General features: G+C 43.9%; 5 protein-coding genes and 1 pseudogene across 11 annotated transcripts; 4 read left to right on the forward strand and 2 right to left on the reverse strand.

Annotated features, from left to right (window-relative positions):
* The first annotated feature begins 1,019 nt into the window (after positions 1 to 1,019).
* Positions 1,020 to 2,637, forward strand: LOC118723574 (parafibromin-like). Its single transcript, XM_036446059.2, has one exon. It carries the CDS (start codon positions 1,057 to 1,059, stop codon positions 2,635 to 2,637), a length of 1,581 nt encoding a protein of 526 aa, XP_036301952.1. The 5' UTR covers positions 1,020 to 1,056.
* A 5,988-nt stretch (positions 2,638 to 8,625) lies between these two features.
* On the forward strand, positions 8,626 to 18,629 carry ZFP69 (ZFP69 zinc finger protein). Of its 6 annotated transcripts, none has more exons than XM_036446061.2 (6): positions 8,627 to 9,235; positions 10,548 to 11,011; positions 13,053 to 13,138; positions 15,076 to 15,202; positions 15,492 to 15,590; positions 17,244 to 18,629. In XM_036446061.2, the coding sequence occupies exons 2-6, from the start codon at positions 10,885 to 10,887 to the stop codon at positions 18,374 to 18,376; spliced, it is 1,572 nt and encodes a 523-aa protein (XP_036301954.1). In that variant the 5' UTR covers positions 8,627 to 9,235; positions 10,548 to 10,884; the 3' UTR covers positions 18,377 to 18,629. The 6 variants fall into 6 exon arrangements, with proteins under 6 accessions (XP_045440609.1, XP_036301954.1, XP_036301955.1 ...); XM_036446062.2 differs by having other exon boundaries at positions 15,495 to 15,590; XM_045584653.1 differs by lacking the exon at positions 10,548 to 11,011 and having other exon boundaries at positions 8,626 to 9,235.
* Positions 18,630 to 22,827: 4,198 nt separating this feature from the next.
* EXO5 (exonuclease 5) lies at positions 22,828 to 24,789 on the forward strand. 2 transcript variants are annotated; one of them, XM_036446085.2, is made up of 2 exons: positions 22,828 to 24,458; positions 24,494 to 24,789. In XM_036446085.2, exon 1 carries the CDS (start codon positions 23,295 to 23,297, stop codon positions 24,405 to 24,407), a length of 1,113 nt encoding a protein of 370 aa, XP_036301978.1. In that variant the 5' UTR covers positions 22,828 to 23,294; the 3' UTR covers positions 24,408 to 24,458; positions 24,494 to 24,789. The 2 variants fall into 2 exon arrangements, with proteins under 2 accessions (XP_036301978.1, XP_036301979.1); XM_036446086.2 differs by having other exon boundaries at positions 22,829 to 24,475; positions 24,511 to 24,789.
* A 4,632-nt stretch (positions 24,790 to 29,421) lies between these two features.
* On the forward strand, positions 29,422 to 35,495 carry ZNF684 (zinc finger protein 684). Its single transcript, XM_045584654.1, is given in 5 exon segments — positions 29,422 to 29,636; positions 30,608 to 30,646; positions 31,291 to 31,417; positions 31,740 to 31,835; positions 33,895 to 35,495. Coding segments are annotated over 4 exon segments (1,158 nt in total). The 5' UTR covers positions 29,422 to 29,636; positions 30,608 to 30,631; the 3' UTR covers positions 34,815 to 35,495.
* A 14,260-nt stretch (positions 35,496 to 49,755) lies between these two features.
* Positions 49,756 to 51,342, reverse strand: LOC118723575 (parafibromin-like). The gene has a single exon (XM_036446060.2). It carries the CDS (start codon positions 51,334 to 51,336, stop codon positions 49,756 to 49,758), a length of 1,581 nt encoding a protein of 526 aa, XP_036301953.1. The 5' UTR covers positions 51,337 to 51,342.
* Positions 51,343 to 55,258: 3,916 nt separating this feature from the next.
* LOC118723115 lies at positions 55,259 to 56,510 on the reverse strand (annotated as a pseudogene).
* Between the last annotated feature and the right edge of the window lie 7,977 nt (positions 56,511 to 64,487).

Below are 64,487 nucleotides of genomic sequence, written 5' to 3' on the forward strand. Positions count from 1 at the left end.
ATGGTGACACTGAGAACTCTGGAATCTAAATCCCACCCTGAGCCCCCAAGGACAGAGTAACAATCTGAGGACAGTATCCCCATAACATCTGGCTATAAAAAGTAGCAAAGGGCTATTTGCCAGTGAGTAACAGCTGAAAATTGAGGTACCCTCTTACAGGGCCAATACACAAAATTTTCTGCAAAGCCACCTACCCTGTGCCCGAGCAGAGGGAAAGTGAAATTGACTGGAGTTGTGAGAGCAGAAGCCAGGACTGGGGACTCAGGGGATAGAGCTCAGAAGGCAGACACCCTAAGTTTCTGAGTTGAGTCTTTCCCTTACACAGCAGAGAAGGTCTTTCCCACATAGACCTCTGCCTTGCCTGAGGGGAAAACAGTTGACACACCCTATTGGAAAACACCTTGCCCTGAGGCCACTGAAGAGATTAAAAATAACAATTAGCCTCCAGGCAGAAGCAACTGCCTCATCGCATTGGAAAACCTCCTCACACGTGAGGACAATTGCCTGGGGGCAATTCAAGTCAGAATCCTATTCATCTGTAGAGAGACCTTCTTTAGAGGTTTGAGCCTATGCCTGATCTAATAAGTCAGAAACTGCCTTTACCATGGTGCTACACTAGAGAATGAGAAGTATAGAGGATCTCCATAATAGACAGTCAGCAATCCAAAGAGAAAGCCAAAATGAGGAGATTAAGAAGCAACCCCCAAATGAAAAAACAAGAGAATTGATCAGAAGAAGATATAAATACACCTTTGAAATGCCAGAGTAATCCTTTTCCCCCCCCACTTTTTGGGGAACAACCACTCTTCAGAAAGCAAGGAATCTTATAATCCAATCTGTGCCTTGATTTCTCCTGCCTTCATGTAATCTCCTTAATTTCAGAAGAATAAAGGGAACTGCAGAGTGGGTGCCTGGCATAAGCAGCCCAGCCAGTGGCAGAGGCGACAGCAGAGGCAGCAGCAGCAGCACCAGCAGCAGCAGCAGCCCAGTGAGGCAGGCGGGCAGTAGTTCTGGTGCTCAGGGGCCCCGGTGGAGCCAGTTGCGAGGAGGCAGAAGATGGCAGATGTGCTCAGCGTCCTGCGACAGTACACCATCCAGAAGAAGGAGATCGTGGTGCAGGAGGACAAAGTCATCTTTGGGCGCGAGTTCTCCTGGCCCAAGACCGTGAAGACCAACTACGAGGTGTGGGGGACAGGAACGCAAGGCCAACCCAGGGAGCACTACACGCTGGAGTGTCTCTTATTTCTCCTGAACAACGTGCACCTTTCCCATCCCGTGTATGTCCGCCTCGCAGCCAATCAGAATATCCCCGTGGTGAGAAGACCCGACCGAAAAGACCTGCTGGCCTATCTCAGTGGCGAAGCATCCACGTCTGCAAGTATCGACCGCAGCGCCCCTGCACAGCTCGGGCTGCAGCCTGGATCCAGCCCAGGGAAGCGAGCTGCAGACCCGGGGTCCCCAGCAGCAGCCAAGAGGCCCCGCATCGAGGATGAGGAGCGCCTGAGCCTGGACAAAGAGAGGTGGGCCGCCCGCCTGCAGGGCCCCAAGGAACGCATTGTGCGGCCTGATGTGCTCAGGCCGCTGTCTGACACCATGTCTGTGGAGAAAATTGCTGCCATCAAGGTCAAAATCATGGCGAAGAAAAGATCCACCATCAAGACGGACCTAGGTGGCCCCTTGGCTGCCGTCAAAGGGAGGAGCTTTGTGGACGCGGAGGCGGATGTGACCCGGGACATTGTCAGCAGAGAGCGAGCGGGGAGGACACGGAACACCAACCTACAGAGCACGGGCAAGACCTTTGCCGACGACGTTTTTGCAATTCTCAGGTCTGTGGAAGCCAGGGAGGCGGGCCGACAGCCTCCACAGCCACCCGCCCCAAAGGCAGCACCTGCGGCTCCCACTTTGCCTACCAAGCAGCAGCCCCCAGCTGCCTACAACAGGTATGTCCAGGAACGATTCAAAGCAAAAGAAGACACGGAAGGCTTCCAAATTGACACGCTGGGCACCTACCACGGGATGACGCTGGAGTCCGTGAAGGATGGGGCGGCACAGCCAGTACCCAGACCCGTTTGCCAAGCCACACCGCCCCCCCAGCACAAGAATGGCTCTCGGATCCCCATCATCATCATCCCTGCCGCCCCCACCTCCTTGATAACCATGCTCAACGCAAAGGACCTTCTGCAGGACCTGACCTTTGTCCCCTCAGAGGAGAAGAAGAAGCAGGGCTGCCGACGAGAAAGTGAAACTCTGATCCAGAGAAGAAGAGACCGCATGCAGCAGCCGAGGGGCGCCGCGCTCAGCCTCACGGTGCCCTACAAAGTGGTGGACCAGCCCCTGAAGCTCACGCCTCAGGACTGGGACCGGGTGGTGGCCGTCTTCGTGCACGGTCCTGCCTGGCAGTTCAAAGGCTGGCCGGGCCTTCTGCCTGATGGATCCCCGGTTGACATCTTTGCCAAAATTAAAGCCTTCCACCTCAAATACGACCAAGTGCCTCTAGACCCCAACGTGCAGAAGTGGGATGTCAAGGTGTTAGAGCTCAGCTACTACAAACGCCACTCGGACAGACCGCTTTTCTTAAGCTTCTGGCAAATGCTGGATAGCTACATGGTGAGGCATAAATCCCACCTGAGATTCTGAACTCCGTGCTTTCCCGCCTGGCACTCTGGATTAAGAAGCGTGGGTGTCCCTGCATCTAAAGATTGACTGAGTGTGACAAAGGTCAGGGATGGAGCACAAGATCTCATCCCATGCTTTTGTGCTTCAAAGGGATCATATCATGCCTGCCACTCATATCAGCAAACTCTGTGGCCTACAACTTTTTCTTAATTATTCACCATCTAGTTTGTAATGGAAATTGTGTATTTGATACAAGTTTTTTCTCAATTGGTTAAATTAGCATGACATAAAATATGTTTCTTTAGAAAGGAAATAAAGAAACTACAAAACTATTATTTGCTGAAGCATTTGAGATTGTATTTTGACGCAAATAAAGTGATCAAAATCCTCTACAGCTTTGGACATTTCTGTTGGTGAAAGCATTTAAGCAGTCTCTGTTGAATCATTAGTTAACCACTAGGCAAGCCAAGCTGAGACTTGAGTGGTCACACATCAAAAGTGATTGTGCCCTAGCTAGTTTGGCTCAGCAGATAGAGCATAGGCCTGTGGATAGAGGGTCCGGGTCTGATTTCATTCAAGGCACATGTCCGGCTTTCAGGCTCAGTCCCCAATGGGGCATGCAGAAGGCAGCCAATCAATGGGTTTCTCTTATCATTGATGTTTCTATCTCTCTCCGTCTCCCTTCCTCACTGAAATTAAGAAACACATACCCTATCTAATAAAAGGGTAATATACACATTGGATGTCACTCCAACACACAAGATGGCTGCCCCAATGTGATCAAAGATGGCCACAGCCATATGGACATAAGATGGCTGCCACAAGAGGGCTTGCAAGGTAGGGCAGCCAGGAAACCCAGATTGGCAGGGGAGGGGAGTTGGGGGCAATCAGCCCTGCAGGGGAGGATAGTTAGGAGTGACAAGGCCTGCAAGGGAGGGAAATTGGAATGGGTACAGCCAGGATGGGGTCGGGAGTTGGAGGGAGGGGGGTACCAGTCAACCAGGGGAGGAGAGTTGGGGGTTACCCAGGCCTGCAGGGAAGGGCAGTTTGGTGCAACCAGTCCTGTAGGGGAGGGCAGTTGGGGCAAACAAGGCCTGCAGAGGACTGCAGTTGGGAGAACCAGGCCTATAGGAAAAGCAGTAGGGGGCAAAGAGGCTGGAAGGAGTTATAGCCAATCTGGTCAGCCAGGTAGCAGGTAGGTGTCGATCAGGCTGGCAGGGGAGTGTTCACGGGGTGCTCAGGATGGCAGGGGAGTTGTTAGGGGGTGAACAAACTGGCTGGAAGAGGCAGTTAGGAGCAATCAGGCAAGCAGGCAGGTTAGCAGTTGGGAACCAGCATTTGTGTCTTGTGAGAGAACTGTTTCACTGCCCGTTTAGGCCAGATCACACAGGCAGTGGGGCATCCATGATACAATAGGATTGGGCCTGAACAGGGTGTTGGGGTTAAGATTGGAGCGGGTAAAGACTGGGCTGAGGGACACACACACACACACACACACACACACACAGTCATACACACACACACACACACACACACACACACTTAAACTGTTTGCAAATTTTTTGCACAGGGTCTCTAGTTATAAAGTAAAAGTGATTGTTCTGTCATTTAATGTTCTGGGGAAACAGGAACTGAAACTGCACATTTGGGTGTGAAATAACATCTAAAGTTATGTGGGTGGTAAAATGGCTGTAGCCGGGTGATTTGGGGTGTTCTAAGTTCAGCTAAGCCTCAACATCTAGTCTGAGGCCACAAACAAGTCATTGAGTAAACATGTAAACAAGCATCTGGCGCTAGGCATGCCCACCTGATAGCAGCCCCACTTGGGGCTGCTTCCACCCATGTTATACTGAATTTGAGCACATGATCTTCAACTTGCCTGGCATTGGCCTCTCCTTTATCCTCTGTCTCATCTCTTAAAAGCTCAGACACCTCAATTGTGCTCTATTGTAAAATCAAGCACCTGAACTTGGTACACTGCAGTTGTGGCTCAGCTAAGGTCACTAACAAGACCTTTACCTCCAGCAAGGTGGTGCAGCACCCCAGCCACTTCTGCAGTGGGAGGGCCTTAAGTGAATTCCCCTTCAGCTCGTGCAGAAGCTTAACTAGAACTTCCTGAGTCAAGCAGTGCAGTCTGTGATCCTGTGGGGAATGTTTCTCTGACCTGCCAGAGAAATGGGCATTTAGGAATCTACAGCTAACACAAATGAGGACAAGATAAAGCACAAAACCTCCCAGTAGATTCCCTACCTAGTGTCAGATAGCTCTCAGGAAGAGGCTGACTTCCCCCTCACTGACCCTGATCCCCCACTCTGCACAGACTCAAGTTTCCACAGCCCAGCGCCCAGGCTGCCTCCAATCCAGTGACTCATCCTCCAGCAGAGTGAGAGCGACCAGCTGACCAAACCATTTCAGAAGGGCTCATTGATTCTCATGACCCAAGGTGTTGTCAGACTCCTAATGAGTTTATAGACCTCTGTGGAAATATGACTCATTCTTCTTATCGCCACATATAGGTTTTGAGGTGAGCAGATGGTTCTGTGGAGGTGATAATCTGGCAAAGAAGGGGCATCTGGGCTGTAGTCACAGCAATTGAACCTCTTTAGCTGGTGGAGCGTGACAGAAGACAAGCTTGCCAGGATTTTGGCGGGAAAAGAGCATTTTGGGCTCATTTGTCTCAACAGGAGTTTCCTTAACTAAATGTTCAAGTGGCAGTGTTTGAGAGCTGTGATTCTACACTCTCAAAAGTTGCCTGGAGAAATCTGTCAGCCTCTAGAATGGCTATGTACTGTAGCAGCTCCACCCAGGGGGTCACAGGCAGTTCTTTACTAGATCTAGATAAAACAACAAACAAACAAACAACCCCCCCTCAAAAAAACAAACAAACATGTGGAGGAGACCACAGGGAAAGACATAGCCTTCCTAACTAATATCTGGAGGAGACCTGATGGCCGCCAGTTGGGTGAGTTTCCACATAGGACCTGGATAGGTTAGGGGCTTCCCAAGCAGAGGGGAGAAAGGAGAGGGAAGTGAAGAGGGCGGAAAGGAAGAAGAGAGCCGAGCTGGGAAAGGCCTGTGGTCAGACCAAGGACAGAGAGCCTAGCAAAGCTTGTTAGCCATCAAGGGCAAGGGAAACACTCGGGTCTGTGCTGCCCTGCACCTCGTGGACCCTGGCCAGGGGGACACCATTCCACTGACTGGCAGGTGGAACTGGGCTCTATCCTCGCTTGAGCCTATAGGCTACACACTTCAAATACCAGCACTGAGAATAGTGCCAGGCTACTTCCCACAAGCATGCCAAGGAGAAATCAGTCTGAGTGAACTTTTACAAGCATGAATGTTCATTAGAAACCTAAACAAGACAAACCTTGGGTCATTGGAAAATCAGTGTTTCCTCTGTAAGTCAGCAGCCATCACTGGTGTTGGCACACCTGAGACCTTACAGGTGCTTCAGTCCAAACGTCAGGTCTCAGATATTCTTCTCAAATGCTAGTGGTCGAACTAGTGTTCAACAATTGCTCATGTATGTGGGCCTGTTTATTAGCATAGACAACTGATACAGCAGGACAGCTGGCTGCCCTAGGTCCCCTTCAACAACCTTCAGCCACTCCCATAGCCTCAGAGAAGTTACACACCCTCACTCTCCACTGTGGGCCAGTCTCTCCAGTGCCTTTCTACTGGCAAGCCTGGAAAAGCGCTTCTGCTCAGATCCACTGGGTCTGTGCCTCCAGCCCTGTGGTTTCCAGGACAGATGGGGAATCTGTTGGGAGGAGGTGCTGGGCCACTCTACTGATGTCTCACTTTCTTATTGTTGTTCTCCTTGGCATTATTCTTCTTGATAAAGATGGCCATGGTTTCCCCTCTCTTTCTTGTTCTCTCAGCATCTGATCCACATTGTTATCATCATGCTTTTCATTTCTTCATTGCATCTTTCCACGTTTTGTTGCTGGTGCCGGCTCTGGACAAGCCACGTTCCCACTGAGCATCAAGAGCTTGTCTCCGAGTCTATCTCTGCTTCTCTCTTAGCTCTAAACTTTCCAGTTTCAAATTCCTCTTATGACCAGACTAATCTTGAAACATGGTTTCAGCATATTGAAATTCAGCTTCAAAAGTTATGGTTTCTTGAATTTCCACTGCTTTGGCTGTTTGTCAGTTAACACCAACCCAGTGCTAACCCAGAATACACCTGTGCAGCCCTCTTTCCCAAAGGCTGAGCACTTTGAGGTGGAGGCAGGTGGGAATCAGAAGAGTTGGTCTCTTGTTTCTTCCCTGGTGGAGAGGGGTCAGAAACCAGGCTCTAGTCTCCCAGTCTCTTTCATGGAGGTCACATACATGGATCAGAATCCTGATGTCTTGAACTTCATTTCTTTGATGGAGTAGATATTAGAAGTGGGATCACTGGACACACACACACACACAGAGAAAGAGAGAGAGAGAGAGAAGAAAGGAGAGTACTGCTAGCCTTGGACAGTAGGCACTAAGCTGGCATGACTTTCCCAAATCCAGTTGGGCAGCCTGGCTTGAAGGTGCTGGCATTTCCAGCTCCCATGCTCCAGGGTCAAACTCTATTGATGCCTCAACAGCTCGGGGGGGGGGGGGGGGGCAGGGTCCACAACTCAAATATATCATGTGATAAAAAGTCGTTTGTCCCCAAGAAAAGAGCTGGAAAAGCCCAGCTAGTTCTCACATCAGAACCCCGTCTTCCAGGGTGAACTATCTTTTGGCTGATGTTGGTGTGGATGGCTTCCTGGGGAAGTGAAAGTGACTCTGGTGCAAGTGATACACTCAGGCCTCTGTTTATTTGGGCCCGTGTACCTGCACATGTGTGGTGTGAACGTGTGTGTGTGTGTGTGTGTGTGTGTGTGTGTGTTGCTATTTGTGGCTCAGAATGAAGGACAACTTTGATTCCACTACCCTCACCAACATGGGCACTGACACCCTTGTGTTCAATCGAGCAACAAGCACTAGGCAAGAAGACCTTTCAGAAGGGAACACGAAGAGGTATCAGGATTTCTCACCAGCTCCACCACACTCACAAGGAACATTCAAAGTTCCTCAGGCAGAAAGAAAACTATCCCAGACAAAGCCAGTGAATAGAGTAAGAATAAAGGTGCCAAAGGAAAAGGTAGATTAAACTAAATAAACATGAACTGTTTTAAATAATATCTTGTGAAATTATCCTAGCCCACAATTACCAGAGAGGAACTCTAATTATCCTCTATTCCCCACTCTATACTCTGCTTCCCTTTTCCTCATAGACCTTACCATCACCTAGATTTGTTATGTATTTTTCTATTTATCTGCTTAATCTCACCGGAATTAATATATTGATACAAGAAAGCTGGCTGCATTTTGATAATTGCTGTAGCCTCAGATTCTTCCTTCCTTCCTTCCTTCCTTCCTTCCTTCCTTCCTTCCTTCCTTTCTTTCTTTCTTTCTTTTAAAATACATTTTATTGATTTTTTTTATAGAGAGGCAGGGAGAGGGATAGAGAGTTAGAAACATTAACCAGCTGCCTCCTGCACACTCCCCAGTGGGAATGTGCCCGGAACCTGGGACCCTTCAGTCTGCAGGCCCACGCTCTATCCACTGGGCCAAACCAGTTAGAGCTAGCCTCAGATTCTGAGACAATGCATGGCAGATCATAGGCACTAAGAAGACGGTGAATGAATGAATGAGTGAATGAATGAATGAGTGAGTGAGTGAGTGAGTGAGTGAGTGACAGAAGGGGCTTCCTCTCCGGAGTGAGTGAGTGAGTGAGTGAGTGAGGGGGTGAGTGAGTGAATGACAGAAGGGGCTTCCTCTCCGGAAGAAGTGGCGGTCCACGCAGTCTCTTGGGCCGCTGTCAGGAAACACTGCAGATCCACTGGGGTGGTCCCTACCCCTAGGTCTGGAGAGTCCGGGCTCCATAACATCCAGGTTCCGGGTTTTCGCACGCCCCACAATCCTGGAGCCGGCGGGCTCCTCGCGGCCCCGGTGGGCGGAGCGGGCGGCGGAGCGGGTGGAGCCGCGGGAGGACCGGGGGCGCTGGGCGGGTAGCGGGGTGGCAGGGCTGCCGGGCGGCCGCCGTGGGTGGGCCGTACCCCGGGCTGCACTGGGGCCTGCGCGGAGGCCACCGGTGGCGGGGGCAACTGCGGGGGCGCGCCCGAGGCTGGGGCGCCGGGGGAGGTCGGGCTGCGGCCCAGGAGGGGGCCCGGGAGGACCTGGCCGCCGCCCCGGCACTGAAGCGCCTCCTCCGCGATGTGTCCCCGCCTCGGTGTGCGGGAAGCGGGCTCAGGGAGCCTCTCCCTCGGCGGCGCCCAGAGCCCGGCTCTCAGGGGTGCGGCGGGGACAGGCCGCGTTGGCTGATGTGATCCGGAGCAGCAGACCCGCCCTGGGCCCTTCTCCTTGGGAATTTGAAGAAGACCCACTTTCAGTCCAGAGGCCGACGGGAGCGTTGGGCGCCTTTTGCAGAAGGATTGTTTTGCTTGGGAATGTGGTGTGTCTGTAGAAGGCTGGGAAGGAACGAAATCTGTTACCATTTCCTCCACCAAACAGACACCCTCTGGAGCTGAAAGCCTCAGGCGCGAGCGCTCTCACGCCCCCATCTCCGGTCCTGCCGGCGTCCGAGGCGGATCCGGTGAGTAGGAGGCCGCCCTGCCCGTCCTCAGCCCGAGGGAGGCGGGTCTGGGAGGAGTGAGAAAGGGCATCTTCTGAAAGAAGCTTCTCTGTCATTGACTGCTTCATAAATTTGTCCACTTTGGTAACAAGACATTTACTATATATATATATATTCAGAAGCAGGCTATTGCCCACATGCTCCAATCCGCCTGATGCAGCCCCTTTCTCTGCACCAGTCACTGCTGAAAACAAGAGATGCTCATTCACCACAGACCCTTCCCCCACAAACTTCAAAAAGTTGGGTCGGCTTCCTTTCCAGGGAGCTAGGACTGATTTTGGGGTTCCAGGTACACTGGACCTGATCGCCTTGGAGCGATCTACCTGCTCAAATGACAGGGGCGGGGTGAGAGCGAGGGCGTATTTGAGTTTTGTTCTGTTTTTCCAAAATTGCCTGTTACAAACACTTCTGCAGTAGTCCTCAGTTGTACTCCAAGTACTACTGCATTTCCTCCATTTGTAGGCATACTCCTTTCCCCAAATTGTAACAGTTTTGAAACCAGGATACATCTTAACAGAGAGTTTAAAAGGACTTGCTAGCTGCTAGGCATCTATGTGGGTGTGGCTGTCACTACTTGCCCATGTGAAAATGCAGCTATATGATTATTCCATCATTTGAAATACTTGACATTAACTTTGAATTGAGATTTATTAATTGGTGTTTGTTTTTTGTTTTTAAGTAACTTTAGGAGGCCTTGGCCCAGTAGGTCACTTGGTTAAAGCATCATCCCGCTATGCCAAGTTTGTGGGTTCCTTCCTCAGTGGTAGAACAAACAATCTCTCTTTCTCTCTCTCAAAAAAAAAAAAAAAAAAAAAAAAAGAAAAAAGAAAAAGAAAAAGAAAAAGAAAAAAGAAAAAAAAATAACTTAAAAAGATAATGCTCTGCTTCAGCATTAAAGCAAAAGGTTTATAATAATGTTTACTAAAGGTTTATTGTTTGCCCGACATTATCTCAATTAATCAACTTTTCAATACTATGAAATACAATTAATATTTTATAGATGAAGAAACTGAAGCTCAGCTGAAGTGCCTTAGAGCTTTTAAGCGCAAGAGTCAGGATTCTAACCCAGGCTGTCTGATTTCAAATCTATATCCGGGCAGAAGATGCATGTGGCTTTGAAGAGGGGAAGTCAGGGCAGGATCTGTGCATGTCTGTGTACCTTTGGCTATTTGTGTGTGTGTGTATGGAGAACCGGGAGACAGCCACGTCCAAGAGCATTGATTATACTTCTTCCCACATAGATGCCAACTCTTTGTTTTTGGATCTTTTGCAGTTCTAAATATATTTCTGCAAGTTCTGGAATTCTGGCTGTATGAGGGTGCTCCTGGGTCCCTCCTCTCCTGCCTGTGTTTCTCTCAAAGAAGATAGAGGCTTACACTCAACCAGCTGCCCCCAGGGAGGCTGTACCTAAGAGAGGAGCCGGTGTTTCAGAGTTGTCCAAGTCACATTAGCCTCTCTGAGTCCCAGGTTCTGGGGCTGCAGGAACATGCCAAAGCCTTGAGGGCAGGGACTGTGACCAAAGGAGGACCACACAACTGTGCAGCCTCTCAGCAGAGGTTCTGGCCGTTTCCTCACAGGAAGTGGACAAGCTCAATCAGGTGGACATCGCTATGCTGCAGCAGCTCTTGATCACCTTGCCCGCTGAGGCCAGCACCTGGGTGAAGTTGCACCATCCAAAGAAGGCCAAGGAGGGGGTGCCCCTTTGGGAGGAGGTGACGAAGATGTTTGAAGGAGAAGGTAAGAATAGACTGATGAAGGGGGAATGGATGAGGAGCTAGGAGATCTCATCTGTGTGTCAAAAGATAGGTACACTTTATTGTTCTGGTCTCGGGGAGAACCTGGCGGGAAGCAGGTCTCTGAGGATCATGCTTGTGGCTTTTGGGAAAGGGATAGCTGTGAGAGTTCTGGAGTTCTGGCTGTGGGATTGTTGCTTCCGGATCCCTCCTCTCCTGCCTTGCTGTTCCTCTTAAACAGTGGTTCTCAACTTTTCTAATGTCTCGACCCTTTAATACAGTTCCGCATGTTGTGGTCTTAGGCTCTACAGCAACGGTTCTCAACCTGACCATCAGAAAACACAGATATTTACATTACGATTCATAACAGTAGCAAAATTACAGCTATGAAGTAGCAACGAAAATAATTTTATGGTTGGGGGTCACCACAACATGAGGAACTGTATTAAAGGGTCACGGCATTAGGAAGGTTGAGAACCACTGCTCTAGACCCGTGGTCGGCAAACTGCTGCTTGCAAGCCACATGCAGCTCTTTGGCCCCTTGAGTGTGGCTCTTTAACAAAATACCACGGTCTGGGCAAGTCTATTTTGAAGAAGTGGTGTTAGAAGAAGTTTAAGTTTAAAAAATTTGGCTCTCAAAAGAAATTTCAGTCATTGTACTGTTGATATTTGGCTCTGTTGACTAATGAGTTTGCCAACCACTGGTCTAGAAGAATAGAGAGGCACGCACTCAAACGTACTCAACCAGCTGTCTCACAAGCAGGCAGTACTTAACTATTGTGCTCTCAGCACAGGCTCTTGGTGACATGTGCTCCGTGCTGCTCCCATCTCCTGTCCTCAGTACTACACAGGACAGGAAAACAGAACATAAGATTGTCCCCACCAGCGACTTTTGAGTGTGGACAGCAAAGTCAAAGCTTTTTGCACCCTTAAGCCTTCCCAATGGTTTTTCTTCACAAGTTTCAGTCATTTTAGCTTCAAACCAATATCAGTTTTTGCTTTTCATCTGCTGAGAAGGAAGAATTACATGCTTGATTACTCTTATTTTACCTTGAAATACAGGTTCATTGGGAAATATGTCCAAAATTACACATTAGTTAGTGGTCAGGTCAGGATAGATAGATGGATAGAGAAATTTGTGTGTTTCATGTAATCTCTTAATCCATACCTTTAACACTGTAGCTTCAGTCAATATTTATTGTATTTTAGCTGTGTCAGGCAGGAACTTTGCTAAGCACCTTGACAGATGGAAAAAAGAATAATGATCTCTAATGCTAAATATTTTTTAAAATATATTTTTATTGATTTCAGAGAGGAAAGTAAAGGGAGAGAGAGAATTGTTGATCAGCTGCCTCCTGCATGTCCCATACTAGGGATTGAGCTCTCAACCCGGGTATGTGCCCTTGACTGGCATCGAACCTAGGCCCCTTCAGGTTCAATCAATCCACTGAGCCAAACCAGCTAGGGCACTAATTATTAATTGATGGAGACAGACACATACCCAGATCACATACCCATAATAGAAGGTAATCTAGGAAAATGCTATGATAAAGTTTTTTTGGAAGACAAGAAATAGAAAACATTTTTTCCACTTGTGCTTATCTGAGAAATTTTCACAAAGCAGATAGCATTGAATTGGGCCTTGAAAGATGTCTACGTTTTTTTGTAAAGTGTCAGAGAAAGGAGACAATTATAGTCTGAGATTGGTGTTCAAGACCAACAGACAGAGGATGGTGATTAGAGGAAACTAGTGCTGGAAAGACATGCTTCAGGTGGGCTGTAGAATACCTGCAAGTCCATGGGAAATGAACAAAGGAGTAGCTCAGTAGATCTGTGCTTATGGACCAGCATTGACCATTGGGAAACACAAATACCCAAAAGAACACACTGCAGATGCTCCTCATTATGGAGCCTCCAGTATGATTGAGTCAGACCAATGTCCCTCTTTGTGAATGTATTGTGAGAGGAGCCATATTCAGCAGCTCTGCAGGCAGTTTTGGGGACTTTTGGGGAGTGCAAACTTTATGACTCTTTTCCTTCCTCAGCTGTGCTATCTCAGGGTGCTGATGAGATGCAGGGAGAAAGTTTAAAGGATGAAGGGACTTCTGGGGCCCAGACAGCAGAATTCCAGGTGGGTTGGCATTTTCTCTCATTTTTTTTTTTTTTTTTTTGTTTTTTGTTTTTAAGGGCATAACACCCCTTTTCTTGGAGTGGGAGGTTGTTGAGGTTAATGAATTCAACCTAGGGAGCTCAGAGAATATTGCTTTTGTACAGAAAATGGCAATGGTGGTAGCCATTTATTTGCTCATAGAAGTTATACTTTCCTCCATGTAACTCTAACATTGTGTTGCTAATTTCTAAGATAATCCTCATTTTTTAATTTATTTTTTTAGTATTTATAACTGAAAAACAAACTTTGTAAATGAGAAGAAAGTTCTGACATTCTTTTATTATTTATATATATTTAATATATATTTTTATTGATTACAGAGAGGAAGGGAGGAGAGAGAAACATCAATGATGAGAGAGAATCATTGAATGGCTGCCTCCAGCACACTGGGGATTGAACCTGCAACCTGGGCATGTGCCCTAACTGGGAATTGAACTGATCTCTGGTTCATAGGTCTGTGTTCAACCACTGAGCCAGACAGACCAGGCTGACATTCTTAATGTTGTACACATATCACGTGTGAACTTAATGAGGTGACTCTTAGTGTATTGCGAGCAGAAATCAAACTGCAGCCAAAGAATCAAGAAGAGAAGAAATGTCTGGCCACAGATGCACACGTTAGCTGGGGAGTTACAACAGGGTGTCAGAATGGGTGTCCTCTCCTCCTGGTGGAAGGAGAGGTGAGACAGAGGAAATTGTTGAATAAACAGAAAAGGAAGATCAGTAAAGAGCAGATGTTACTCGAGAACATAAGAGTTTTAAGTGTACAGAACTTGGATTCTAAAATTAGTTGGTACAAGATTTGAACTTAATTCGTGAATTTACTTGCTTGGTGATCTGTAGCAATATTTTTTAGCTCTTTAAAATCCCTGTTTCCTCAGCTAATTCAGATACTAATATTTTATAGGATTGAAATGCATCCCAGAGTTAGAGAAATGTGGAAATAATAATAGTCTAATAATTTAAGGGGCTATCTCTGCATTCCACTTTTTAGAATTCCTCACTTCCTGACACTTATTGAAACTGATGGGATTTAAACTTAGCTCTGGGAAAAGATTAAAATAAAATAAACAGAATGCATTATCCTGGCCAGTTTTCTCAGTGGTTAGAACATTAGCTTTGATGTTTCTCTCTCCTCCCTTCCTCTCTGTAATCAATAAAAATATACACAATCATTGATATGATAGATTTAAGTGCATATTCTTATTCTTTGTTTGCTGTTTGTCCCATCTATTCTTTGTTCCTTCTCTTCTGCTGTCTTTTGGATTAAATCGCATTTTATTGGGGTTTTTTTTTGTATTTTATTTTGTGTCCCTAATGACTTTTTAGCTATTCTTCTTTGGTTTGTTTTTAGTGGTTGCTCTAGCCACTAATATGAAATTTTAAACACATCACAGCTGCTTTTAATTAATATTATACAGTTTCACATATAATATGAAAGTCTTACATTTCCATTTATTCTCTCCCATTCTTTGTGTATTATCTCAATACATTTCACTTTACATGTTATAAATCCCACAACACATTGTTCTTATTTTAATTTTTAATAGTAAATTGTGTCATACAAATTAGGAAAGTTAAGAAAAGAAAATGAGCCTTTCATATGTAGACACATATTTACCAATTCTGGAACTGTTTTTAAAAAAATGTTTTTACTTTATTTTTCAAACATTTTTATTGAATTCAGAGAGGAATGGATAGGGAGAGAGAGATAGAAACATCAGTGATGAGAGAGAATCATTGATTGACTGCCTTCTGCCCATCTCACACTGGGGATTGAACCACAACCGAAGTATATACCCTCGCTGGGAATCGAACCATGACTGCCTAGTTCATAGGTCAGTGTTCACCATGGAGCCATGTTTGGCTGGGCAAAAGCCATGTATTTTATATTCTAGGAACTGTTGACCTTCAAGGACATAACTGTGAACTTCACCCAAGAGGAGTGGGGTCAACTTACCCCTGCTCATCAGAATCTGTACCGAGAGGTGATGCTGGAGAACTACAGGAACTTGGTCTCAGTGGGTAAGGATGGGCTGTTTATCCAGAAACTGCTCATTACACAAGAACCATTATTTCTAAATTGTTAAATGTCATGGATTCCCTGGATCTTCGCTTTGGGTTCTCTCTTATTCCTGTGAAAATCAAGTCAGGCTATATCTGATTCTCCTTCTTTTACTTTGTAGAACTAAAATAGAAAAACATGCAGAGGTGCTCCTTTCCTAGGACTAAAACTAATTCTGGGAATGGTTCTTAGACCTCAACATAAGCATTCATACTTTTTTTTTTTTTTTTTTTTTTTTTACTGCATAAGCAGGATATGAATTTTCCAAACCTAGGGTGATTTCTCAGTTGGAGAAAGGAGAAGAGCCATGGATAACAGAGAAAGAAGGCCCGGGACATCCCAATACAGGTGAGCCAAGGCAGGTGGTACCTTTCCATATATAAATAGCATACTTTAAAAAATTATGTTTTCTGTTTGTTCCAGGTATAATAATACAGTTGATTTTGTATATTGATCTTATAGCCAACCACCTTGTTTCATTGTGTTTGTTTGTACATTCTCTTGGGTTTTCTTTTTCAACTCATAATAATGATAAGAATAATAAGAATTGCAATTTCCCTACCTGTGGGTAAAATCTCAAAGAGTTCCCATAAATGGTCTAGTCCCTTTAAGTAATAGTCTGATTTTAGAAAAATGTTTAGTTCAGTGAAACTTCATTCAAAGTTAAATCTTTTCTTCTTCCCTAGCATGGGCTGCTTCAGGCCTGGATACTGAATTGGGGAGGGGGATATAGATGGCTTCTCTGTCTTTCCCTGACTTCTCTTCCCCACTATTCAAGACCAGAATTGGGGACTTACAGAATGTAGACTCTATTCTTGCATCTATTCATTTAGAATTTAGAAATACTAATGATCTTTACAAGAAGTTATACCTTTTAGGAATACAAAGCTGTCAGTTGAGGTATTAATAATGGATACAACAAATTATCAAGTAAGAAAACCAGTCAAAATTTTATTATTTTTACTTTATTTTTTGTTGTTGTTAATCCCTACCTAAGGATATCTTTTCTATTGATTTTGAGAGAGAGAGAGAGAGAGAGAGAGAGAGAGAGAGAGAGAGAGAGAGATTGAGAAACATTGTTGTGAGAGAGACACATCAACTGGTTACTGGTTGCTTTCTACAGGCCCCCTGAATCAAGCCTGCAAATGAGGTATGTGCCCTTGACCAGAATCAAACCCTTCAGTCCATGGGCCAAGAAAATCAGTCAAAATTTTAAAGGTTAAAGGATATTTTCATAGGACATTGTAATAGCAGCAATATATTCTGGGTTTCTTACAAGTCTTCTTTGTATAAATAACACTTCCAGGAACAAATTAATAAGCACAGGAAATAGAATAGTGTGTAAGTTTTTTTTTGTTTTTTTTTAAAAATATATTTTATTCATTTTTTGCAGAGAGGAAGAGAGAGGGATAGAGAGTTAGAAACATCGATGAGAGAGAGTCATCGATCAGCTGCCTCTGCACACTCCCTACTGGGGATGTGCCCGCAACCAAGGTACATGCCCTTGACCGGAATCAAACCTGGGACCTTTCAGTCCGCAGGCTGATGCTCTATCCACTGAGCCAAACCGGTTTCGGCACAATATGTAAGTTTTAATAAAAGACACCTCAGTGTTCTTGTGAATTTTCTTAGTTCTAACATTATTTTTTGAATTAGTGTCTCTGGCTGCTGCTGGAGTGGGGGAAGGAACATCTTTTTGATTTTTCTGAGATGGTTTTCTTAAAGTAGTTGTCAATTAAAAGACAGCTCAGAAATTTCATTACTTAATATTATTAGAGCAGGACTAAATTGCTCAAACTTTACTCTTTTTATAAAATTATACTTTTACTGTTTACTGATTCTTAATTTAATTTCCCATTACCTCTCCAGGACGCATAACCATATTTAAATATAATGAAAATCTCATGCACTTTATATGTATTGTTATCTGAATCTCTATAGTAATAGAGTTTTCAAAGCATAAAGTATTTGAGTTATTTGTATTTTTTCCATTTCTTTCAGACATGAAGAGTAAAACAGAAACCAGTACATCAACTGCAAAGAATGACATTTTACAGGAACAGTTATATCAAGGCATTATGATGGAAAGGTTCGTGAGGGATGATGTAATTGATTCCACATTGCGAAAAGTCTCCAAATATGATGAGTTAGAAAGGCATCAGGACACCAATGGAAGAAATGTAAGACAAGCCATCTTGCTCCACAAAAAGAGAGGCCAAGAAACTAACAAATTTGGGGAAAATATTATGAATTCAAATGTTGTTATAGAACAGAGGTACTGTAAATATGACACACTGAGAAAGAGGAACAAATACAAATTAGATCTGATTAGTCATCCAACAAGTTACATAAGAACAAAAACCCATGAATGTAATATATGTGAAAAAATCTTCAAGCAACCCATTCATCTTACTGAACACATGAGAATTCATACTGGTGAGAAACCTTTCAGATGTAAGGAATGTGGAAGGGCCTTTAGTCAAAGTGCTTCTCTTAATACCCACCAGAGAATCCATACTGGTGAGAAACCTTTTGAATGTGAAGAATGTGGCAAAACCTTCAGACATCGCTCCTCTCTTAATCAGCACCACAGAACTCACACTGGAGAGAAACCTTATGTATGTGACAAATGTCAGAAAGCTTTCAGCCAGAACATTAGCTTGATCCAACATTTGAGAACTCATTCTGGAGAGAAACCCTTTACGTGCAATGAATGTGGGAAAACCTTTCGACAAATTAGACACCTAAGTGAACATATAAGAATTCATACTGGAGAGAAGCCCTATGCATGCACTGCATGTTGTAAAACCTTTAGTCATAGAGCGTATCTAACACATCATCAGAGAATCCATACTGGGGAGAGACCTTACAAATGTAAAGAATGTGGGAAAGCCTTTAGGCAGAGGATCCACCTTAGCAACCATAAAATTGTTCATACAGGAGTGAAAGCATATGAATGCACACGGTGTGGAAAAGCCTATAGACATGATTCATCCTTTAAGAAACATCAGAGACATCACACTGGAGAAAAACCTTATGAATGTAATGAATGTGGAAAAGCCTTCAGCTATAATTCATCACTTACTCGGCACCATGAAATACACAGGAGGACTGCCTTCAGAAATAATGTGTAAAAATAAATTATAAAAAAAATTATCCAACATGAGAACAAAAGCCAAGTTTAAGTCAGTGATTCTATGCTTTTTAATTTCAGAACTCTAAATATTTATTGATATAATGATGTCAACTTCTAATTTTGCCCATTGTGTAAATAAACACTTCATTGATAACTATCTATACTTCCATACAAAGTACTTAAAAATAAAGGATGGTCCTTCCAATTAAATTCAGCAATATGAAAAAAGTAACACTTTATTATTTTTCTGACTTCATGATTGATTAATAAATTATTATGCATGGGCATTCAGTGATTTACAAACCAGTATATGGGAACTACTGTTTAAAATATCACCACCTCATATTTTAAATTAAAATTTAATTTTTAATTTTTTGTTAATCCTCACCTAAGGATATTTTATCCATTGTTTATGGAGAGAATGGAAGAGAGAGGGAGAGACAAAGAGAGAAACATCATAGTGAGAGAGACACATCTATTGGTTGCCTCCAACATGCTCCTGAGATAAGGGAGGAGGGGCAGGGATCAGCCTGCAACTAGCTCATGTAATCCAGGGCCTGCAATACATTCTAATATTGGACTGGGATGAGTACTTTGGAAAACCCAGGCAGTTTTCTCTCCATTTTTTACCTCTGCTTCTTGTGTCTTCATTCTGGCTTTTGTTTGTTTGTTTGTTTTTAAAAGAAATCATCTCATTTCAAATCACGACTACCAGCAACTCCAGATTTTACATATACAGGCAGTCCTTGGGTTACATAGGACTCAAATTGTTTTGTGGTTACATTGTCATTTCCCATTTATAGTATTTATTTTTTTTAAAAGTTCCATCATTTCCGCCGAGACCGGTTTGGCTCAATGGATAGAGCATCAGCTTGGGGACTGAAGGATCCCGGGTTTGATTCCGGTCAAGGGCATGTACCTTGGTTGCGGGCATATCCCCTGTAGGGGGTGTGCAAGAGGCAGCTGATCGATGACTCTCATTGATGTTTCTAACTATCTCCCTCTCTGTACAAAATCAATAAAAAAATAAATAAAAAAGTTCCATCATTTTGACGTATGTACATATGTGCTCTATGTTTTTTATTATTTACCACAAGGTCAGGAATTATCTTTTCAATTTTTTATTTTTTTTTTTTACTGTTTCACTTCATTACTGCTGTGTAAGTGCTCCATGTGAGTGACGTAGGTGCTAATGTAGGTGGGTTCCATCTTACTGTGAAAATCACTCGGTAGGAATGAATCTCCGAGGTAACCTAAGGACTGCCTATATTCAGGTTCTATCACCCAGAATAAAGCTGCCTTCTCTTTCTTATTTCTTATCTCAAAATCCTGAGGAAGGCTTCTTATTGGCCCAGCTAGGTCTGTGCCCACCTCTACTACAGTCAATTGTAGGCTTAAAACTCAGCTTCTATGAGAATCATGTAGCTGGTATGGTGGTGGGAAGGAGGATTTAGAGGGGTGGGGAAAAAGAGAGTTACTGTTCATAGAACTCCAAATTTTACCCATTCTTCAATGCCAATTCACCAGCTCAAAAATTTAGAACTGGAAAAGATTTAGGAATTCACCTAATGGAAACTTCACTTTATAGATGAAGAAAAGGAGAATCTTCTTTAATTACTCATGTCTTTTTACTTGAGTCAAACCTGAGTTTGAGTTTTTTCCCTCTTAAGTTTGTTAGCCTAGCTTTTAAACACCTATTATTAATGGCTGAACATAGCTGAGCTACTCTTTGTCATTCTAAAAGATTTACTTAGGTCTGCTGCCCAGGAAGTCTGCATAAGTTATATTTCAGAGCCTGCCCATTGCCTTTGCCTTTTATCATTTACTCTATTTATCTCATAGGAACTTCTCCCTCCATTGATCATGGGGTTGTTCTTTCCTCAGAGCTGTGTCCTTAGACATATTCTCCTCTTAAGTTACGAATTTTGATTTTAACACCCAACACTTCTGACATCTATATTTTAGAAATACTTCCTGAACTCCAGAACATTATATTCAACATCCCACTGGATATCTTCACTTGAATATCCCATAGTACTCTCACTTGTTTTTTTTTAAATAAAGTCTGTATTCCTTAATCCAGGAAGTGGGACCACTACCTACTTAATACTCCTGTTTAAACTTTTTCCTCTCCATTCATTACTTCTCCAATGTCAGCAGGTCCTATATATTGAATTGAGGACTTAAAAGTCTCTACTCCATTCCCATTGTCAGTACTTAGACTTGTAGTACTTCCTAAATGCTTATATTTCCAATTGGTTTCTCTACATCTAGTCTGGAGTCATCTATCCTTCCCACTGCTGCTAGAGTGATCATTATAAAGCACGTATCTAATCAAACCACATCATTGTTTAAAATTCCTCAGTGTCTTCTGAAGCATACTCAAGAAAGCATACTTTGCTTCAGCTATAAAGACCTTATGGCTGTCGAGCTCAACCTATGAAACAAGAAGTCACAGTTCAATTCCTGGTCAATAAAAACTGCAAAGAAAAGCGAAGAAGTGATGCCTTAATAGGCTTGTGGTTTCTCAGGAAGGAGGCATGGGAGTGCATTTGAGAAGGGTCCAAAACTTTCATTTTTTGCTGTAATCATAGAGATACCATGTCTGCTCAATAATTATTACACTTACCATTACTTTACATTTTAAAATATAATTGTGTTACAGTTTCCAATAGAAAAGGTTAATTAAAAATTAAGTAGAAAAGAGAACTACATTGGTGAGACAAGGGCCAGCATCTTTACAAAGCGAGTTCGTGGTTGTTCTCTCCGCTGGGAAAGCTGGTGCGAGGTGCAGAGGGGGACGGAGCATTCAAGGCGGCCAAGCAAAGGCGCATCACTTAACGGACTGAGGCTCTGTGCCAGGGAGAAAGGAACATGCCCAGACCTTTCCCGGGCACCGGCTCGACAGTCGCCCGGAAACCCCCGCCAGAGGGGGCGCTTCTAGGTCAAGTGACAGCGCAGCTCCGTCACCGACCAATTCAACCACACGCGCGGCCAGCGGCGCGCCGGTGGGACCCGCCCCACGGGGACCGCGCCCTGGGGATCTCCACTCGGCACCGCAGCGGGAGGGCCTCCGGGAGGGGGCGGGCCCTGGGCAGTCTCGCGAGAACGAGGCCGGGGCGGCGCCGCTGAGGCCGCCGGGAGGGGGCGGGCCCTGGGCAGCCGCGGGGCATTCGGAGCCGGACTCCGGGTCGCTTTGTGTGGAGCCGGGAAGGACCGGGCTGCTGCTTCACCTGCTCTTGCTAGCCGAGCGTGGAGCCCGGGAGCAGATCCGAGGCCGCAGCGGAGCCGAGTGGAGCCCGGGATTCGCAGGAGGGCCCGAGGTGAGGCGCAGGCCGGCGGATGGGGGTGTCGGGCCGAGGGCTGCGTTTGGAGCTCAGGGGTCTGTCCCCGCGGGTGCCACACCCCTCACCCACCTCCCCGGGTGGCAGCGGCTCCCGGGAAGCGGGTTGTCTCACCTGCCCGCGCCGGCCAGGCTTCGGTGGGCTCTGGACCTTTCCCTTTGGGAAGCTCCTGCGATCCGCAGGGACCCCTTCCGGAGGGGCTGTCATCCCTAGCTCCTCCAGGACGTTGTAGGAAGCGCTCGGAAATCGTTAGGGCATGCATGGGCCTCGGGGAGACCGTGGTTGGGACCAATGGGAAGGTACCTCCTGGAGGCAAACGTTCTCAGAGCCCGTAAGTCCGGGCTGCTCCAGACAAGTAGGGTGCTAGGGTGAAGGCAGGGGCAGTTCTGCAAGCAGCACGAACCCAGAGAACGCTCTGTGAGGTCTCTGCCCGAGTGTCCGGACTGAGCTTGAGGCTTTGTGTCTGAGTAGATCTATTTACATCAATAGTCTTTAAATTTTAATCCTGCAAACTACATTTAAAAACAGTCATTGGAGAGCTGATTTTACTCAGAAACAGTTTGTAATTGACATTTATTTGCGTAGTCAAGGATTTTTGTATTGATGGAATTATAGAAGTGATCCATAGTAAACTTTCAAACATCGTTCCAACATTACAAAGATCTGTATTCACTTAAAATAATGAAATAATGTCCCAAGTCAGTAGAATTTTTTTTAAAGAATAGTTTATAGCCAGGCCAGTGTGGTTCAGTGGTTGAGCATTGACCTATGAACCAGGAAGTTGGGGCACATGCTTGGGTTGCGTGCTCAATCCCCAGTAGGGGGTGTGCAAGAGGCAGCTGATCAATGATTTTCATCATTGATGTTTCTCTCCCTTCCTCTTTGAAATCAATAAAAATAGATTGGGGGGAAAAAGAATAGTGTATTGATTTTTAGAGAGAGACAAAGGAAGAGGGAGAGACAGAGAAATATCGATGTGAGAAATAACATTGATTGGCTGCCTTTCACATGCCTCCTACTGGGAATCAAGCCTGAAATCTGGGCATGTGCTCTGACCTGGAAACAACTGGCAACCTGGTGCAGGGACGACGTCCAACCAACTGTGCTACACCAGCTAGGGCTCAAGTCAGTAGAATTTTGAAGTAGAAAAGACAAAACTCAAATCTTTTTTTTTAATTTAATTTAAATTCTTTGTTGTTGAGAGCATTACATTTGTCTCCCTTTTCCTCTGTTGATCCCTCTCCACCCACTCAAACTCAGATCTTTTAAGTGAAGAAATTGAGGCCAAAGAAAGTAATTTGCTTAAAATCACACATAATGTGTTAGTGCCAGTTTCTAGAGTAAAACCATTTTTCACCTAAAAAAATTTTTAAGTGTTCATATGTGGATGATACAAGGAGCCCTATTGTAAATTGTACCTGTACTACAACTCTCTAGCATTACTATTTGATTGCAAACAAATAGGTTTCTTTAAGGAATGTAAATAAATAGTTATAATTCTGTTTATTTATTTGGATAATGCATTTTTTTTTAACATGATGTGCGGGGTGTAGTCCAATCCAGAGCTGTGCCATGGCCGAGACTGAGGAAGAGGAGAAGGTGTCAACAGAAGCCTCAGGGTTCTCGGATTTGAGTGACTCAGAATTTCTGGATCTGGAGGATACCCAAGAGTTGAGTGATTCACTTAGCAAGCCCGGCCCTTCTTCTGAACTCACCGGGAAGGATGGCAAGCTCATAAGTTTTCCAAAGTGGAAAAAGGGATTGGATGTCTTACCACCCATGGAGCGATTCCACCTTAAATATTTGTATGTGACTGACCTGTCTACTCAAAACTGGTGTGAACAGCAAATGGTATATGGAAAAGAACTTCCTGATTCCTTGGAACCTGAGAAGGCAGCTATTTTGGACACTGGTGCCAGTATCCACCTAGCTAGAGAACTAGAACTTCATGATCTTGTGACTATCTCTACCACCAGTAAAGAAGACGCGTGGGCAGTTAAGTTTCTGAATATGTTATCAATGATTCCTACCCTGCAGTCAGAAGGGCGCATCAGAGAGTTTCCAGTGTTCGGAGAAGTGGAGGGTGTGCTTCTTGTTGGAGTGATTGATGAGCTGCACTATACACCCAAGGGGGAACTGGAACTGGTTGAACTCAAGACACGCAGACGCCCTATGCTTCCTCTGGATGCTCAGAAAAGAAAAGACTGTTTGCAAGTCAGCCTATACAAGTATATCTTTGATGCCATGGTACAAGGGAAAGTGACCAGTGCTAGCCTAATCCATCACACAAAATTGCATCCAGAAAAGCCCCTGGGACCTTCAGTGTTGAGGCATGCTCAGCAGGGAGGCTTCTCTGTGACGTCCTTGGGTGACCTCATGGAGCTGGTCATCTTGTCTCTAACATTGTCTGACCTTCCAGTCATTGATATTCTGAAGATTGAGTATATGCACCAAGAGACTGCCACTGTGCTGGGTTCAGAGATTGTGGCCTTTGAAGAGAAGGAGCTGAGAAGCAAAGTGCAGCACTATATGGCTTACTGGGTGGGCCACCGAGAGCCTCAAGGAGTTGATGTGGAGGAGGCTTGGAAATGCCGGACATGCAGCTATGCAGATATCTGTGAGTGGAGGAAGGGTGGTGGGGCGCACAGCTCTTCGCTAGAGCCCCAAGCCAAAAAAGCCAGATGAACAGAAGGTATGCCTTAAGGAACTCTCATTCTTCCAGTCCTTGATGTACTCACAAAGTAAAAGGGGGGAAAAAAAGAAGAAGAAGAAAAAAGTAAAAGGAGGCCAGTCTTTGGCTTTTATATTTTCTCAACCTCTAACCACTCAAATCTAGGACCACTGCTTGGGTGAGTGGGAGAGATCTGGGATTATACTGTACCTGGAGCTTCACCATAGATTACCAAGAAGACAGATGCTCATCATGGCTGGAACAACAGTATCCTTCAGCAATCATTGCTTTCCTAAGAAGATTCTTCAGTTTCTATTAAGTCTCTTCCCTATTTTTTCTCAATCAAGGCTTTCTGCATTTTATATAATAAAATAAAACACTGTCCAGATTGGTTAACTGATGGGTAATTTGGTGGGGGTTTTTTTTTTTTTTTTTTTTTTCATAATCTCAATCCTTCATAGATAACCACTATAAATATTTGTGTGTATGCTGACCTTGACATTCTGGTTTATAGACTGACTGACGTTCAACCACTGAGCCATCGGCTGGGCACTTTGTGGTTTCTTACAAAATAGTTGAGGCACATCAGGATCACTAATGATATTTTCTACAAATACTTCCTAGTTTTCAGCCTTGACATGTCTAAATAATTTTATCTCTCCCTTTTGAATTATGCCTCAGGAGTCTTAACCCCATATTATGGACGTCTTGGATGCTTGTTCAATGAATGGGTAACTGAAAAGAGAGGTGACAACAAAGCTATTTCTTGATTTTTTAAAAAAATATATTTTATTGATTTTTGTACAGAGAGGAAGAGAGATAGAGAGTCAGAAACATTGATGAGAGAGAGTCATCGATCAGCTGCCTCTTGCACACCCCCTACTGGGGATATGCCGCAACCAAGGTACATGCCCTTGACCGGAATCGAACCCGGGTCCCTTCAATCCCCAAGCCGACGCTCTATCCATTGAGCCAAACCGGTTTTGGCTATTTCTTGATTTTTTAAAACATGCTTCCTGAGCCAGAGAATGGATTCAGTACCATAACTAGGACTAGGTTCAACTGTTCATAATAGAAATTTCTAAAGCAATCGTGGTTAAACAAAATAGAATTTTTTTCTCTCTTATAAAAAAGATAGTCTAGTTCTGATGTGGCACCCCATGGTGTTCGGAGTCCAAATTCCTTCTCTCTTATTTCTCTAACATCAGCAGGTATCTTTCTACTTCATAGTCCAAAATGGCTGCCCAAGCTCCAATCACCCATTACACATTCAGTATAGAGCTGAAATAGGAAAAAGGCATCATTGTAAAGACACTTCCTAAGTTTGTATCACTCCTTCCACTTCCATCTCATTGGTCAAAACTTGGTTACCTGATCATAGCTAACTGCATATGTAAACTTTGTTCTGGGAAAGCATATTCCCAGATAAATACTGGAAATTCTACGAACTATAAAAAAGGGAAAATGGATATGGAGTGACAACTTGCCATCTTTGCCCCACTGAGATTTTCAGGAACACAGCTTGCAATTTTTGCCTTGCTAAGGACCCTAAACCCTAGGGGGAAAGAGGAAAGATGAACATGACTAGTCCTTAATTGGTCCCAACAACCCCATTCCAGGACCAAAATGTGTTAGAACATTTAGGTTAAGGCTCATATTTTTAAAAATCTGATGTCATCTGCTAGATGGAGTCTGGACAACATTTTCCCTCTCTTGCATAATCTCTGGGGGGAAAGCATCAGATTGAAAGGGTCAAGTTTCAGAATTTGATACTCGCAAATCTATTGGAGGCCTGCAGGAGGCAGGTCCTCAAGAACATGAAATTCTTGGAGTCTTACCTAATGACTCTGGGCATCCTGTGGCACCAAGAAGACAGGTTTGAGAGGACCCAGCTAAGAAATTCAGTTTCAGCCTTCCTGTTTATATAGTTTAGCAGAGAATATGGACAAGTAATCAGGCAATGACAGAGCCATGTGCTAAGAGCTAGTATAAAGTGGTAGGGTGGTACAAGATGGTATAGGTTCACAAAAGGAAGTCTACACTGGACTTGTGAGAAACATTGTACTTACTAGATTATTAGTTTATTACAAAGGAATACATTATTTGTCCTGTGACTGTGTTACTAGTATTTCACTCAGCATAATGTCTTCAAGTTTCATCCATGTTATAGCATGTGTCAGATCAATATTCAAAAATAAATTATATTTATACAGTTGCAATAAAAATCAAATGGAAATTTAAAATAGTTTATAACATAAAAAAGATTAAATACTTAGGGATATTTTTGACCAAAAAATATGCAAGTGTTTTACACCAAAAACTAGAAAGCATTGCTGAGAGAATTAAAACAGATTTAAATAAATGAGACCAGGCTCATGGTTCTCTCCAAATTGATCTATAGATTGAAGATGCTGAACCAGACAAGTTCCATAATGCACTTATGAGGATAAAACTATAGACAGTTTCACATTTATTCAGTATTCACAAGTAATTATTTAGCATCCATTAAGTGCCAGGCTTTGGAGGCAATGTCATGAACAAAACTAAAATTACACTTACAGCATTTCCAATGTTTTTGTGATTTTTTTTTTTTTCTCCACCACCAACCAATTCTCTGACACCAACTGAGTATCCTACAAGTCAGCTCAATTCTGATACTATCTACCTGGAAACTGTCAGATTATACAGGTAAAGTGCTCAGTCCTACAATTTCCCCTTCCCCCTCCATTTGATACTAATTGCAAGTCTAGGTTGTCACCTGTGCTTCTGACCTAGAGGCTATAGATTGGAGGTTCCAGTGATCCCCTCCTCAGGTTCAACTAATTCAATAGAGTGGCTCACAGGACTCAGAGAAACATTGTACTTACTAAATTATCAGTTTATTACAAAGAAATACAATATAGGGTCAGCCAGATACGAGAGATGCATAAGGGCATGGTGAAGGGGAAAGGGTACAGAGCATTCATGCCTTCCCTCTTTGAGCTCATCACAAATCCCCAACCTCAGTACCTTCCTATCTTCCCTTTCAGCTTTCTATTTCACTGAGAAAATAGAAGCACTCATAAGAGGAAATCCTGTTGATAATTCTCCCACCACCAAATCTGCCCATCTGCATCTGTATCCATGAACTCCACCTCCTCTTTTATTTCAGTGGATGAAGTGTACACACTCTTACAATCGATCCTTATGATTGTATTCTGGATTCCATCCCTTTCCTCAAGGTCTTTACTACTGCAACTGTCCTTTCTCTGCTGTGTTATCAGTTTTACCCTCTCTATTGTATCATTTTTATTAGAATACAAATATACTGTAATTTCTTTTATCATAAAAAAAAATCTGACCCTGGCCTGGTAACTCAGTTGGTTACAGTTCTCCTGACGTCAAGGCTGCAGTTGGATCCTCGGTCAGGGCACATACAGGAATCAACCAATGGGAATTCATAAACAAGTGCAACGACAAGTCCACATTTCTCTATGTCTCTCTCAGAGCAATTTTTAAAAATTCTGGATCCATTAGCCACATGCAAAGACAGCTTTACTTTTCTGTCCATCTTTAAAAAAGCAGAACTTCTTAAAACTGTTATCTATTCTTGCTTTCTCCTCTTCCACTCTCACCCTTTTATCCCACTCTTATCAAACTTCCACCACTATGCCAAAGCGGCCTGTTTCAACAACTTTCACGTTGCTAAATTCAATGGTCAGTTCTTAGTTCTCATCCTAGTTGACCTATCGATAGCATTTAACACAGAGGATCACTCCCTTCTTCTTGGAACATCTTCTTCCCTTGATTTTTCAGATCCTAACTCTCCTACTTTCCCACCTCTCTCACAGATTATTCATTCTCAATCTTCTTTGTTGGGTCTTCTTCATTTTCCGGATCTAAGCTACTGCAATGCTAGAAGAAAACAAATTTGAGTGAGGGTAAGTTATTCTCTTAGCATATTGCTGATTTAGATTTTCCAGTATTTAAAAACTCTGGCCCTAACTGGTTTGGCTCAGTGGATAGAGCATCGGCCTGCAGACTGAAGGGTCCCAGGTTCAATTCTAGTCAAGGACATGTACCTTGGTTGTTGGGCATATCCCCAGTAGAGAGTGTGCAGGAGGCAGCTGAATCCGTGTTTCTCTTTCATTGATGTTCCTAACTCACTCTTCCTCTCCTTCTCCCTTCCTCTCTGTAAAAAAATAAAAATTCTGATGTCTATATTTTCAAATAAAAATGATATGTACACCTGCTTTTTTTGTGGAAAACGTGGAGTCAGCATACCTGACCCCATTTTGAGATGTGGACTCCACCATGTCCAGGCAAACAAGCCAAAGCTTGGGCATTTAGTCAAGGGAGGTAACCAACAGGTGACAAGAACTTAGAGGACCAAGCGACCACCTAGGGTCCCCGCTTGATCAGGCACTCTGATACTATCCGAGGGTCAGGACATTGAGTTATACTCGCAGCCAGAGTGACCCCCTCACACACTTTTAAAAATGAACATGGCTCTTAAGGCGGCCCCAGAGATACCAACCCTGGAATTTACCCCAAGTGAGGTGGAGATACCTGAGGTTTTCCGGAAACTAGCTCCACGTGCCTTATGGGAAATGTAGTCTCGGATGGATGGCCTGCACCGCGGGGGAGCCTGGGAACTCTAAGTGGGCTGTTACTTCCGCCAACGCCTGGTAGGGAGGTAGCGAGCGTTCTGTCATTTTCGAGTCTGTGTAGCGGGAGTGGCAGTGGGTGTTGCTCGCCCAGGCTCTGGGAGATCTCTGTGAAGGGATGTAGGACTTGGAGCGAGCCGGAAAGGCTGCCGGGTGGGACTGCGGGACTGAGGGAGGGCGGGGAGAAAGGCGCTGGTTTATGGGCTCACTCAACCCAAGATGAACTCAACAACCCGCACCTGCGGTCACTTGGCGTGTGTGCTCCTCCCGGTTCGGAAGAAGTTCAGAGGAAGCCAGCGCAGGGTTCTGGCTGCCACTCAGTGGGCTCCTAGATCACGGCTGGGGCTGGGACCGGGGCAGGGGCAAGCTTAGTTTGCATTCCTGCCTTCGTGGGTGAAGGCACCGTTGGCCCTATCAGAGCCTGCAGTAGGGAATGTTAAACCAGTGCAGGGGATCTGGGAAGAAAGCATTTCTGGAGAAACTGTATTAAGGCATTCTCACAACCATCACCTGCTGGAGTAACTTATCTTCATTTTACGGCAGGCATTAACTAAGGCTGAGAGAGGTGAAGTTACTTGACTAGACTCATACAGCTTAGTAAGTGGAAGAGCTGAGATTTAAATCCAGATGAGTTTTCTCCAAATTGCATTCTTATTTTAGAAGATAGCACTTTGCAAAACACACACACACACACACACACACACACACACACACACACACTCACACTCACACACACACACACACACACACACTCACACTCACACACACACACACACACACACACACACACACACACACACTTGGACTTATTCTTCTTTTGAAATATTTGAGCAGTGAATATTGAGTAAATTTCGATTTGCTGGCATTTTTTGAGGGGCACTAGGTGAATCTACAGACCTTCCAGTGAAGATTATATAAATAAAGCTGTGAATCCCTCTTGCACATTTTAGTCTTTCTAGGGCCCCAGCTGTACTGGTTAGAATTCGAAAAAACGCAGACTGAGTTCATAGGAGATGGTGAGTTTCCAGAGGGGGTGGAGGTGGGGAGAGAGAGAGAAACAGTTTGGAGTCTAAACAAACGGATTTGAAGTCTAAACTGCTTAAAAAAATATATAAAATTCCTGGGTCTTTGGATCTAGCCTTCTCAAAAAGCCAACCTAATTTGAGATCTCTTACACCAACTTCAGAGTAGACACTAGAGAATCATAAGAAGGAATGACTTCCAGAGATACTGAGCATCAGAGACCAAATTTTTAGTCTTTTAACTCATTTATTCTTATTTTCTTAAGATAAATTTCTGGGGGGGAAACATGCCACTGGTTCAAAGGTTAACAACTTGCTGTTAGTTCAGTAGGAATGTACCACATCCATATATTCATAACAGAATCATAACTAGACATCGGTGCTTATAAAACAGGGGCTTTTCTGACTTGCTGGAAACATTCTCCCAGTAGGTAGCATTCTCTGAGGCTGCAGTGTGGGTGCTTCCATTCTGAGAGAGCAGGGTTCTACCTTGCAGTCCTGGTTTTTCATGTCCTTCTATTTACTTCCTAACTTTTACTTTCATAGATCTCTGTGCAAGAGTTGCAGAAAATGATTAACTTCCAGGTAAGAAATTCCTTTATTCAGTCATTTAAATATCTATTGTTCCATTATAAGAGTTCTTTTTATATTCTAGATACAAATCTCTCATCAGATATAAGGTTTATAAATATTTCCTCCCATTCTGTGTTGTCTTTTCATTTTCTTGATGGTGTCCTTTTAAAATTTTGATGAATTCCAACTTATCTATTTTTTCTTTCATCACTTACACTTTTTCTGTCATATTTAAGAAACCATTGGCTAATCCAAGTTCACAAAGATTTACTCCTATGTTTTGTTCTAAGAATTTTAGTTTTAGCTCTTACATTTAAGTCTCTTACCCATTTTAGTTTATTTTTGTATATGATGTGAGGTGTGGATGGAAGAGTTATCCAACTTCATTCTTTTGCCTATATATATCCAGTTGTCCCTACAACATCTGTTTAAAAGACTATACTTTTCCTCATTGAATTGTCCTGGCATTAGATGAATATTTTAAGTATGATTTTTGTCTTTATCACAGTCTATTTCTGAATCAAACATGCAGTAGTTATCATATATAACTTTCTGGGAATTCAACAGTGAACATGATAGGACTGTAAGAAGCTGACATTCTCTTGGAAGTCCCACGTGATTCACACTTTAGTTTGAAGATCAATGTGCTATTACAGGCATCAGTGACATTCCAGGATGTGGCTGTGGACTTCACCTCAGAGGAGTGGCAGCTGCTTGACTGTGATCAGAGAACCTTATATTGGGATGTGATGTTGGAGAATTTTAGAAACCTCATCTCAGTGGGTAAGGACAGTGGGTGGTAACTTCTCATTGTAACTCAGAATGCATTAGTAGTGCCCTTCCTGAAGATTTGTGAAAGCTGTGAACATTCTGAAGCTTTAGTAGGTTTGGCCCTGAATTTTAGTGATCAAAGATTTGGCATCCTCTTTGGGGGTCAGTGTGATTATGCTTCTACCTCCCAAATGGAGGAGGAGAGTCTTTCTGTTCTAAAGACTGTTTGTCATCCTTTACAGGCCCTGAGACTCAAGGAGGAAGACCTGAGTTGTGAGGTAGTTGTTTGTCCCTAGTACCTTGTTCCCAATTCTGTGTTGTTTCCCATGAACAGGGGGTCCAATTACCAAAACCAAAGTGATCTTCGGGGTGGAGCAAGGACAAGAGCTACAGGTGGTGGAGGGAGAGAACCCACACTGGAGCCACCCAGGTGAGTGAGAGAAAGCCAGGTAGGTGGGAGTCTTTGGAATTGGTCAGTGAGGGACAGGCACCTTTGAAACAGTTTTCAGGAAGTATCTCTTAGAAGCCACACACGTTTGGAAGTGACTGGGAACACTTGACATATATCATGAGGTCCCCAAATGACACTTTCACTTTCACTCTCCACATAGCTCTTCTTTCTCTTTGCTCAGCTCTTGTACAAAGGATGGCCCTCTCCTCTCTATTCTGGCTTCTCACACTGCCTGCTTCTAAATCCTTGCTTCGGTCTCTTCGTTCCTAAAATCCTCATTCTCCTTCCCTCCCCAGCATGATTGCAGATCTCTTCTAATTATTAGAGCAAGCATGTCAAACTCAAAGGCTAAAATGGGCCAAATAAGGCTTAAGTTTGGGGACTGCCAAAAAAAAGCTTCAGTTTTCATAGAAAAGTGGGTTTATTTCAATAGAAACATGATGAATACAAAGGGCTGAAATAAATGAGTAATCGTTAACATAGGCTGCAGCCCATTGATGTTTTTCTCATCATCAGTGTTCTTATCTCTCTACTCTTTCCCTTCTCTTTCTCTCAAATAAACAAAAACATTTTAAAGAAAGTAGAATCCTTGGAACCGAAGGTCTTTGTTGAGGACTAGAAGAATATATGCTTAGATACCATGAGTGAACTCATTATATTGCATAGTTTGTTCATCAGGCTAATTACCCTGGAATTTTCATTTGGTTTTTGTTGAGTGAGATAACACAGGATGCTGCTTCCTTTTTTGCTTAAAGTGAGAGAAAACAGAAACCCAATACCCATTGCTGGGGTGTTTCTCAGCATCTAAAAGGGTTCAGGAATCTGGAGAAAGGGCTGCATGTAAATTAATAAAGAGACTAGAAATATAAATTTGGAGTACATGAGGGAGCCAGAGTAGACTTAGCTATAGTAACGCAAGTTCTCTCTGAATTTCTGGACCCCTAGCTTTTTATTAACACAAATTGCCCTAAGGCAAAGCAGATACACATATCAAAGGAAGGTTTGGTATACAGTAGGCATTGTCAGGTTGGAGGAACTGCCTTTGGCTGTTCCAGGAGCAGGCAGTAATATATGCAGATTTTCTGGTTTGGGGAAATGCTTTTGGCTATTCCAGCAGGCAGTATGATTCAACCCTGCTGAATATAGAAGCCCATCAACCTTTTGAGGACTTCTTGCATTAATTATCACATGATGGAATTAGCTTCCAGCAACCCATACTTCTGGGGATTAGTTTGTTAGATTGAAATAGGATGTAAAAACAGTTCTTATCAAATGCAAATATGACAGATAGTTTTCATATATAGAAATCCAGCCAGAATAAAAATGATAGCATGCAGACAGACTCTATGCTTGGGCTGAAGATAACTTGCACTTGAATGTCCTGTTTGGATATTTGTGTTCCTGTGCTGACAAGTAAGTATATGGGAAAATGAATCCTAGCTGTAATTAAGTTGGAACACTGTCTACAGATATCTCTCAGATGTAGTTTAAATGGGGTCAGAGGACTGGAGATATAAGAATATTCCTGAAGGGAACTGACATTATGCCAGGTGATTAAGAGGAAAAAGAGATGTGAATGAAGGAAATATGGGGCTATACTAATAGGGCAATCTAGAAATTAGGTAGTGAAGATCTGATTTTAATCATCATCCTCCAAATCTAGTTTTTCCTATGATATTTTCCTTTAGATCACTTATTTCTTGTTCCCCTTTCCATTAACCCAATCTTCACAATGTTTCTCTTCATTCTGAATTAGCGAGGCACCGTTGTTGAGCAACCTTTGATTTCCTTTGTATTCTACTCACTGAACCTTACACCTATTTTACTGTTTTCCACAAGTCACAAGTCAAGTCATCTATTTTCATTACTGTCATTCACCTCCCATTTCCTTTTTAGAGTTTTATTCTTAAAGCTCAGGAGCAAGGCAAATATAGGATTTATTTTAAAATGAGAGATTAAGTTTGAAGTCATATAAGTTGCTTTTATAACTATTGATAGGAAAAATTAACTAATAATGTTTCATTGTACTCATTTTTAGAAGCTGACTACTCGTTTATTGATGAATCAGAAAAGCACCAGGAAAGTGAAGACAATTTTTAAAATTCAGTTTTGCTCACATTCAGTAAAATACTGACTCTGGAGACACTCCATAGTTATAATATGAGTACAGATCATATTGGAAAAAATCGTATAAATGCAAGAAAGATATCATATAAATGCAAATCACATGAGAAGACTTTGCAACCTACTTTAGATTTACTGAATTATAATAGATGTTATAACAGAGAAAACACTTATGAATGCAAAGACTGTGGGAAAGTCTTCAAGAAGAATTTTCATTTAATTAGACATGAAAAAAATCATACAAGAAAAAAACCCTTTGAATGCAATGACTGTGGGAAAGCCTATAGCAGGAAGGCACACCTTGCAACTCACCAGAAAATTCATAACAGGGAAAGACCCTTTGTATGTATGGATTGTGGGAAAGCTTTTATGCATAAAACACAGCTCATGGTCCACCAGAGACTTCACACTGGAGAGAAACCTTATGAATGTAGTCAGTGTGAGAAATCATTCACATGGAACTCCTCCTTTACTCAACATGTGAAATCTCATACACTGGAGAACTCATTTGAATGTAAGGAATGTGGGAAAACCTTCAGGTATAGTTCATCCCTTTATAAACATTCTAGATTTCATACAGGAGAGAAACCCTACCATTGCATTGTATGCGGCAAAACCTTTGGCAACACATCTGTGCTTGTTACGCATCAAAGAATTCACACAGGAGAAAAACCGTATGGATGTATTGAATGTGGCAAAGCCTTAATCAAGAAGTCTCATCTCCTTAGACATCAGATAACTCACACAAGAGAAAAGCCCTATGAATGTAACAGATGTGGGAAAGCATTTTCCCAGAAGTCAAATCTTATTGTGCATCAGAAAATTCATAGGTGATATTCATCTTATGAATATGAGAAAGCCTTAGATATTAAATAAGTCTTTACTAAAAAGAGATTTCATGGTGAGGAGAAACAAGAATTAGAATGAATTTGGAAAGAGTAGATTTCCATAAAAAGATAATCCCAATCATGTTCTGGAAGTGATAATAAACTTTTTACAGGAAAGATCACAGAAATCATGAAATCATAAGTAATAGAGCATAGAGCATTGAAAGTAAGTATAAATTAAATAATCAAGTAATCAGTGAAGACTATATTTACCATCTCTGATTTATTTTTATAACAAATTATACATTTATGTATGTGTGAGTATAAAATATGTTTATATGTAATATTAAATTATGTTTCTGCAGTAAGTATCACCATTTTTTCTTCCAATCCTAATAACATGCAAGGGAAAATGTGTTTAAAATGTAGTATGAATTTCAGGAATATATCCACTTGCTGGCACTTTTAATGCGCACAGCAGTGTTACTGAAACCCAGAGTCTCCTCTTTAGTTATAAAACTTGTTATAAAGACGTTTTCCTATGCATGATATGTAAACATGAAAACAAAATTTAACAAGTTACCAATTGAGAGGAGGAGAAAACAGTTGTATTCTGTATTACAATAAACATTCCATTGAGGAAAATAAGTATTTAAATAAGTATGTAAATAAAACAATTGCATGCTAACATTCCTGTTCTTTTTCATTGATGTGTTTACATAAGGTAAGCATAGCTCAAGTAGTCAACTCTAACGGGAGTTTCATCTATATTTGATTTTAGTAAAGTAGGCTGTTGTAACTTTCAAGAAATTGACACAGGTTTACCTCCTAGAAGTGCCTGGAATTTTCTATATGATAACATAGGCAGCATTAATCAAGTTGAAAAGAGCAAGTTTCCTGCAGAGCAACTTTGCTTTGGAATGTGACATTTTAAGAAAAAGCCTATATAATAAGACGGTAATATGCAAATTAATCGTCATTCCATCACAAAGATGGAAGTGCCCATACCCATAAGATGGTGGCCCAGTCCTCTTAGCCCCACTAGAGTCCCCCCATCCCAGAGGGACGGCCAAGTTACATTTATTTTGTACTGTAGAAACACTGGAAATTAATTAGCCAATAAATGCAATTCCCATGGCTTCATGCAAGGAAAAAGTAAACACATCACCATTTTCTCTGGAAAAGTTAACCATGATTTACCATACACCCTAAAAGTAGCTGCCTGCCAATATGTGAGTCATTTGAACCACTGTCAAAATGAAAAGTGAAATATACAAGTCACATTTTATAATTAATAAAGGAAAATAAGAATCAAGCTTCCTAAAATGTAGAGCATCACACTTTCAAGTTTCACAGTGATTAATATAGCACCATTTTATTGTTAAAACTGTCACTTTAAATATACATGTCAAAGTGCTTTGAATGCAGCATACTAATTAAAATTCCTGGAAGGTTCTAGAACTGACAGCTAATAAGGTTACTCACCCGAAAACTGTTCAAAAAAGAGCATGCTGCCTTACAAAGAAATCTCATAGGACAAAGAAAATTCTAGTCTGACTTTCAGAATTTCCTATAAATATAGTGCTCAATAAAGTTCAGAAGTGAGATCAAGGCCACTTTGAACACAAGACTCAACACAACCAAAAATGTACCTGTTTTTGGCTTATTTGAAGACCCAAAGTCAAATGTTCTAGCCCATCAGGTTTACATTGTTCCCTCTGGCACGTTCCCAGTGCTTGACTAGACACGATATCTAAGGCAATCAAGGAGATTTGGATGCGGCAACATCTTGGGCAACACAGCAAGAGGGCATCTTTGTCCTAGGCTGTGGCTAGTTAAAATGAAACCCAGGTGAAGGCTGGAAAGGAAGAGTTATGAATAGACTTCTAGTTAAAATATATTAGCCCTTCATTCAAACACCTTCAGATTATCTTTTTATTCTCCATAGGTTACAGAATCAAAGTCTGCTTTGGACAGCAAAGTACATTCCTAATGCTTTATGACTGACTACAAAATGGTACTAATTCTTTGAAAATTAAACACTTAGGAAACTTTCAAATTCACATTTGAATCTGAAATTAGTGGAGGAATAATGAGATATATTGTGACAATTTTAAAATGTGGATTACTCTTAAAACCATGGGGCCCCATGGCATTAGGCATTAAGGTGATCCCTTTTTTCCCTTCAAGTAGGAATGATTCTGTTTTTTCCTGTGCAAATTCCCCAATGCCCAGGTTCCAGACCATGACCAATATTCTTTTGGTATCTAATTTGGAATTTAGGCACTCTAGAGATACATTACTCTCCTAATAGTTTTTTATTAAAATAAACTAGAGGCCCAGTGCATGAAATCATGCATGGGTGGGGTCCCTAGGCCTAGCCTGCGATCCACCCACTCGCCAGTCCTTAGTCCCATCCTGCTGCCTCCACCCATCTGGTTCCCTGTTGGCCAGGCGATCAATCTGAGCCTGTGGGTCGGGGGAGGACCAAGAGGTTGGCATTCCACTCTTTCATCCATTCACCACCCCACTGCCACCCACCCCAGTTCACTGTGGTTTTGGTTCCCTGTTGGCTGTCCAGTGATTGGAGCCTGTGGGCTTGCAGGGAGAGGGGACCAAGAGATGGTCAATGCACCTCATAGTGACTGGTTGATCAGTTGGTCCAGTTGTTATGCTGTTATGGTCGCTAGCCTTTTATTATATAGGAAGACATATAATAATAGTGGTACATAAAGTTCTAGACCATAATCAGCATTTCTTTTAAAATTAGAATTAAAAGTACTTTTAAATTAGAATTAAATTAGAATAACCATAATATTATTAATATATCAAGGAAGGTTATTTACTTTTCTATTTGGAAGTTATTCACTCTATTACCCTTAAGACTAAAACCCATAAACTATATTTATTACAGATTAGTGGAGGAATGATGATTTAAACTAACAAAATTAAACTATGCCTTGCACTAAGATCATCTTATTAAAGGAACACAAAAGGCAGCATTAACATTCTCTATCCAGTTATTTTCTAATTTTTCTTCTTATATAATACAGATTAATCTCATTGCTGTGTACAAGGTCCTGTGCCCCCCACAAATATGGGGGAATATTTTTCTGACAAGCAAAAAAAGGGCATTTTTCTTACCATAACCTGAAAAGAAGCTTCTCTTACCGATCTAGGTAACTCTGGTCAGTAGAAACACAAAGTAAACCTTTGGTCTGGCTAAGGCGCTCTATTCTGAAATGTACATTTAGGGTGGCAGCTGTGTATGCTGAGAGAAAGGCTGAGGTGTAAACTCACCCCAAAATACCATGCATAAGCCTGAAATATCTTTTATACTTTGGAAATGTGATAATTGGCATGACATAAATGCACAGAGCTATTTGCAACCAGGTCCTGCTTCAGGCACCCATTACTACATAACAAATGGAGACTTTCAAGATGGCAAGCTACAACAAGAACAAGAGACAGCAGCACAATCCAGATGGACAAGCTCACGGTGTTCTGAGACAGTTAATCACTCAGTTTCACTTTCACCTTGCTCACAGCCACCTTTCTTTCATCTAAGGATGTCAATAAAACTGACTATAGCCCTAATGAGTTTTGTTCAGTGGATAGAGCATTGGCCTTTTAGATTAAAGGGTCCTGGTTCAATTCTGGTCAAAGACACATGCCCAATTTGCAGCTCGATCCCCAGTAGGGGGCGTGCAGGGGGCATCCAATCAATGATTCTCTCTCATCATTGATGTTGCTACCTCTCTCCCTCTCCTTCCTCTCTAAATACAATATATAAAAATATATTTAAGGGGAAAAAAAAGACTATGGCATAAGTCTTTGCCACCATAGGGAAATAAGTCATAAATCACAGGCACAAAACAATTTACAAATGAGCTTGATACAACAGAAAGAGAGCAGAAACACACGTTGAAGTAAAATAAGAGGACACGATCTTATGCCTGAAGTAAAAGGTATTTTCTTACTATACTATAAGTTGAAGAAAGCCTGTGGTCCAAATTTGTGATTTTATAAATATCAGTTCCCTTCTTATATAATACAGATTAATCTCATTGCTGTGTACAAGGTCAACAAAACAGTAAAATGATTAGCTTAGAAATCTTAAAGCAAAGCTCTGTTCCCAGCCCAAATGGACACTTTCTCCAGTCAGTTTTACAGATGACCCAGAAGGTCTACAGAAAAGAGCATTACCCTCACTTAATTGACTCGTTCTTTGACCTCTGTAATGGCAATTTATCAACAAACATGGAATCATTACCCACATTTTCTGGCATCATTTTCTCACCTATTTTCAGTGTTCATTTTTGTCTCAGAGAAAGTCATTGAATATACCTCAACCTTTATAAACATTTAAAAAAAATGAGTACAGAAGTATGAGTTCACCTTCTTGACTCTTCATTTCAATGACCTAGATGATAATTATTAGAATTTGTAAATTTAAAAATTGAAACATTAATTACATAGTTATTTTTACAAAGCAGCAGATTGAACTCCAACAAAAGAATACACTATAATTAAAATTTTAAATGGTCACATTCATAGATACTAGTGAATAATAGTTATTAACTTAATTACATATCAACACCATGGTGCCTATTTTATCCAAGGGCAATCCATCCAAGAAAAGGATTTAAGATCCACTCTTCAACCGAAACCGGCTTGTTCAGTGGATAGAGCATCAGCCTATGGACTGAAAGATCCCAGGTTCAATTCCAGTCAAGGGCATGTACCATAGATGCAGGCATATCCCCAGTGGGGATGTGTGCAAGAAGCAGTTGATTGGTGTTTCTCTCTCATCGATGTTTCTAACGCTCTATCCCTCTCTTTTCCTGTCTGTAAAAAATCAATAAAAATATATATTTTTAAAAAGATACACTCTTTGTTCAAGCACAAATTTCATTCAGTGAAAAATAAAAGAAAACCAGGGAGTAGGGGGCTTCACTGTTGCAGCCTGATGTGACATCACCTTGAAAGAGCAACTGTTTAGGTCAAGATGGCAAGAAATATGCAATGGTCTACTGTGGGAATAAGGGAATAAAACAAGAATTCTATTTTATTTGTTTATTTATAATCCTGACCTGAAGATATTTTTCCATTGATTTTTAGAGAGAGTGGAAGGGATGGGGAAGGACAGAGTAACATCAATTTGAGAAAGACACATCGATTGGTTGCCTCCTGCATGTGCCCAGATCAGGGCCTGGGTGTGTCCTTGACAGGAATCAACCTGGACTCTTTGTTGTTAGGCCCACACTCTATCCACTGAGCCAAACCAGCTAGGACTAAAACAAGAATTTTAATTGTAACATATCAGGAAGCATGTAAATTAATTCTATAAATTAACTTGCTCCCTTCATAAGTATAAGAAGGAATACTGTAGAATAATCTAAAATATATTTCCGGAACTGGACAAATATATACTGTTCTCTAGAGCACTTTTGTCACTGACCTCATTGTCTTAAGCTGCATAAATGTTTGGCAAGAAGAAAACCAAAATTATCCTCAGCTCTTTCCAAACATAGGAACTAAATCAACATGTTTTTGTTTCATAAATACTATATACAGTGCATACTTACAATAGGCTCCTCCCTGGCCTGGGCCCTAGTCAGGGCGAGTATAGTACACACACACACACACACACACACACACACACACACACACGGAAAAGGTCTGAAGAAGCCCGTAAAATAAATTCTCCCAAATTTGTTCTTGGATTTTTTATTTTATTTTATTTTATTTTATTTTATTTTATTTTATTTTATTTTATTATTTAAATTTTATTTTTTTGCATACTGCATTCATGACTTCTTTCTCTTTTCTGCAACCATTTTTGCAGACCTGCTCCACCAATCCCTTCCTCCAACTCCCCACCCCCAACATCATATAACTAGAAGGTTGGTGGGAGGGGCGGGGATGGGAATCAGCAGTCATGAACCAGCTTTGGGGGAGAATCCCTGGCATTTCTTTCCCCAAATCAAAAGACAAGATTCCAAGAAATCCCCCCACGGAGATGGAGATCGGAGCTACTTGCAAGAAGGGGCTTGGAAGGCTGGACTGAGCAGTAAGGCAGACGAAGGCGCAGCCAGGTGCACAGCTGTGCAGTGTGCCAGCTGGGATCTGGGGGAATAGAGGGTCGGGAAAGGTCGCAGGGGGCGGGGCTTCCCATCTTAAGGTGCGGGAGGGCGACCTGCCTCAGACCGCCCAGAGGGGCCGGTGCGTGTCAGAGGAAGGCAGTGCCGGGACATTCCAGAGGGCCCCGGCCAAATGAGAGCTACCCGTTCCTTCCCCTTCTCTTGGCTCCCAGCCGATGGGGAGCCAGGTTCCGAAGGGCAGGAGGTAGGACAATCCCAGCAGGTTCCCCCGCCTGTGGCTACGCAGCCGGTGAGCCTGGGCCCAAGGAAATATTCACAAATGGCTGTCTGACATCACTCATGGTGATGTAGTTGATGACCGCAAATGAAAACTAATGGGGACAAGCTGCACAAATGGCTTTTAAATGATCTTATTCTAAAGCTTCCAACAAGCTTTAGAAATGGTTTGGCATGGGAATATACAACTTGATGAAGGCCATCTGGAATGAGTCTCTGATATATGAACAATTAAAAACAGGTTGAGAAATTCCTGTGCTAGAGTAGGATAATGGTTCAATTATCCTAGTGCAACAATGATTAAATTAGAAGTATTGGTGTAAATTAATCTGTCCCTGACATAATCTTCATCATATGTAGAGCGTATACTGCAAATGGTGGTATGGAATGGCAACACAGGGAATTTATACCCTGATCTGAACCTTTTATCAGTAGTTCCCAAATGTGGCTGGGCATCAGAGTCAACTCTACAGCTTGTTAAAAATATAGCTATCTTGCCAAAACCGGTTTGGATCAATGGATAGAGTGTTGGCCTGCGGACTGAAGGGTCCTGGGTTCGATTCTGGTCTAGGACATGTACCTTGGTTGTGGGCACATCCCCAGTAGGGGGTGTGCAGGAGGCAGCTGATAGATGTTTCTCTCTCATTGATGTTTCTGACTGTCTATCCCTCTCCCTTCCTCTCTCTCTAAAAAAAAAAAAAATCAATTATATATATCTTGGGTTCCACCTCAGGAGGCTGTGAGTCAGTATTTCTGTGAGAAGGCCTGACGAAGCACCTGCGTTCCAGATTTGGGAATTGCTGCTTTATAGACCTTTTAAAAATAGAACCTGGTCTTCCTAGTGGTTGGCTAATTTGGAATCTTGGTCATGACAGTCAAGATGGGACCTGGGATGTCCTATAAAATACTGATGCTTACAGAGTTTTCTCGGGTAGCAATTAATGGAAATAAAGGAACTAGACAAGAAGAGGGCTCATGCTGTAAAAAGGGTCAGGCTATGACAAGTGGCGTCATTAAAGCGGCCTCTGATCACCTGCCTTGGGGGTGATGAATAAGTTCCACAATATAAAAATAACCGTGCACTTGTCAGCAACTCCTCTCTGAAAGTGTTTCTGGTACTAGAACAATTCACTCTGTAAGTAATAAGCTGTTGGCCCTGTGATTAATAAGCCCCATTTTTGGCCCTGGTACCATCGGTAGGAGTGAACCAACAGGATCCAAGCACCCACTCCCAGCTTCTCTAAGGAACCCTTCCGATGGGGCTCTGACACCTTTCAAAGACATTCAGTGGAGTTCAATAAGGAGCAGGTGTCTGCTTCTGAAAGCAAGCTGAGGAGGGACAAGGGGATAAAAAAGGTTGAGCAGTGGGCAACTTGGGGGTAGAGACAGAGGAGGTCACTAGTTTAGAGGGGCCACTGCACCCCAATGGATACACTTTTACTTACTTATTATTATTTTTAATAGATTTATATTGATTTCAGAGAGGAAGGGAAAGAGAGAGAGAGATAGAAACATCAATGATGAGAGAGAATCATCGGCTGCTTCCTGCATGCCCCTCACTGGGAATTAAGCCCAAAACCTGGGCATGTTCCCTAACTGGAATCAAACCTGGGATCCTTCAGTCTGAAGGCTGGCACTCTATCCACTCAGCCAACCTGCCTAGGGCTATATCTTTATTTTAATAATCTACCACTAAGCAACTAATTTGGTCAGTCCACATGGGTAGATTATGGAGCATAAGGACCTACCGTTTCCCTTACCCTCCTCTGACTCCTCCAGCTCACCTGGCCCACCTGGAACACCAAACATACTTTCAGATTCATCCACAAACAGCTCAAGCAACTTACCAAGCCTTGCTCCTAACTTAACACTTCTTCTTAAATAGGAAAGTTATTTTTGAAATCTTCATTTAGGCTAAAGCTTATCAGATTAATGCCTAAACCCTGGAATGGCTCACAGGTCTCACAGAGGGCATTACCTTTTCTCAAATCCCACTGTCCCTATTTCCTGCATCTGGGAAATGTCAACCTCAAGTGACTAAGATGGTCATTTTTACTTTTGATCTCTTTCCCATCTGCCCTTTGCCTGTATACTGCTCTTCAGCATTGGAAATGAATAACGTCCTGCAGGCTGGGGCTGTCCTGCTTCTAAAACACCCCTAAGGCAGTTGTCGGCAAACTCATTAGTCCACAGAGCGGCAAACCACGGCTCGGCTCGAGCGGCATGCGGCTATCGAGCCACAGTTTGCCGACCACTGCCCCAAGTGGTAGCTCCTGCACTCTTTGATCAGCTTCTTATGTCTGGTCCCTTCACCATCAGCAGTTCTGACTGTAATTCTTTCTCTCTTACATTAAGGAAAACCATGGCTTATTTCAAAGAGCCTAAGTAGAGAGAATAATAAATAAGCATAGAATAAGTTACTCTTTTCATGGTATAAGTAGAGAAAAACACTATATAGAAAAAGGTAGTGTTGGTAGTATCAGCTAGCTAGCCGTCTCTTCCAGCCATTCAATCTCCTTCGCCATCAGTTTTGAATATATTTTTGTTGTTGTTAATCCTCAACCAAGGATATTTATTCCATTGATTTTTAGAGAGAGAGGAAGGGAGGGAGAGAGACATAGAGAGAGAGACATCATGTGATAGAGACACATCAATTGGTTGCCTTCTACACACACCCTGACTGGGGCTGGCAATCAATTCTGTAACTGATTTACGTGTCCTTGACTGGTTTCGAACCTGGGACTGTTAAGTCCCTGGGCTGATGTTCTAACCATAGCGCCAAACTGACTAAGGCCTGAATATAATTTTTAGCACCTCTCAACGTTTGGGAAACAGAGCCAAGCTTTGCTTAATTTAGTTATAGTGTGCTAGTTAAGTGAATTGCAACCCTCAAAATAAATTTGTATAATCCTGATATTCATTTCATTTCAAATATTGTTAACCTTCCAGCCATAAAGTCCTTGGAGCCACTTCACTCACTTGCTCTTAAAATTTCCAGAGCTTCACTTATCCATTAAAATGGACTTGAATTCAACCATGAATTGTCTTTGACAGCCTAATTGGATGGATATATTTAGCAAATGTTTCTGCATTTAGCCATTCATTCACTTAAAAAGCATTCATTGGGTGCTGGTCCTGTGCCAGGCAACCTGATGTGTAAAGGCTGGCCTGCTCACCACTCCTTCTTGTGCCTCTGCGGGGGGACTGGAAATGCCTGTCCTCTCTGGGAGGGAGCCAAGCGTGGCCAGCTCTCTATATGTCACTTGGAGTATTCTGAAATTCCAATAAGAATTATCATTTGGGAGAATATCGATGAGATCACTTAGAGCATGATTCCCAATATTCATCCCCTACAAATAATTGGAGCTCAGATGTCATAAAAGGTGCTCATTAATGACAGGATAGAGTATGGATGGCCTAGAACCGTGGCCGGCAAACTCATTAGTCAACAGAGCCAAATATCAACAGTACAAGGATTGAAATTTCTTTTGAGAGCCAAATTTTAAAAACTTAAACCATATAGGTAGGTACATTGTTATTAAGTTAATTAAGGTAGGTGGTATTTTGTGGAAGAGACACACTCAAGGGACCAAAGAGCCCCATGTGGCTCGCGAGCCGCAGTTTGCCGACCACTGGCCTAGAAAAATAGAGGTCTGGGAATTAAGATAGTGAATAATCAATTAAGGTCACTAGCTGGTTTGGCTCAGTTGGTAGAGCATTGGCCTATTCACTGAAGGGTCCCAGGTTGGATTTCAGTCAAGGGTAAAGGTCTGGACTGTGGGTTCAGTCCCCAATAGGGGGGTTGCAGGAGGAAGCCAATCCATGATTCCCTCTCATCATTGATGTTTCCATCTCTCTCTCCCTCCCCCTTTCTCTCTGAAATCAATAAAAAAGTATATACTATATATATATATATATATATATATATATATATATATATATATATATATATATATTTTTTTTTTTTTTTTTTTTAAGAATCACTTAAGGTTTTATACCAGGTGTGGAACAAATTAAATTGGATGTTTCAGGTAGAAAATTTGGCAGAGACATTAAGATTATTTAGAACGTGTGTGGCAGCAGTAAATGCTATTAGGATGTAGTATTTCTGTCATAGATTGATGGAGACCTAAGTCAGCAGTATACAATGGGAAGAGAAAGTATGGCTAGGGCTGCCCCATATTTTATTCAAAGAATAAGGGAACCAGAAAGGTGAGCCCTCTTCTCCCTGCTGGCTCCCAACACCTCCATAAAAGGGACTGTGAGACTAGAGCCCGGTTTCTGACCCCTCTCCACCAGGGAGGAAACAAGAGACCAACTCTTCTGATTCCCACCTGCCTCCACCTCAAAGGGCTCAGCCTCTGGGAAAGAAGGCTGCACAGGTGTATTCTGGGTTAGCACTGGGTTGGTGTTAACTGACAAACAGCCAGAGCAGCAGAAATTCAAGAAACCATAACTTTTGAAGCTGAATTCCAATATGCTGAAACCATGTTTCAAGATTAGTCTGGTCATAAGAGGAATTTGAAACTGGAAATTGTAGAGCAAGGAGAGAAGCAGAGATAGACTCAGAGACAAGCTCTTGATGCCCAGTGGGAAAGGGGCTTGTCCAGAGCCAGCAGCAGCAACAAAATGTGGAAGGATGCAATGAAGAAAATGAAAAGCATGGCCCGCTGTCTTGATGATAAAGATGTGGATCAGATGCTGAGAGAACAAGAAAGAGAGGGGACTCCATGGTCAACTTTATTAAGAAGAAGAATGCCAAGGAGAACAACAATAAGAAAGTGAGACATCAGTACAGTGGCCCAGCACCTCCTCCCAACAGATTCCCCATCTGTCCTGGAAACCACAGGGCTGGAGGCACAGACCCAGTGGATCTGAGCAGAAGCGCTTTTCCAGGCTTGCCAGTAGAAAGGCACTGGAGAGACTGGCCCACAGTGGAGAGTGAGGGTGTGTAACTTCTCTGAGGCTATGGGAGTGGCTGAAGGTTGTGGTAATGGACGTTGGGCAGCCAGCTGTCCTGCTGTAACAGTTGTCTATGCTAATAATCAGGCACACATACATGAGCAATTGTTGAACACTAGTTTTGACCACTAGCATTTGAGAAGAATATCTGAGATCTGATGTTTAGACTGAGGCAACTGTAAGATCTCAGGTGTGCCAACACCAGTGATGGCTGCTGACTTACAGAGGAAACACTGATTTCCCAATGACCCAAAGTTTGTTCTTGTTTAGGTTTCTAATAAACATTAATGCTTGTAAAAGTTCACTCAGACTGAGTTCTCCTTGGCATGCTTGTGGGAAGTAGCCTGGCACTATTCTCAGTGCTGGGTATTTGAAGTGTGTAGCCTGTAGGCTCAAGCGAGGATAGAGCCCAGTTCCACCTGCCAGTCAGTGGAATGGTGTCCCCCTGGCCAGGGTCCACGAGGTGCAGGGCAGCACAGACCCGAGTGTTTCCCTCGCCCTTGATGGCTAACAAGCTTTGCTAGGCTCTCTGTCCTTGGTCTGACCACAGGCCTTTCCCATCTCTGCTCCTCCTTCCTTTCCACCCTCTTCACTTCCCTCTCCTTTCTCCCCTCTGCTAGGGAAGCCCCTAACCTGTTCAGTTCCAATGTGGAAACTCGCCCAACTGGCGGCCATCAGGTCTCCTCCAGATATAAGTTAGGAAGGCTATGTCTTTCCCTGTGGTCCCTCAACATGGTTTTATTTAATGTTTGTTGTTTGTTTGTTTTTCTATCTAGATCTAGCAAAGAACTGCCTGTGATCCCCTGGGTGGAGCTGCTACAGTACATAGCCATTCTAGAGGCTGACAGATTTCTCCAGGCAACTTTTGAGAGTGTAGAATCACAGCTCTCAAACACTGCCACTTGAACATTTAGTTAAGGAAACTCCTGTTGAGACAAATGAGCCCAAAATGCTCTTTTCCCGCCAAAATCCTGGCAAGCTTGTCTTCTGTCACGCTCCACCAGCTAAAGAGGTTCACTTGCTGTGACTACAGCCCAGATGCCCCTTCTTTGCCAGATTATCACCTCCACAGAACCATCTGCTCACCTCAAAACCTATATGTGGCGATAAGGAGAATGAGTCATATTTCCACAGAGGTCTATAAACTCATTAGGAGTCTGACAACACCTTGGGTCATGAGAATCAATGAGCCCTTCTGAAATGGTTTGGTCAGCTGGTCGCTCTCACTCTGCTGGAGGATGAGTCACTGGATTGGAGGCAGCCTGGGCGCTGGGCTGTGGAAACTTGAGTCTGTGCAGAGTGGGGGGTCAGGGTCAGTGAGGGGGAAGTCAGCCTCTTCCTGAGAGCTATCTGACACTAGGTAGGGAATCTACTGGGAGGTTTTGTGCTTTATCTTGTCCTCATTTGTGTTAGCTGTAGATTCCTAAATGCCCATTTTTCTGGCAGGTCAGAGAAACATTCCCTACAGGATCACAGACTGCACTGCTTGATTCAGGAAGTTCTAGTTAAGCTTCAGCACTTGCCTGGAGTCCGAGCTGAAGGGGAATTCACTTAAGGCCCTCCCACTGCAGAAGTGGCTGGGGTGCTGCACCACCTTGCTGGAGGTAAAGGTCTTGTTAGTGACCTCAGCTGAGCCACAACTGCAGTGTACCAAGTTCAGGTGCTTGATTTTACAATAGAGCACAATTGAGGTGTCTGAGCTTTTAAGAGATGAGACAGAGAATAAAGGAGAGGCCAATGCCAGGCAAGTTGAAGATCATGTGCTCTAATTCAGCATAACATGGGTGGAAGCAGCCCCAAGTGGGGCTGCTATCAGGTGGGCATGCCTAGCGCCAGATGCTTGTTTACATGTTTACTCAATGACTTGTTTGTCTGAGGCCTCAGCCTAGATGTTGAGGCTTGTGCTGGACTTAGAACATCCCAAATCAACCCGGCTTCAGCCATTTTAGCACCCACATAACTTTAGATGTTATTTCACACTTAAATGTGCAGTTTCAGTTCCTGTTTCCCAAGAACATTAAATGAAAGAACAATCACTTTTACTTTATAACTAGAGACCCTGTGCAAAAATTTGCAAATGGTATGTGTGTGTGTGTGTGTGTGTGTGTGTCGGTGTGTATGTATGTCTCTCAGCCCAGTCTGTACCCGCTCCAATCGGAAACCCCTGGAGGGATGCCCAACTTCCCATTCAGGCCCAATCCTATTGTATCATGGATGCCCCACTGCCTGTGTGATCTGGCCTAACGGGCAGTGAAACAGTTCTCTCACAATTCACAAATGCTGGTTCCCAACTGCTAACCTGCTTGCTTGCCTGATTGCTCCTAACTGCCTCTTCCAGCCAATTTGATCACACCCTAATGACTCTCCTGCCAGCCTGAGAACCCCTTGAACACTCCCCTGCCAGCCTGATTGACACCTAACTGATACCTGGCTGGCCTGATTGCCTCAAACTGCCATCCCCTTCCAGCCTCTTTACCCCCTACTGCCTTCCCTATAGGCCTGCTTCCCCCAATTGCCGTCCTCTGCAGACCTGGTCTCCCCCAACTGCCCTCCACTACATGACTGGTCACACCAAACTGCCCTCCCCTGCAGGCCTGGGTAACCCCCAACTCTCCTCCCCTGCTTGGCTGGTACCCTCCATCCCCCAACTGCCCACCCCTTCTTGGCTGGTACCCATCCCAACTTCCCTCCCTTGTGGGCCTTGTCACCACTCACTATCCTCCCCTGCAGGCCTGATTGCCCCCAACTCCCCTCCCCTGCCAATCTGGATTTCCTGGCTGCCCTCCCCTGCAAGCCCTCTTGTGGCAGCCATCTTATGTCCATATGGCTGTGGCCATCTTTGACCACATGGGGGCAGCCATCTTGTGTGTTGGAGTGATATCCAATGTGCATATTACCCTTTTATTAGCTAGGATATGTGTTTATCAATTTCACTGAGGAAGGGAGAGGAAGAGAGATGGAAACATCAATGATGACAGAGACTCATTGATTGGCTGCCTTCTGCATGCCCCATTGGGGACTGAGCCTGAAAGCCGGACATGTGCCTTGAATGAAATCAAACCTGGACCCTCTATCCACAGGCCTATGCTCTATCCGCTGAGCCAAACTAGCTAAGGCACAATCACTTTTGATGTGTGACCACTCGTCTCAGCTTGGCTTGCCTAGTGGTGAACTAATGATTCAACAGAGACTGCTTAAATGCTTTCACCAACAGAAGAAATGTCCAAAGCTATAGAGGATTTTGATCACTTTATTTGGGTCAAAATACAATCTCAAATGCTTCAGCAAATAACAGTTTTGTAGTTTCTTTATTTCCTTTCTAAAGAAACACATTTTAAGGCATGCTAATTGAACCAATGCAGAAAAAACTTGTATTAAATATACAATTTCCATTACAGACTAGAAGGCTAATATTAAAAAAAAAAAAAAGTTGTAGGCCACAGAGTTTGCTGATATGAGTGACAGGCATCATGATCCCTTTGAAGCACAAAATCATCGGATGACATCTTGTGCTCCATCCCTGACCTTCTTCACACTCAGTCAGTCTTTAGATGCAGGCACACCCACGCTCCTTAATCCAGAGTGCCAGGCGGGAAAGCACGGAGCTCAGAATCTCAGGTGGGATTTATGCCTCACCATGTAGCTATCCAGCGTTTGCCAGAAGCTTAAGAAAAGCGGTCTGTCCGAGTGGCGTTTGTAGTAGCTGAGCTCTAACACCTTGACATCCCACTTCTGCACGTTGGGGTCAAGAGGCACTTGGTCGTATTTGAGGTGGAAGGCTTTAATTTTGGCAAAGATGTCAACCGGAGATCCATCAGGCAGAAGGCCCGGCCAGCCTTTGAACTGCCAGGCAGGACCGTGCACGAAGACGGCCACCACCCGGTCCCAGTCCTGAGGCGTGAGCTTCAGGGGCTGGTCCACCACTTTGTAGGGCACCGTGAGGCTGAGCGCGGCGCCCCTTGGCTGCTGCATGCGGTCTCTTCTTCTCTGGATCAGAGTTTCACTTTCTCGTCGGCAGCCCTGCTTCTTCTTCTCCTCTGAGGGGACAAAGGTCAGGTCCTGCAGAAGGTCCTTTGCGTTGAGCATGGTTATCAAGGAGGTGGGGGCGGCAGGGATGATGATGATGGGGATCCGAGAGCCATTCTTGTGCTGGTGGGGCGGTGTGGCTTGGCAAACGGGTCTGGGTACTGGCTGTGCCGCCCCATCCTTCACGGACTCCAGCGTCATCCCGTGGTAGGTGCCCAGCGTGTCAATTTGGAAGCCTTCCGTGTCTTCTTTTGCTTTGAATCGTTCCTGGACATACCTGTTGTAGGCAGCTGGGGGCGGCTGCTTGGTAGGCAAAGTGGGAGCCGCAGGTGCTGCCTTTGGGGCGGGTGGCTGTGGAGGCTGTCGGCCCGCCTCCCTGGCTTCCACAGACCTGAGAATTGCAAAAACGTCGTCGGCAAAGGTCTTGCCCGTGCTCTGTAGGATGGTGTTCCGTGTCCTCCCCGCTCGCTCTCTGCTGACAATGTCCCGGGTCACATCCGCCTCCGCGTCCACAAAGCTCCTCCCTTTGACGGCAGCCAAGGGGCCACCTAGGTCCGTCTTGATGGTGGATCTTTTCTTCGCCATGATTTTGACCTTGATGGCAGCAATTTTCTCCACGGACATGGTGTCAGACAGCGGCCTGAGCACATCAGGCCGCACAATGCGTTCCTTGGGGCCCTGCAGGCGGGCGGCCCACCTCTCTTTGTCCAGGCGCAGGGGCTCCTCATCCTCGATGCGGGGCCTCTTGGCTGCTGCTGGGGACCCCGGGTCTGCAGCTCGCTTCCCTGGGCTGGATCCAGGCTGCAGCCCGAGCTGTGCAGGGGCGCTGCGGTCGATACTTGCAGACGTGGATGCTTCGCCACTGAGATAGGCCAGCAGGTCTTTTCGGTCAGGTCTTCTCACCACGGGGATATTCTGATTGGCTGCGAGGCGGACATACACGGGATGGGAAAGGTGCACGTTGTTCAGGAGAAATAAGAGACACTCCAGCGTGTAGTGCTCCCTGGGTCGGCCTTGCGTTCCTGTCCCCCACACCACGTAATTGGTCTTCACGGTCTTGGGCCAGGAGAACTCGCGCCCAAAGATGACTTTGTCCTCCTGCACCTCGATCTCCTTCTTCTGGATGGTGTACTGTCGCAGGACGCTGAGCACTTCTGCCATCTTCTGCCTCCTCGCAACTGGCTCCACCGGGGCCCCTGAGCACCAGAACTACTGCCCGCCTGCCTCACTGGGCTGCTGCTGCTGCTGCTGCTGCCACCGCCGCCGCCTTTGCTACTGCTGCTGGCTCTGCTGTCGCCTCTGCCACTGGCTGGGCTGCTTATGCCAGGCACCCACTCTGCAGTTCCCTTTATTCGTCTGAAATTAAAGAGATTACTTGAAGGCGGGAGAAATCAAGGCACAGATTGGATTATAAGATTCCCAAAAAAGTCGGAAAAAAACAAGGATTACTCTGGCATTTCACAGGTGCGTTCACCTAGATGCACATGAATGATAAAAAGGGCTTGCTTAAAGCAAGATAAATACTTTCCTACAGAAATAGGCCTTGGACATGACTGCCCACCAAGTCCTGCCCAGGTGCAAATTTGTGACAAGATCACCCAGTGAGGTTACTTTTCAAAGATCCCCTTTCCACTCACACTTTGAACCAATACAGCGCCAACCTCCTCCAGTGACGGTGTGCGCTTGGAGACATGCCTTCGATGTCCTGGCAGGCCGTTTCCCACTTTACTGGAGCTTTCGCTCCTGTTTATCCAGAGCCTCAAGGTCAGATAGAGACAAGAAATTCTCAATCATCTTGGTCTTTGCTGAGCATGCCCACAACTCTGGGGGTGTGTGTAGCCGTCTAGGTTTTCAGAAATATGCGGGAGCTTTTCCAAAACCCCTTATGGACATGTCATTTCACAGCTATTCCTTCCAAGGTCAGCTTGGTCAGCTTGTTGTTCACAACAAGGGTTTACACTTCAGACCATGTGATTTTTAAATGATTGTTGCTGGTTTTCTCTTCTCTTGCTGCCTTTAAGTTTCTCTCTCTGTCTTTAATTTTTGCATTTTAATTATGATGTGTCTGGGCTTGGGCCTGTTTGGCTTCTTCTTATTTGGGGTTCTCTGTACCTCCTGAACTTGTGCGACTTTTTCCTCCACCAGGTTAGGGAAGTTTTCTGCCATTATTTCTTCCAAAACTTTCTCTATGCCTTTCTCATTCATGCCTCTTCTGCTACTCTAACATTGTTATGCTTAACATGGCTCCACAGCTCCCTTAAGCTGTGCTCCTGTTTTTTAATATTTTTTTCTTTTTAATTCTCTGATTGAGTGATATTTTCAATCTTGTTTTCTAATTCACTTATTCCATCTTGGGCTTCTCTGAATTTGCTATGTATTCCTTCCAATGAGTGTTCTGTCTTTCTTTATCCCAGACTTCTTTGTTCATAGTTGTTCTATAAAAATAACCTATAATTTCTTCCTGGTGAGCATTTTTACCATCATTACTCTGAACTCTGTTTCAGATAAATATCTTGTTGCTGCTTAGTTTATATTTTCTTCTGTACAATTCTCTAGTTCTTTCATTTGGGTGTTGTTTCTTAGTCTCCTTATTTTGCTTTCTCTATGGGTTTGTGACTATGTTTTAGGTAGATCCTCTACACCTCTCAATCTCAAGTTTGGGACAATGTTAAAGGCAGTTTCTGACTTATTAGATCATGCATAGATTCAAACTTCCAGAGACTGCCTTCATCTACAGATTAATAGAATTAATAGAATTCTAACTTGAATTTCCCCCAGGCATTGTCCTCAGGTGTGATGAGATTTCTTCCAATAGGTTGAGGCAATTGCTTCTGCTTGGATGCTAATTGTTATTTTTAATCTCTTAAGTGACCTCAGGGCAAGGTGTTTTGCAATAAGGGGTGTCAACTGTTTTCCCCTCAGGCAAGGTAGAGGTCTATGTGGGAAAGATGTCTTTAGCCCAGTGAGGGAATGACTCAGCTCAGGAAACTTAGGGTGTCTGCCTTCTGAGCTCTATCCCCTGAGTCCACAGTCCTTGCTTCTGCTCTCACAACTCCGGTCGACTTCACCTTCCCTGTGCAGGAGCACAGGGTGGGTGGCTCTACAGGAAATTTTGTGCATTGGGCCTTTCAGGGGGTGCCTGAATTTGCAGCTATTACTCCCTGGCAGATGGCATTTTGCTGCTTTTCACAGCCAGATGTTATGTGGCTACTCTCCTCAGATTGTTGCTCGCTGCTGGGGGGCTCAGGGTGGAGATGAGATTCCACAGTTTTCAGTGGCAAACCCCCACCACTACACATACACACACACACACACACACACACACACACACACACACACACATATCTGAGATATCTCTCCGGAACTTAAGTTGCTGTCTGTGGATGCCTGACCAGACCTTTTGTGCTTCCACCCCTCCTACCGTTCTCTTTTAGGTCTCACTTTTGGTACTCGAGTATCAGAGTTCCCTCCTGTGAGTTTTCCATTGATTATTCAGGAAGTTTTTCTGTATTTTAGTTGTAATACGTTTGTTGCTGGGAGCATGTCCATGCAGTGTCCACTTACTCTGCCACCATTTATTTGAAGGATATTGACCCAAAACCTTGAATGAAACCAGCAGTTCTGGGGGCAGCCACAGCAGCCTGAATGCGTTCTCACACACACACCACATGTCCTTTCCATGCTTCAGTCTGTGTATTCCCGACAAAGCTAAATTCTAGCTCACCAATCCTCTTTTCTGTTCCCACAGGTGCCCTATTCCTTCTGAGTGGAGTGCCTGGCCTGGTAGGATGTCCCTGCAGCACGTGGAGGAAAGAGCAGAGGGCTCTGATCCTAGAGGCTGGGTACCAGTCCTGGCCACCGTGTCCCAGCTTGTGCCCTGAAGGGATCTCTGTAAGGGAGTGTTTCTTCCTCTATAAAACTGTCTCAGTGCTCATCACTTGGGGAGTGGGATGTGCAGGTGAAGGCTTCTGGGTGAAGACGGGGAGGCACTGCTATGCAAATGGAAACTGTCAGCACCCATTTTGGTGAGGGTGGTGGAGTTAGAACTTGACCTTTATTCTGAGCCACAAATAGCAACACACACACACACAACTACCCCACCTGCCCATGTATGGCCCTCAAAGCCCCACCTTTGCCCACACCAGTCCGTAGTTTCTGGTGACATTTGTTTGTTCCTGGCTGTGCTACTCCTGTTTTCACTTAGATTAGCAGAACTCCGGGAGGATATAACAAAGGCAAACAGTCTGCAGAAAATATTTTCTCCTCTTTTCCTCCCTGGCCACTTGAAGATTGGAGGCCATCAGGAAGGACACGGTAACTATGCAGACCGGGAAGTCCATGTCCAACAGACAACTTCAGTGGGAACAAATGGTCATTGACGTCCTTTGCCCTGGGAGGGCAACACTACCTAAGACAGCATTTGGGGAAACCTATCCTAAATGTACAAGATTATACCAGATGCCATCTTTGTGTTGAACTCAGGATCCATTTTAGTGATGTTAAGACAAGTGGCTTTGGCATGATTTATGATCCCTTGTGTTATTCAAAGAAGAATGAACCCAAATATGGACTTGGAAGACTTGACCTATATGAGAAGACTTCAAAAACAAAACAAGCCAGAACCGGTTTGGCTCAGTGGATAGAGCATTGGCCTGTGGACTCAAGGATCCCAGGTCAATTCAAGTCAAGGGCATGTAGCTTGGTTGCAGGCACATCCCCAGTGTGGGGTGTGCAGGAGGCAGCTGATCGATGTTTCTCTGTATCACTCTGTAAAAGGTCAATAAAATATGTTTAAAAAACAACAACAAAAACAAAACGGGGGGGGGGGGGACCCAAAAGGTCGTTGGTGCTGACAAAAATGAGCTGGGGATTGACCAACAGGAGTTGAGATTCTCTAGGGACTTTGTCTGTGGTGACTGTGCAGGTATTTCACGAGAGGATTAACAAACTGAGAACTCTAAGGAACGAAAAGAAAGACCATGTTTTCTCAGTTTGCCTCTTTTTTATTTTCCTTTTTTTACAATCTAAAGTGGATACTTAAAAACAGAAAGATATTCAGTCCCCTACCCCTTCCAACTCATCGCCTCACCGCCTCAGTTTTGGTGTTGGAAGGTTGTCACCCGCATATTGTCTCCTGAATCATGGAAAGAAAAACGAACTCAAACATATACTTGCAAGACATGGCGGGGATGAGAAGAAGGCTAGTTTCCCCCCAGTTCTATCTTAGGTGGTGCTGCCTTCCCAAGGTGAAGGCCAGCCCCCTCACCCTTGGCGACTGCGGGATAATACCGGTACTCCGCCTTCAGCTTCCATGTGTTTTTGTGGGGCCCTTGCACAACCCGGACAGCTATTTCACGCAAGATCTCCTTCAGGTACAGCACCGGTTGCAGAGTGATGCCAACCAGGTCCTTCAAGCAGTAATACTGGTGTTTCTCAAAGGCAGCGAAGAGCAAGGCCAGCACCTGGTCTTTGTCAGCCCGCACTCTCTTCCCGTCCCTCCTTCTTCTTCTTCTCATACTCAATGTTGAACTGATGATTGGCGACAGGTCTGTAATTGGTCGTGACGGGCGTGTCCAGGATCTGCGCGGTGTGGGCCAGGCTGAGAGACCGCTCCGTCTGCATCCTCTTCAGCCTCAGGTAGCGTTCCCGGCCGCAGGTCTGCATTCCAGGCGCTGCACCACGGCCCCTTCCAGGGACAGCCTGGTTTGCGCGTCCTCCTCCGTCATCACCACCAGGGCCTGCCCTCTCACCCGCTGCGGGAGCACCTGATGCTCCCTGGGAGCTCGGAGCAGCTCGGGTCCTCCCGCAGGGTTCTGAATGCGGGTGAGTTCCTCGTTCAAAGTGAAGAAGGACTCCGGCTGCGCTGGGATCTGGACCACCTGCAGCTTCCCCACCTCCCTGCTCCCGGAAGCGCCAGCCCACTGCTGCGACAGGTATTTGGGCACCTTCACGAGCCACATGGGCTGCTCCTGCTGGATTCCGCTCAAGTCCAGGCTCCTGCTCCGGGGGTGGGTCTCGGGTCTGCAGCCTTCAGAGGCCGTGTGGCCGGGAGCGGAGGGTGCAGGGCGTGGGTGACACGGCTGAGGGCGGCGGCAGGACGCCAAAACCAGCCGCTGGGACCCAGGGACCTAGCAAGAAAGTGGAAAGCACATGCTGACTTCAGAAATCGCCAAAGACAAAGGCTTCCCTTCCCGGACAAAACCAGTGCTCTGGGCCACAGACTTCTCCTTTGCGCCCTCACTGACACTTGAGGAGGTCTTCCCCGACCACCGGCTTCTCCCCCCTCCTCCCCCCACCTCACCTGCTTTAGTGTTCTCCAGAGCGCCAGTCCACATGACATAGACTTGCTGCTTCCTATTTTCACTCCTTTATTTATTATCCTATGTCTCCTCCACTAGACTGTAAGCGCCATGAAGGTCTAGTTGGTGGCTGTAGGTGTTGGATAATTTTACTTATTTATTTTTCTAAGGAACCAGAGGTCTTCCTTGGCTTGTTCACTGTGACTTAACTGAGTGTGAGTGTGAGTGTGAGTGTGTGTGTGTGTGTGTGTGTGTGGCAGGGGAGGGGGGGGACGTTACCTTGGGGGAGGGGCTGGGGAACCTCTCTCTCTCTCTCTCTCCCCTCTCCCCCTGGTACTCAGGAACCCGGCTTTCTGCCACATCTGCAGTGGAAACCCCTCAGCATGAAATAAGGGGTGCACCTACCAGGCTGAGGCCCTGCCTTTCCTGCCGCCTCTGCCCAAACACAAGAGAGTGGCTGAGACCCAGGAGCTTTGCGGAGGTGTGAAGCCCCGAGGTTAGTGGGTACCAGCACCATATTTGGGATTGCAGGCAGAGCCAGCCTGCTCACAGCACCCAAAGCTCCGGGTGGAGCAGCAGCTCCCTTCCCTGCCTCCTCCCATCCCCAGCTTGGGCTACTCTTCGAAAAATATTCAAATTCATTTTCATTGACATTCATTCAAACCAGAAGGCACTGTTTTTTATTTATTTTTTTAATTGCCTCTCTGGGCACCTTCTCATGCCTAAAACAAGGAGCAAACCGGTGCAGAGTGAGCATAGATTTACAAAAAGAAGCGGGAGGGAGGGCCCTTCCTCCAGGCGGAGGCTGACCAGAGCAGGCTGTCAGCTGGGCCGGGCACTCGCAGAGGTTGGTTGCACTGAACCAGGGCTCCTCCCCAGCTGCCTCTCCCTGGAAGTAACGGCCGCACAGCTCCGCACAGCTCCGCACAGCTCTAGTGATTGCCACTTTCAGAGCGGCCCTCGATTGGATTGGATTACAGCAACTTGGTTCAATTACGGGTGTCTCCCAGATCTCCTACCTAAAGCACACCCAGGAGGGTATCTTAGTAAATTATTTCATCCACTGAGCTAATTTTCTTCCTTCTTCTTCTTCTTTGTTTTAAAATATATTGTTATTGATTCCTGAGAGGAAGGGAGGAGGAGAGAAAGATAGAAACATCAGTGATGAGAGAGAATCATTAATTGGCCGCTGCTTCTTGCACACACCCTTCTGCGGATGGAGCTCGCAACCTGGGCTTGGGCCCTTGACCAGAGTGGAACCCAGGATCCTTCAGTCCTCAAGCCAACGCTCTATCCACTGAGCCAAATCTGCTATGGTCTAATTTTCTTTAATGCACCAGCTTAGGCTGGGTTTGAGTATAAGTCAGCTTGCCTCAGGGCCCCTTTAAGAAGCAACAAGATACAGGTACTCTGTGCAGCTGTTGGACATGTGGCTCCTAGTCCCTCGCCAATCATTTCCACCATGCACTGAAATTGCTCTCCCCTTCGTCTGGTGAAGTGCAAATGTTCCTTCTCCCACCTCTCTGATTGCTCCCTTCCTCTTAGGAGCTCCCAGGGTTTCTCCTGCCTTGAGGGCTGCTTCCTTCCAGTCTCCTCTGCAGGCGCCTCTGTCTATTGTGGGCCACAAATGCTATGCCTCGGTCTTAGGTGCTGTCCCTTCTCACTCGACACACCCTTTGAAGCGTATATTCCTGCAGATGTTTCTCAGATCAGTGTCCACAGTTCAGAGCTCTCCTCTGAACTTGTGGCAGACAACTTAAACGCCAACTGATGTCCTACAATGAACTGGATTCTTAATAGGTCAAAACTGGGACCCATTACTTTCTCACTCTTTCCCCAAAACATACATGTCCTAATAATCCCCCATCTCCCCTGTTTCCTAAGCCACACACTTGAGTGTTAAGCTCATCTCTCCCGATATCTCCCTCCCAACAAGTTAGCAAGTTCTGCCCGTTCTGCCTTCTTAATTTATCTCAAATTGTCCACCTTGCCCCATGCTCTGGCCCAGTTGAGGCTACTCTACAAATTTCCTCTCATGATTCAGAGCAGTAGCTTCTGAACTGAACTCTGTTTCTCCCTCCAATATCTCCCACACACTAAGTTGGAATAGTATTTCTAAAACACAAACTAGCCCTAGCTGGTTTGACTCAATGGCTATAGCACTGGCCTATAGGCTGAAGGGCCCCAGGTTCGGTTTCAGTCAAGGGCACATGCCCGGGTTGTGGGCTCAGTCTCCGATTGGGGGCGTGCAGGAGGCAGCTGATCGATGATTCTCTCTTGTCATTTATGTTTCTCTCTTTCCCTTTCTCTTTCTTTTCTAAAATCAATAAAAATCTATTTACAAAAATAAAAATAAAGCACAAATTAAACATGTCTTTCTCCTTAAAAACATCAGAGCCTCTCTGCCTTTAGAAGTAGCGCCGTGAAGCATTGGTGGACTCCTAAGCCAGCAGTGCCTTTTGGGAAAACTCTTTGGCTCAACCAACAAGCGCCTGTGCTCACAGGTGTTGCCTCTGAACAACCAGAAGAGACAGTCCAACATAGTGAGGTCTGAAGCGCATGCTCTGGAGCTGGGTTGCCTGCTGTGCCACTTACTGGTTGTGTGTCCTTTGGGAGTTGGGGACATTTAACACTTTGTGGCTCTTCCTCTTCATTGATAAAATGGGAGTAAGAATAGTACCCAATGTATAAGGTTTCTATGAGCATTAAATGAGTTAGCAAAGTGCCTGATGTGCAGTAAGGGCTCAGTAAGTATAATCTAGTTATCCACTGGAATGCCTGTTCCACAATCACACGGGGTTTCATCTGTTTTGTTTTCTGCCTATCACCTAGGCATAGAGCAAAAAGGTGCTTAAAAATATTTCTTGAATACACAGGCAAAATTCATATAAGACAATTTTAATTTCAGCATACCCATAATAAAAAATCTGGGAAAATGTAAAATGTCCAATAATATGAATATGAATAAGATCATTAACAGCAAAATAAACAAAAAAGGAATGTTGGGAAATTCTCAAACCAAGGATTAAGAAAAAATCCTAAAAGCATTCACAAAGAAAATGGATTCCTTGTCAACTATTTGTCAGCTTCTATTTTCTGAGAGAAAACAATGTGGAATCTGAAAGTCTGACTCAACCAAACTCTCATTCTAGAATGGAGGCAGAAATATACATTCTTTACCACAGACACCCCGTTAACAAATTTCTTAGGGATGTAGAAAAAATTATTCTAAGAGGAAGAAGCTGAATACCCAAAGCAATAATAAACCAAGACATGAGTAACGTGTATTGGTAAGTTCAAATTTCTATTGATTAAAAGATATTTGAAAACATCTAGAAGAAGAATATGGAACTAAGATCCTGTGTGATCTCCTCCAGTTCTTTTTTTCCTTTCTTGGTGATCTTGGAAGCTGTGTGCTTCTCAGGATGTAGCTACAGGAGGTCCCTATATCCATCACTGCTTAGAAAACAACCTCTGGGAGAGGGACCAGATCCTCATCCAAATGGGACATGAATGTACAATAAGCCTCTATTATCCAAAGCCCTGAGACTTCAGGGTTCCCTATAGCAGCATGACCTGCCCATTCTGACAAATATGCTCTCTATCTACAGATGCTGCTGTTGGAGACTTCAGGTGCTGGAGGTGGATGGCAGATATACATGGGACCAGGACAGGGCTGGGAAGGTGGTATGTTAGTAATGAGATTCTTATAGACTCAGAAGATACTCTGGGCCAGTGGTCGGCAAACTCATTAGTCAACAGAGCCAAATATCAACAGTGCCACAATTGAAATTTCTTTTGAGAGCCAAGTTTTTTAAATTTAAACTTCTTCTAATGCCACTTCTTCAAAATAGACTTGCCCAGGCCATGGTATTTTGTGGAAGAGCCACATTCAAGGGGCCAAAGAGCCGCATGTGGTTCTCGAGCCGCAGTTTGCTGATCACTGCTCTAGGTTAAAGGGTTGGTTGTGGCTTCTGTGATTACATCCTTATATTCCCACCTCATTTCCCAATGTAGTGATTTAATGGAAAGAGCACTGAGCTAGGTGCCAGGAATTCTGGTCCTAGTATTATTACTCCAAGGCTGAGTGGCCTTGGGCAAATGTCTACCCCTATCTGGGCATAGTTTCTTTTTTCTTAAAATGGAGATAATATCCCTGTCCTCTGAACTTCTAATGAGACTGGGAGAAAGCTGAGGGGGTGCCTAATGCCACTCCTCGAGGGAAGCTCTAACCTCTCCTTGACCGCTTTCCTGCTCCAGGACCTTCTTCCCTATGTCCCATGCCCTAGGCCTGGATTTGAACTCAGTTATTGCTTGGTGAGCAAGTCAGTATTGGTGTTTCCTTCTTCATGTTCAGTCTCTTTCCTGAGTATACGCAGTGGGCTTTGCCATGGGGAGGAAACAGGGGCTTATTGCAGCTTCTGGCATGGCTAGGCTGGGCTAGAGGTGCTTTTCAAGGCTCCTTTTAGGATGGCCGAGAGTGGTCACTTCCATCGCCTCTATCTTGGGTGATCCCTGATGGTCAGAGGGGCCCCCTTCACTCCAAGAAAAGTCTGCATTTTAATCCATTGCCGATCAGCCTGATGTTTTTCATGAGCACTGGGTTGGATTCTGTCCAGACTGTACCCCTAATGAACTGTTGGATGACCTTGGACAACCTTGGGTCTTTGCTCCTTAATTTATAAGATGGAAAAACCTGTCTTTGAGGAGCTTGAAGGTACTTTCTAAGTCAAAATGCTGTAGAATCTTAGGCTCTCTTTTACTGGAATCTGAGTCATAATGGAATCAAGCAAAGAAAGAATGCAGAACACTGACCCCAACACTCAGACCCTCATTTCTCAACTGAGCCCTATGCAGAAATTCAACCTCCTCTTCACCATACTTCCAGGTGCACCACCCCATCTGTATCTTAGGAATAATCCAGAACAATCCTGCATGACCACTGAGGCTTTCCAGCTCAGAGAATCAATCTCCCATGGGAAGACAGAAGTTTTCCAATGTTCCTATCGAGCCCATGCCCTCTCACTTGGCCTTTGGGCTGGAATTTACAGGGTACCAGGGCTTGGAAGACAATGGTAGTGCAGATCCCACACAATCATAGGCATCTCATTTACAGATGATATTTTAAAAATATTGTAGATACTACTATAATTTATATAAATGCATACATTTAATCAATGTATACACTCATGTAACCACTACCACAATCCAGATTTGGCATATTTCCACCCTCCTCCCAAATTCCCATGTGATCTTTTGCAATAAATACTCACCCCCAATTCTTGAACAATACCGATTGACATTTTTGTCCCTATAGATTGGTCCTGTATTCTAGAATTTCATATAATAGTATTTACCCTTTTTGAAAATAATATGTAATTTCATATAACATTATTTACCCTTTGTGTCTGTTTTTTTTTTTTCTTTCCATTCAGCATTCTGATTTTGCAGTCCATCTATGCTTTTGCATATATTAGTAGTGCATTCTATTTAGTGCCGAGAGGTTTCCCATTGTACTATTGTACCACAAACTGTTCTTGCATTGGGCTTAGTGATAGATATGACAGTTATTAACTTGTTGTCTCTCAAACTCCAAATCTACCTTCCATTACTTGCGAAACATCTCCTTTGCAGTGAGAACAGTATTGATTTTTATCAATAGATGGCGCTGGAGTGACACTGCTACAGAAGAAAGAAACTGCTGGTCCAGTCTGCTTCTGCTAGGCTTTTCTTCCGACCTCATTGCTGCCAGAGGCACGTGCATGGGGACATCCATTAGCATTGGCTCCGCGGTGCGTCCAGAAGACGCGAAGCCCCAGCCTGGCCCAGTGCCCGCCTCACTCCCTCGTGGATCTGCACACTTCAGGCTTGCATTCTGTAAATAATGGTGAGCAGGCTACTGACACCCCTGAGCACTAACCTGCCAATTTGCCAGCCTGCCATCCTTGGCCCACCAGCTGCCCCGAGAGATGTTTCCTGCTGACCCGGAGCCTGGACTAGGACCTGGCCTGGGCTCCTAACGCACTTCACATCACATTACATGTTTTCCACCAAGATTTGATTCCCAGCTTAAAGAAGAGGGGCCCCTTTCATTTTGTTCCTTCCTTGATCATTCTCCAGTCCGCTTTACAACTTCATAGTTATGCCCCTGCTAGTGTTATTTTTTAAGCATTAAAGTTTCCTTGGTTAAATTACTGTGTGGTTTCTATATTCTGATTGACACGTTAGACATTTGTAATGCTTCCAATTGAGGCAATTTATGAGTAAAGCTATCATAAATATTTTTGTCTTTGAGTGGATATATGTTTTAATTTTTCCTGATAAAGGAGTGAAATTGCTGGGTCATGTGGTAAGTGTATAAGAAATTTATGAGAAATTGACCAAGTATTATAGTTGTAGCATTTTATATTTCCATTAAAATGCATAAAAAATCCACCAGCATTTGATATTACCAGTCTTTAATTTTAGGCATTCTATGGTTATGTAGTTCCCTCATGAACTTGGGGGATGAGCATCTTTTCATGTGCTTATTGGCAATTATGTATCTCTTTTTATGATATATCTATTCAAACTTTTTACTTGGATTACTTAATTAAATTGTCATCTTATTATGAGTCATAATGTGTGGGGGTTTTTTCAAAAGAAATTTTAATTTGGATGAAATCCAATTTCTCTTTTTATTTTAGGATTAGTACTTTTTATTGAGGTTTAATTGTCATACAACATTACATTAGTTTTAGGTGTTCAATATGATTCCATATTTATATACACTGCTCACTGATCACCACAATAAATCTAGTTACTATCCATCGCCATACACAGTTACAAAAATTATTTTTTTTCTTGTGATATGGGTTTTTAAGATTTACTCTTTAGCCACTTTCAAATATACAATATAGCATTATTAATCAGAGTCACACTATGATTTTTAGTTTTATAACTGTAATTTTTTACACCCTTCACCCATTTTGCCATCCCAAAACCCCGACTTCCCATCTCAATCCCTCTGGCAACCATCAATATGTTCTCTGTATCGATGGTCTTGGTTTTTGTCTCTTGTTTGTATTGGTTTTTTTTTTTAGATCTCACATATAAGTAAGATCATATGGTATTTGTCTGACTTAATTCACTTAATGTGCTCAAGGTCCATCTATATTATCACAAATGGCAAGATCCCATTTTTTTAAATGTCTGAGTAGTATTGCTCTGTATATACTATACTATATAACATCTTCTTTATCCACTCATTCACCGATGGACACTTATCTTGGCTTCTGGAAATAATGCTGCAATGAACATAGGGGTGGAGTGCATATATCTTTTCAAATTAGTGTTTTTGTTTTCTTCAGATAATTACCCAGAAGCGAAACTGCTGAATCATACAACAATTTTATTTTTTGAGGAACCTCCATCCTGTTTTCCACAATGGGTGCACCAACTTACATTCCCCCACAGGGCACAGGGTGTGCATACAACTGGACCAGGTAACATCAGATTTAATGACAAACTGTATCTCCATATCCCTGTCCTCATTCAGCATTATTCAGTTTTCCAATTTGTGCCAGTCTAGTATAGGCATAAAGTGATAGGTCATTGTTTTAATTTGCATTTCTCTGGTTATACTGATTCTGAAGCTATTTTCATAAGCTTATTAGCTTTTGAAGTTTGCTTATTCATTTCCTTTGCCCATTTTCCCATTGAAGTTGTTTGTTTTTTGTTGACTAGAGGTCCAGTGTATGAAATTCATGCATGGGTAGGGTCCCTAAGCCTGGCTGGCGATCAGGGCCAATTGGGGCCTTCCTTCCCCCAGCTGCTGACTGGGGCCTTTCTTTGCTCTGCGCCGACCCCTGGTGGTCAGTGCACATCATAGTGAATGGTTGAACTCCCGATCAGTGGAACTCAGAGGGGACAATTCGCATATTAGTCTTTTCTTATATAGGATTTGCAGTTCTTCCTTGTATCTTGTAGCTATTAATCCTGTGTCGATTTTTGGCATCATAAATTACTATCTAT

The sequence above is a fragment of the Pipistrellus kuhlii genome, unplaced genomic scaffold (assembly GCF_014108245.1).
Source record: "Pipistrellus kuhlii isolate mPipKuh1 unplaced genomic scaffold, mPipKuh1.p scaffold_m20_p_2, whole genome shotgun sequence".
Lineage (NCBI taxonomy): Eukaryota > Metazoa > Chordata > Mammalia > Chiroptera > Vespertilionidae > Pipistrellus > Pipistrellus kuhlii.

What these genes read in the sequence shown, in the direction of transcription:
- EXO5 (XM_036446085.2), top strand. Translation starts at nt 23,295, where the DNA reads ATGGCCGAGACTGAGGAAGAGGAGAAGGTGTCAACAGAAGCCTCAGGG.
- LOC118723574 (XM_036446059.2), top strand. Translation starts at nt 1,057, where the DNA reads ATGGCAGATGTGCTCAGCGTCCTGCGACAGTACACCATCCAGAAGAAG.
- LOC118723575 (XM_036446060.2), bottom strand. Translation starts at nt 51,336, where the DNA reads ATGGCAGAAGTGCTCAGCGTCCTGCGACAGTACACCATCCAGAAGAAG.
- ZFP69 (XM_036446061.2), top strand. Translation starts at nt 10,885, where the DNA reads ATGCTGCAGCAGCTCTTGATCACCTTGCCCGCTGAGGCCAGCACCTGG. An exon ending in CAGGAACTTGGTCTCAGTGG is followed by an intron (nt 15,203 to 15,491) that starts GTAAGGATGGGC and finishes TTACTGCATAAG; the next exon opens with CAGGATATGAATTTTCCAAA. An exon ending in CCCGGGACATCCCAATACAG is followed by an intron (nt 15,591 to 17,243) that starts GTGAGCCAAGGC and finishes CATTTCTTTCAG; the next exon opens with ACATGAAGAGTAAAACAGAA.